The sequence below is a fragment of the Ranitomeya imitator genome, chromosome 2 (assembly GCF_032444005.1).
Source record: "Ranitomeya imitator isolate aRanImi1 chromosome 2, aRanImi1.pri, whole genome shotgun sequence".
NCBI classification, from domain to species: Eukaryota; Metazoa; Chordata; class Amphibia; order Anura; family Dendrobatidae; genus Ranitomeya; species Ranitomeya imitator.
This window is the reverse complement of record NC_091283.1, coordinates 718,724,746-718,796,834: the sequence shown is the minus strand read 5'-3', so window position 1 is coordinate 718,796,834 and position 72,089 is coordinate 718,724,746.

Below are 72,089 nucleotides of genomic sequence, written 5' to 3'. Positions count from 1 at the left end.
GATAATCCTAATAATCTTCTGAGTATAAGTAAATTTAATAATTAATATGAGAACTAACAATATAATGTATTGTACAGAAGCTTACACTTTGTAAACATTTTGTATTTAGCAACCAATAACCAGTCATATGGACTTTGCAATCCCAAATTGTCGAGGACAGGGGTGTCAAACTCCTTTTCATCGAAGGCCACATCCACACTATGGTTGTCTTCAAAGGGCCACTTGTAATTGTAAGGGCTCATCCAGATGTTTGTACAACATGGTACTTGCATGGACTGAAAATGCATGGACTGATCAGGGGCTATAAGGGAGCTGTCCCTGAGTAGTAGGACTAAAAGAGCTGTCCATGGGTAGTAGGGCTTTAATAGGTCTGTACCTGCATAGTACGGCTGGGAGAGCTGTCTCTTAGTAGTAGGACTTAAGGTACTGTCACACTGAACGATATCGCTAGCGATCTGTGACGTTGCAGCATCCTGGCTAGTGATATCGTTCAGTTTGACAGGCAGCAGTGATCAGGATCCTGCTGTGCCGTCGTTGGTCGCTGCAGAAAGTCCTGAACTTTATTTCGTTGCTGGACTCCCTGCAGACATCGCTGAATCGGCGAGTGTGATGCCGATTCAGCGATGTCTTCACTGGTAACCAGGGTAAACATCGAGTTACTAAGCGCAGAGCCGCGCTTAGTAACCCGATGTTTACCCTGGTTACCAGCGTAAAAGTAAAAAAAAACAAACACTACATACTTACCTTCCGCTGTCTGTCCCCGGCGCTGTGCTTTCCTCTGCACTGTGAGCGCCGGCCAGCCGGAAAGCAGAGCACAGCGGTGACGTCACCACTGTGCTTTCCGGCCGCTGTGCTTACACTGTGCAGAGGAAAGCACAGCGCCGGAGGACAGACAGCGGAAGGTAAGTATGTAGTGTTTGTTTTTTTTACTTTTTTGCTGGTAACCAGGGTAAACATCGAGTTACTAAGCGCGGCCCTGCGCTTAGTAACCCGATGTTTACCCTGGTTACCAGGGAACCGGCATCGTTGGTCGCTGGAGAGCTGTCTGTGTGACAGCTCTCCAGCAACCAAACAGCGACGCTGCAGCGATTGACATCGTTGTCGGTATCGCTGTAGCGTCGCTTAGTGTGATGGTACCTTTAGGCCAGTTTCACACTAGCGTTTGTGTACGAAGCACAGGGCTGCGTATTTCTTACCTTCAGATCCACATACATCTGCATCCGTCCTGCGTACCTATCTTTAACATTCTGTACGCAGGGACATGTGTGGTCATACGTTGTATGCAGATGTATCCCCATGCGGCCTATTGATGTGCCCCCGAATGCAACATTTTGAGTTTGGTGGGCACATCAAAATGCTGCAAGGGGACACATCCACATTCAACGCATGACCACACATGTCCCTGCGTACACAATGTTAAAAATAGGTACGGAGGATGGATGCAGATCTGAAGGAAAGAAGTAAGCAGCCCTATACTGTGTACAAAAACGCTAGTGTGAAACCGGCCTTAGAGAGCTGTCCCTGGCTAGTATGGCTTTAATAGAGCTGTAACTACACTGTAGGGCTAAGAGAGCTGTCCTTGGGTAGTAGGGCTGAGAGCTGTCCTTGGGTAGTAGGGCTAAGAGAGCTGTCACTGGGTAGTAGGCCTAAGAGAGCTGTCACTGGGTAGTAGGGCTAAGAGAGCTGTCACTGGGTAGTAGGGCTAAGAGAGCTGTTCTTGGCTAGTAGGGCTAAGAGAGCTGTTCTTGGCTAGTAGGGCTAAGAGTCCTGTTCTTGGCTAGTAGGGCTAAAGGAGCTGTTCCTAGCTGGCTAAAGGAGCTGTTTTGGGTAATGGGGCTGAGAGAGCTGAGACAGACCACAGAGTCCAAGATGGTCTGCTACATACTGGCTGAGTCTGCTGTTTTTTAAACATGGAACTACAGCACCCCAGGGTCCTGGTCGTTGCAGTAATGTCATTCTCCTCTGGGGGGGTGATGTTACGTTTGGAGGCAGTGAAGGAGAACTCTTTGTCAGGTAACACAATGCATGCAACATGTTCAAACTGCAGACCAGAAGGGGGAGCTCTAAGCCTGTTTAAGGTGAACTCCCCTATAAGAACATCCTGATCTGGAGGGAAAGGGTCAGCTCCTGTCAGGAAGACAGAGGGAGAGGAAGCATAGGAGCCCTGTGGACTGAAGTGCTGCAGATCCTAGGAAACAGACGGATGGAAAGCAGAACATATTGCAGAAAGCGTGAACAAAAGCAAAGCAAAGGAGAGGATATCAGAGGGAGATTAGCCAGGAGCAGGTGCCTCCTTCTGAGGCGCAGGATCCCGGTAGCAGGAACACCGAGGGAGCAACAGTCCTTTATGCCTTGCTCCAGAGACCGGCAGGACAGCTAATTTCACGTTAATGATCCGCCCCTACACCCAGGAGGCAAGGTGGCACCGCTTAGAGGCTGGGGCATGATAGAGTCCCTGTAAAATGCCTCAAGCCACCAGTCATACGGGTTTGTCCTATCCATCTGGGGGACAGAGAGAGAGAGACATAAAATCTACAACATCTGTGAGGACCTTATGAGACGCTTAGCTGTAAGGTACTACAACACCACGGCGCTAGAGGAAGGCTACTGATTTTTACCTGGATAAGGGGACTCTGGATTTGCCTCCAAACCGGCTGGACTCCGCATGCCCTGTGGTCTTGTACCCTGGACTGTGGATGCTGAAGCCTTCAGTAAAAGGTAAAGAGACTGCAACCTTGTGTCCTCATTCTTCTCTGCGCCTCTCACCATCCACCACCTACACACTTGGAAGCCCTGGGGACATACTTCACCTGTGGGAAGGTATACCATCTAGCTGCCATAACATCACCCCAGCGGACCCCTTAGCAGCATCAGTCACCCTGAATGAATACCACAGGTGGCATCACGAACATTCCCTTTAAAGACCTTTTCCTTTTACCACGGATGTCCCAAGGGCCACGGACCAGGTCAGCCACCATGACATCCCCCGAGAACCGAAGGACCCGGTACAGAGTACCCCTTGCCCACGGGGGCGCCCCAAATCTTTTGGCGTCATGAACAGAAGCCTGAAAATCTGGTCATGTGCGCCTAGAGACTGTGCCAGAAATGTGCCTGAACTGTGATTTATTAAAAGATTGTGTATTACAAGATTGCCACCAAAATCCGCCATTGCCACGCCACGTGGAGCGCGAGGGGGGGACGTACCTTAGTGGGCGGAGCCATCCGAAAAGAGCGCGAAGCAAAAAGGACGGGTGCCGCGCTGCTGCCTGGAACGCCAAAAGTGAAGACGTTGTACAGCGGAGCCACAAAAGGATGTGCCGGCTTCTATCAGGTTAGCAAGGGGAAAGAACAATGTCTAACCCAGGAGAGGAGTTGGCGGTGGTCACAGCCGCGGACCTAATAGCACCCCCCGACGTCACAGCGTATCTGTCTGCAGGCCCAATGATGCCCCTGAGCCCCGCGGAGAACGCAGCCATAGCTCCCATAGGCTGGCCAGACACTGCCACAGCTACAATGGCCATCATGCCCTTGTCCATGCTATACATACCTGGAGCAGCCTGGCTCCTGCAATATTCTGGAGAATCGCATACGTTAGCTGACTTCAAAGAAAGACTCTGCAGCCTGCTTGAAGTTTATTCCCTGACAGAGCATCAGAAAGTCCACATTGTAATGGGCCAACTGCTTGGAGCGGCCCTGAGGGTGGTGAAATCATGGCCAGCTGCAGGTAAAGAGACTGTGCAGCGGGTCTTTGCTAAGACTAAAACCACCTTTGTCACCCGCACCGCTACAGAAATCAAATTGAAGTTGTATGGGTGCAAATAGAGGCAGCAGGATTAGTGTTGAGCGATACCGTCCGATACTTGAAAGTATCGGTATCGGATAGTATCGGCCGATACCCGAAAAATATCGGATATCGCCGATACCGATATCCGATACCAATACAAGTCAATGGGACATCAAGTATCGGAATGTATCCTCATGGATCCCAGGGTCTGAAGGAGAGGAAACTCTCCTTCAGGCCCTGGGATCCATAGTGAGGTGTAAAATAAAGAATTAAAATAAAAAATATTGTTATATTCACCTCTCCGGCGGCCCCTGGACATCAGCGGGAGGATCCGGCGTCCGGCACGGCTTCTTTCTTCAAAATGCGCGCCTTCAGGACCTGTGGAATGACGTCCCGGCTTCTAATTGGTCGCGTGCCGCCCATGTGACCGCCACGCGACCAATCAGAAGCCGCGACGTCATTCCTCAGGTCCTAAAAGGCGCTTATTCTAGGACTTTAGCTGAGGAATGATGTCGCGGCTTCTGATTGGTCGCGTGGCGGTCACATGGGCGGCACGCGACCAATCAGAAGCCGGGACGTCATTCCACAGGTCCTGAAGGCGCGCATTTTGAAGAAAGAAGCCGTGCCGGACGCCGGATCCTCCCGCTGATGTCCAGGGGCCGCCGGAGAGGTGAATATAACAATATTTTTAATTTTAATTCTTTATTTTACACTTCCGATACCGATACCCGATATCACAAAAATATCGGATCTCGGTATCGGAATTCCGATACCGCAAGTATCGGCCGATACCCGATACTTGCGGTATCGGAATGCTCAACACTAAGCAGGATAGAAGCACTGCGGGCAATCAGGCAGGCTGACCCTAACAGCGTGCAAGATGAAGACAAACTCTTAAAAGAGCGGTTCATTGAGGGACTCCTGTGTAATAACTAAAGGGTCCAACTGCACCTCCTGGCCATGCAGAATCCAGACCTAGCCTTTGCGCAATTCAAAGACAAGGCCATCCAGGTGCTACAGGAACGGCAGCCCAGCCATGCAGTACCCCCTAGGCATCAAGCCCTCACGTACCACCAGGAGGTGGCGCTAGATCCTCAAGTCCCTGCTGAGGCCGATGCCCAGATCCTTGAAGAGGATTCTCCTGCAGGACTACGCCTCCAGCTGCACGAGCTGACCAAGAACTTTGCTGCGCTAGCCCGCACAGTGCATTCCCTACAGGAGTCCCCCAAGGAGAAGATCAAGCTGGCTTCCAGACCGGAGGATGTTCCCTGGCGACATCAGAAGAGGATCCCACTGACCAGAGGAAGAGACGATGATCGCTATCAACACTATGGACGACCCGTCTGCCGCCGCTGCAATCAGGTAGGCCACCTTGCAAGGTACTGTCATTTAAATGAGCGACCCCTGGGGCAGAGGGCCAATCCCCAGGAGTAGGACGACCAGGCCCAAACAACTGACGAGCCACGTACGACCTGTTCTCTCCATTGTGATCGATGGTATCCCCATGAACGCTCTGTTGGATACCAGTTCTCAGGTGACAACTATGCCTTACATCCTTCATAAACGTTATTGGGCTGACACAGACATTACTCGTGGCCCTGACGATAATTTCACCATAGTAGCCAGTAACGGTCAGCCATTACCACAGTTGGGATACAAAGAGGTCACCATTAAAGTGGGGCGGGTAGAGTTAAAATCCCAAGGGATCATGATTGTTGATATTGATCGACGTGAATGTAACCATATGATGACCATTGGTACTAATGTCATAGAAAATTGTCTTGCAGAGGTTATTGTCTTGTTACAACAGGTGGCCGAAACTGCTGGTTCCAGTGAACAACGTGTCCTGCAGAAAGAAATGAGAGCTCTGGTACAGAGACAGCAGGTAGAACTATCTGGTGGAGAAATTGGCTGAGCCACAGTGAGTGATTCAATCCCCATCGCAATACCCCCATGAGTGAAATGTTAATATGGTGTCGGGCAGCAATAGGCCTCAGAGGTAAAGACTACCAGGCCTTGGTAGAACCTGTGTATTCTGATAGTAGGCCCACAATCCTGACAGCCCGAGGGGTGGTTGAAGTCCGCAAGGGGAGGGTGCCAGTATGTGTCGTTAACTGTGGAGACAGAGGTCCACCTAACCAAATATGCCATAATTGCCAAACTGTTTACTGTTGATAATAATGTGATACAGGCAACAGAACCCTTGGTCCCGTCCAACCAGGCGGAGGACAATGGCTCTGCAGGACAAATGGAAGATTGATGTCAGAAACTACACGTGGGCACTGATTCTACACCATAGTTGAGGAGAGCCATAAGATCAAATACTTAATTTACCTCAAGACATAAGAAATTGAAAGAAGCGACCCATAACGTGTATTGTTTAACTATACATAAGCTTTCTTAGATCAAAGTGAGACACTAAAGATGGCTGCCATTTCCTGTTTCAGCACACCATGTGCTGGTATCCAATTTGGCGCCCACCCTTATGACCTCATGAATCCACCCACAGTGACGCCCACCTTGATGACCTCATGGACCAACCCACCCTGATGACCTCATGGATCCGCCCACAGACTTGCTCATTGTCCAACCTACTAACCAATGGAATACATACGATCACTCCCATTTTTGAGCTAACCTAGCCCCCTTACAGGGGTTATATAAACCTGTGTTCTGACTAAATAAAGCCCTTGGAGCTGAGCCATAGATTGATCAAGGAGAGGTTACATCTGACTGTGTGTTGTCTGATGTTTTTTTTTAGTGCGCACCTGATCAATATCCATTAGGCCAGGAGTAGGCAACTGGAGTTAACATTTCTTAATTGCTCAACCTAACACCATCACACCAAAAACAAGGGGCTTACAGGGTGATCCATGAGTATGAGCGGGTATTTAGCAGCACCCCCTAGATTTTGGGCAGGTGAAAGGGATTCAACATCATATCCCCACGGGAGATTATCCGCCCATTAAAGAGAGATACCGTCCTGTACCTCTAGCTCATTATCAGTGTGCCAAGGACATGTTGTGAGAGATGAAGGAGCCTGGGGTAGTTAGAGACAGTTGTAGCCCCTGGGCAGCTCCATTAGTCCTCATCAGAAAGAAAGACGGCACGATGAGGATGTGTGTGGATTATAGGCAGATAAGCTGCATTACACACAAGGATGCATACCCTTTGCCTAGAATAGAAGAATCATTAGCTGCTTTAAAATCTGCTAACTACTTCTCTACCTTGGATCTCACCAGTGGGTACTGGCAGGTTCCCGTAGCAGAGGCGGACAAAGAAAAGACAGCCTTCACCACACCAATGGGTCTCTGTGAATTCAACTACATGCCGTTCGGACTGTGCAACCCCCCAGGAACGTTTCAGAGGATGATGGAGTGCTGTCTTGGACACAAGAACTTTGAAACCGTCTTGCTGTATCTGGACAATGTCATTGTCTTCTCCAAGACTTATAAGGACCATCTGGAGCACCTGGCCGAGGTGTTCGAAGCTTTGGTCTGAAGGTAAAGCCATCCAAATGCCATCTGTTAAAGCCCAACGTGCAGTACCTGGGCCATGTAGTGAGTGCCGAAGGAGTGGCCCCAGACCCTGACAAGGTAACTGTGATCAGAGACTGGCCGAAGCCCAGCAACCTCCATGAAGTCCGGCAGTTCCTCGGGTTGGTAGGCTACTACCGAAGATTTATCAAAGACTTTACCAAGAAAGCCGTGCCACTACAAGACCTGTTTCTGGGCCAATCCAAGAAAACCAAGGATAAGAATACCTCATTTGACTGGGATGATGGACTGGAGAGATCCTTCACTGATTTGAAGTTGGCTCTGATGGGAGATGAGGTACTGGTTTACCCTGAATATGACCAAATGTTTGTGCTGTACACAGACGCCAGCAACATGGGACTAGGAGCAGTGTTGTCCCAGGTCCAGAAAGGCAGAGAGGGTAATTGCCTACGCCAGCAGGAATCTGCGTCCCACTGAAAGGAACCCTGAAAACTACAGTTCCTTTAAGCTGGAGTTCCTCGCCATCATCTGGGCAGTGACGGAGAGATTCAAGCACTACCTAGCCTCGGCAAAATTCTCTGTCTTCACGGATAGCAATCCACTGACACACTTGTACACAGCAAAACTTGGTGCCCTGGAGCAATGGTGGATGGCCCGGTTGTCCAATTATGATTTCACCATCAAGTACCGGGCAGGGCACAATAATGCGAATGCCGATGCACTGTCCAAAATGCCCAATTTTCCAGAGATGGGAGAAGATTCAGAAACACTCGAAGAAATAGAATTGCCAGCTTTCCACTGCCCCAAGGCAACTCAGTATTCTCATCATGTGAGGAACCGGCACAGAAACCAGCCAGAAGCCACACTGAATCCCCTGCCCCACCATGGATGGGCAGAGACCCAGGACAGTAACCCCGCAGTCTGTCAGGTGAAAGAACTCCTGACGCAGGCAGGTTCACACCCTGGCCCAGATGATCCACAAGAGACGCAACAACTGTGGAAGGAGAAAGGCAAACTATTTATCTACAATGGTAAGCTGTGCCGGAGAAGCATCGACCCACGCACTCATGAGTTGGTTTGGCAGGTAATGATCCCAAGACAAGATGCGCCAATGGTTCTGAAGCATACCACGACGGAACAGGACACTTCGGATGGAAAAAGTTGTAGAGTCTACTTCGTGGAAGGTACTACTGGGTCGGCATGAGAAAATCCATTGAAAAGTGGTGCCGAGAGTGTGGCCCGTGTAGCCTGCGCAGAAAGGACCGTGACAGTCAGAGGGCTCCCCTATAGCTCATAGTTACCAAATAGGCACTTGAATTGGTCGCACTAGATCATGTGAAGCTAACTTCAAGCCGGTCAGGCTATGTCTACGCCCTGACCATCATGGATCACTAATCCAGATTCCTGGTAGTTGTACCTGTCAAGGATTTGACAGCAAGAACAGCAGCCAAGGCCTTTCAATGGTATTTCTGTAGACCACACCGATACCCAGAGAAGGTCCTTACTGATCAAGGTCCAGCCTTTGAAGCGGAAGCGTTTCAAGAGTTCTGCAACCTGTACGGATGCAAAAAGATCAGAACAACTCCATATCACCCACAGACCAATGGAATGGGTGAGAAGATGAACCAAGTAGTGATTGACCTACTGAAAATCTTACCTATACAGGAAAGGAACTTATGGCCAGAAAAGTTGCCAGACTTGGAAGACTTGTTAAACCACTGCTGCGGAATATGTTAGCGCTATATAACAATAAATATTATTATAACTGTACTCCAGCATACCTGATGAGAGGAAGATCCAGCAAACTACCTGTTGATCTAAACATGGGAGTCCTAACCCCAGAAAATACCTCATCTGATGCAGATTGGGATACAGAAAGACAACAAAGGTACCGCCTGTGCTGTATGTTATATATTTTAAATGATTTTAACGCTCCAATTAATTAATACAAATGATAGAGATATTGATTGGCTTTATTATAAAATATGCATAGTATAGTCTGAGGCCATGTGCACACGTTCAGTATTTTTCGCGTTTTTTTCACGTTTTTTCGCTATAAAAACGTGATAAAATTGTGAAAAAATAGCTTACATATGCCTCCTATTATTTACAGTCTATTCCGCATTTCTTGTGCAAATGTTGCATTTTTTTCCGCGAAAAAATCGCATTGCGGAAAAAAAAGCAACATATTCATTAAATTTGCGGAATTGCGGGGATTCCGCACACCTAGGAATGCATTGATCTGCTTACTTTCAGCATGGGGCTGTGCACACCATGCGGAGAAGTAAGCAGATTATGTGCGGTTGGTACCCAGGGTGGAGGAGAGGAGACTATCCACCATGGACTGGGCACCATATAATTGGTAAAAAAAAAGAATTAAAATAAAAAATAGTGATATACTCACCTTCGATGGCCCCGGAGTCTTCCCGCCTCTCAGCGGTGCATGCTGCCGCTTCCGTTCCTATAGATGGTGTGTGTGAAGGACCTGCGATGATGTCGCCGTCTTGTGATTGGTCACGTGACCGCTCACGTGACCGCGACGTCATCGAAGGTCCTGCACACACAATCTATAGGAACGGACGCCGCTGAGGAGATCTGCTGTCTACAGGTGAGTATAACCATTTTTTTTAATTTTTTTTATTATTTTTAAACATTCTATCTTTTACTATTGATGCTGCATAGGCAGCATCTATAGTAAAAAGTTGGTCACACTTGTCAAACACTATGTTTTAACAAGTGTGACCAACCTGTCAGTCAGTTTTCCAAGCGATGCTACAGATCGCTTGGAAAACTTAGCATTCTGCAAGCTAATTTCGCTTGCAAAATGCTAAAAAAAACGCGAAAAAAACGGGAAAAAAACGCAAAAAAAAATGCGGATTTCTTGCAGAAAATTTCCGGTTTTCTTCAGGAAATTTCTGCAAGAAATCCTGACATGTGCACATACCCTTACTGTATGGAGTCCACAGAAGGTTACATGTCAATTGTCCAGAATGTAAATGAGTACACTTTACATTTATCTTCAAAGATGAACCACTTGTTCCCATGAGATGGTATCATGTAAATGTTAATTAGACAGATACCTGTTAAGCCCCCAGGGATGCCAGTTTGGTGTTCTTATCTATTTGGCCTGAAGGCTTCAGTACACATACCATGACAAAGCCTCAGATAACAGGGTATAGATCAAAATCCTTTAAACCTTTAACATATAAATGAATTTATAAATTATTAAATCTAAATTCATAGCCATGAGTCTGACCAGACGTGTCTGACCATCTTAGAAATTGCATTTTTAAATTGCAGTTTTTTAATTGCTATGAATTAGACTAGAATTCCATGGGGCATTTGAGCATTCATCACTGCTGTACTTTCATCATCCTCATCACCACCTGTATCCTCTAATCAAGCTGTTTTGTCTACCCACAGGTATGCTGCTGTCCATCTACTCTGCCTTTCCTGCAATGTGTGTTTATGTGAACTGCATATAATTCCCACCTGGTATGCTGCTGTCCATCTACTCTGCCTTTCCTGCAATGTGTGTTTATGTGAACTGCATATAATTCCCACCTGGTATGCTGCTGTCCATCTACTCTGCCTTTCCTGCAATGTGAGTTTATGTGAACTGCATATAATTCCCACCTGGTATGCTGCTGTCCATCTACTCTGCCTTTCCTGCAATGTGTGTTTATGTGAACTGCATATAATTCCCACCTGGTATGCTGCTGTCCATCTACTCTGCCTTTCCTGCAATGTGTGTTTATGTGAACTGCATATAATTCCCACCTGGTATGCTGCTGTCCATCTACTCTGCCTTTCCTGCAATGTGAGTTTATGTGAACTGCATATAATTCCCACCTGGTATGCTGCTGTCCATCTACTCTGCCTTTCCTGCAATGTGTGTTTATGTGAACTGCATATAATTCCCACCTGGTATGCTTTGCTTACCCATTGTTTTCTATCCATTCGTATTTCACTTCCCTTGCTTCTTGCTTGCATACCTGAGTGGCCATCTACCCCACCCCCTCTTTATGACCTGGCTTAACTGTGAACATGTGCTCTAGACACACACGCCCACATCCTCCCTCTCAGCTGTGAGCCCTTAGGTGCCCATAAATTCATAGCCATGAGTCTGACCAGACGTGTCTGACCATCTTAGAAATTGCATTTTTAAATTGCAGTTTTTTAATTGCTATGAATTAGACTAGAATTCGACTGGAATTGACTGGAAGGTAAAGGAATAGAAAACCACTATAATGTTTCGGTTTCTTTTCACATTCACCCCCATACTACTCTATTTCTTCCTATCTCCTGTAGTCCCTCCACCCAGTAAAGAACTAGTCATTTCTCCCTCCATCCTCCCCAGTCATCTCACCTCCTCCACAGAACTATTCCTCCACATACAATCCTTTCTCGCCAGGCACACACGGCCACATCATGACCTATCCAGCTCACACCTTCTAACGCTCTGTCTGCTGCTCCTCATTGCTGGCGACATATCCCCAAATCCTGGCCCTCCTCATCACATCCCCACATTCATTTCTAATCCCCTGCCACGATCCTCTACACGTCCTCGCAACCACAGTAACCTCATACCCATTCATCCTGCCCCCACTCCCCCAATTTCCCTATCTGGAGCACTATGGAACGCACGCTCTGTCTGCAATAAACTGTCATTTATCCATGACCTCTTTATCAATAACAAACTCTCCTTCCTCGGCATCACTGAAACCTGGCTCACCCCTTCTGACACAGCCTCCCCTGCGGCACTCTCTTACGGTGGCTTCCACCTTTCTCACACACCCCGCCCCAGCAGCAAGCATGGCGGAGGAGTTGGTTTTCTCCTGTCAGATAACTGCTCCTTCACCCCAATCCCACTGCCACCCTCTGTTATCCTCCCTTCCTTTGAGGTGCACTCTGTGCGCATCTACTCCCCCTCCAACCTCCAACTGGCTGTCATCTACCGTCCCCCAGGGCCAGCCACCACCTTCTTCGACCACTTCACCACCTGGCTACTCCACTTCCTCGCCGCTGACATCCCCACTATCATCATGGGCGACTTCAACATCCCCATTGACACTTCCCTCTCAGCTGCCACTAAACTTCTATCTCTCACTTCCTCCTTTGGCCTCACTCAATGGTCTTCTACAGCCACCCACAAAGATGGTCACACACTGGACCTCATTCTCACCCGCCTCTGCTCCCTATCTAACCTCTCAAACTCACCTCTTCCTCTTTCTGACCACAACCTACTTACATTCTCTTCCCTTTCCACTCCTTGTCTACAACCCCCACCCCACAAACTCTCACACCCTCGCAGAAATCTTAAACACCTTGATCTTCACTCACTCTCTGAATCCCTCCTCCCTCTCACAGACACAAGCTCCCTACACAATGCGGATGATGCTGCCGCTCTATATAACACCACAATAGCTGCAGCTTTGGAATCTCTTGCCCCTCTCACACATACCAAAGCTCGCAAAATCAACAGACAACCCTGGCACACCAGCATGACAAAAGAACTGAGGCGAGCTTCCAGAGCTGCTGAGCGCAGATGGAAAAGATCCCACTCCATCGAGCACTTCATCGCATTCAAACAGTCCCTCACTGCTTTCAAAACCATGCTCGCCACAGCAAAACAAACCTACTTCTCATCTCTCATATCCTCCCTGTCTCACAACCCCAAACAGTTATTCAACACCTTCAACTCTCTCCTCCGTCCCCCAGCACCTCCTCCCTCCCCACTCATCTCAGCTGAAGACTTCGCCTCATTTTTCAAGCAGAAAATTGAGAACATCAGAGACAATTTTAGTAAACAACCCCCAGAACCCTTCCTCCCAACTACCCAGCCCTCCACCCCCAAAACCAACTTCTCCACCATTACAGAAGACGGACTCTCCACTCTACTCTCAAGATCGCATCTCACCACCTGTGCACTTGACCCACTCCCATCCCACTTCATCCCAAACCTCACCACAGTCTTCATCCCAACCCTAACCCATCTCTTTAACCTATCACTAACAACTGGCATTTTCCCCTCAAGCTTTAAACATGCCACAATCACACCTATCCTCAAAAAGCCCTCTCTTGACCCATCCTCTGTATCTAGCTATCGCCCTATATCACTTCTCCCCTTTGCCTCAAAACTACTGGAACAACATGTCCATATTGAACTGTCCTCCCATCTATCTTCCTGCTCCTTCTTTGACCGCTTTCAATCAGGCTTCCGGTCACACCACTCCACTGAAACTGCCCTAACTAAGGTCACCAATGACCTATTAACCGCCAAGAGCAAGCGACACTACTCTGTCCTCCTCCTCCTGGACCTGTCCTCTGCCTTTGACACAGTGGACCATTCCCTGCTGCTGCAGACCCTCTCATCCCTTGGCATCACAGAATTGGCCCTATCCTGGATCTCATCATACCTAACTGACCGTACATTCAGCGTCTCCCACTCACACACCACCTCCTCACCTCGCCCCCTATCTGTCGGAGTCCCGCAAGGTTCAGTTCTAGGACCCCTGCTCTTCTCCATCTACACCTTTGGCCTGGGACAGCTCATAGAATCTCACGGCTTTCAGTACCATCTCTATGCTGACGACACACAGATCTACATCTCTGGACCAGATATCACCTCCCTACTAACCAGAATCCCTCAATGTCTGTCTGCTATTTCATCCTTCTTCTCCACTAGATTTCTAAAACTTAACATGGACAAAACAGAATTCATCATCTTTCCCCCATCTCACGCGATCTCCCCAACGAACCTATCCATTACAGTAAACGGCTGCCCACTCTCCCCAGTCCCACAAGCCCGCTGTCTTGGGGTAATCCTTGACACTGATCTCTCCTTTAAACCACATATCCAAACCCTTTCCACTTCCTGCCGCCTCCAACTCAAAAATATTTCACGGATCCGCACATTCCTAAACCAAGAATCTGCAAAAACCCTAGTCCATGCCCTCATCATCTCCCGCCTTGACTACTGTAACCTCCTGCTCTGTGGCCTCCCCTCTAACACTCTTGCACCCCTCCAATCTATTCTAAACTCTGCTGCCCGACTAATCCACCTGTCCCCCCGCTATTCCCCGGCCTCTCCCCTCTGTCAATCCCTGCACTGGCTCCCCATCACCCAGAGACTCCAGTACAAAAGCCTAACCATGACATATAAAGCCATCCACAACCTGTCTCCTCCATACATCTGTGACCTCGTCTCCCGGTACTTTCCTGCACGCAACCTCCGATCCTCACAAGATCTCCTTCTCTACTCCCCTATTATCTCCTCTTCCCACAATCGCATACAAGATTTCTCTCGTGCATCCCCCCTACTCTGGAATGCTCTACCACAACATATCAGACTCTCGCCTACCATCGAAACCTTCAAAAAGAACCTGAAGACCCACCTCTTCCGACAAGCCTACAACCTGCAGTAACCACCGATTGACCAAACCGCTGCACGGCCAGCTCTACCCTCACCTACTGTATCCTCACCCATCCCTTGTAGATTGTGAGCCCTCGCGGGCAGGGTCCTCTCTCCTCCTGTACCAGTTGTGACTTGTATTTTTCAAGATTATTGTACTTGTTTTATTATGTATACCCCTCCTCACATGTAAAGCGCCATGGAATAAATGGCGCTATAATAATAAATAATAATAATAATAATAATAATAATAATGAATGCCTGAGACACAGTGAGGGATGGAAGGACAGAGACAGACAGATTTGGATGAGGGAGGATACAGAGAGCAGGCTGAATTGACTCCTACCATTTCCAATGTAATATGACTTATGATTATTGATTATTTGCCATTTTGAGTGATTGTATATATTTATTATCTTTTATTAAGTAAATTCATTTTTGTCTTATTCAATTGTCGTGTGAGCATTTATTTATTCATCACAATTCTTTGAACCAAAACAAAGCCAAGTACAAGAGTGTGTAGAAAGAAGTCTACCTCAAGCCAGACAAAAACAAGAGAGTGACTACAACCAACGTGCTCCTGCAATTCCCTTGTCACCAGGTGAACAAGTGTTAAAGTGTAAGAGGAGAATAAACAAACTTGATGATCAGTGGGAAGCAGAAGCATATACCATCTTTACCGTCCAACTTTAACAATAAAGTCTGTCATATCAGCAAAGATGGAGGAGAAACTTTGATGGCAGTATCCAGAGACCATCTCAAGAAATGCCCTGATAAATTGAGGAACAGAGAAACCGACCCAGGAACATCTCCGCCTATGGAAGAGAAGATGATACACACTGTTCTTGGAGATTTTTCCCAGTCTTGGACTCAAGTACATCAGGCCATCGCGATACCTGTCTTAACGTTTCCCCAGCTGGAAATACCAGAACAAAATGTGACTCAGAACTATCCAGAACCTGAAGAGACTCCAACAGGTTCAAGCAGCAATTGTCACCCCAGCAGTGGAACCAGACAATCCACCGTCTGCTATTGGTGAAACTGTTAGGCTAAGTTCACATTACATTATGTGAACCCGTTAAACGGACTACGTTACACCACGGCATAACGCGGTGTAACGTAGTCCGTTAACGCCGCCATTGCTTGTAATGGCGAATGCATCGCTAGCGCACGCCCACATTGGGCGTGCGCTAGCGATGTGCCGTCATTTGAGTGACGGACCTCGAATGCTGCTTGCAGCATTCGCGGTCTGTTCCTCGCTAGCGCAGATCGGGCATCTGCGCTAGTGGGATTGGCAAATGCGATCCCTTTTGGGACACTGCATTAGCGCAGTCCGTAGTGCTATGCGCTAAACGGACTGCCCTAACTCAATGTGAACCGAGCCTTAGACCCATGGCAAGTCTGAGACCACGCAGAGGATTACCTAGTATACCTACACATAGTACATGCATTAGTGGGTACATTACAACAGACACAGTAGATCAGGAACCACGCAGGTCTACACGTAGTACCAAAGGCCAAATTCCAGCCAGGTACAAGGATTAAAAGTGCTAACAATTGCTGTTACATGTTTGAATTGCTTGCTTATCTTTGTAACAGGTTTAAAAATGGACATTGCGATAATGGACAATGCTTACCCAAAAACTTTCTTTGTAAATAGTTTGGCACCTCCAAAGTGCACTCTGGTTCTGCTTACTTTGCCGGCGTGGGTAGAGCATTTCTTTGCTTCATCTGACCAAAGACAATAACAGATGTACTTTTATAAATATGTTATGCAATGTTCAAGTGTCCTCACCTCCCATAAAGGGAAGCCAAAGTTTTATGGGGGGGAGTGCAGTGCCCCAGGGTCCTGGTCGTTGCAGTAATGTCATTCTCCCCTGGGGGGAGTGATGTTACGTTTGGAGGCAATGAAGGAGAGCTCTTTGTTAGGTAACACAATGCATGCAACATGTTCACACTCCAGACCAGAAGGGGGAGCTCTAAGCCTGTTTAAGGTGAACTCCCCGATAAGAACATCCTGATCTGGAGGGAAAGGGTCAGTTACTGTCAGGAAGACAGAGGGAGAGGAAGCAAAGGAGCCATGTGGCCTGAAGTGCTGCAGATCCTAGGAAACATAGAATATATTGCAGCAAGCGTGAAGGAAAGCAAATCAAAGGAGAGGATATCAGAGGGAGATCAGCCAGAAGCAGGTTGCCTCCTTCTGAGGCGCAGGATCCCGGTAGCCGGAACACCAAGGGAGCAACAGTCCTTTATGTGTTATGATCTGGTGGCCTTGGAGCAGCATGAGACGTACTCTGGAGAAGGTGGTCCCTGTACTGACCGCAAACCCTGAACCTAGCAGCGCAACTAGAAGTAGCCGTGGGGGGTACCTAACACTCCCTAGACCCCTCGGCACAGCCTAAGATCTAACTACCCCTAAAGACAGAAACAGGAAACCTATCTTGCCTCAGAGAAAATCCCCAAAGGATAGATAGCCCCCCACAAATATTGACTGTGAGAGGAGAGGGAAATAACATACGCAGATATGAAATCAGATTTTAGCATAGGAGGCCATACTAGCTAAAAAGAAAGAATAGAACAGAGTACTATGCGGTCAGTATAAAAATACTAAAAAATACCCACCACAGAAAATACGGATCACCACCACATCTAACTAAAGACATGGGGGGTATATCTGCATCTCCAGAGAAATAGCTAGGCTGCAAAAAATCCTTCACAGACCAAGCTGGACAAGACAAAAACATGAAAATGCACAGAACTATAAGGTCCACATCAGGTGGACAGCAAAAACAAAGCCAGGACTTATCTTTGTAGAAAAACACAGCAAACTGGAGAGACCAGCAGGGAAGTGAATCCTTCAAGAACAATGGACAACTGGCACTGACTAAAGGATCCAGCAAAGCTATATACCCCAGTCAGTTTTGCAATTAGTAGATACACCTGTCCACTCCTGCAGTCCTGGCACAACTGCATTACCCTCTACAACCACCGGAGGGAGCCCAAAAGCTGAATTCACAACAGTACCCCCCCCTTGAGGAGGGGTCACCGAACCCTCACCAGAGCCCCCAGGCCGATCAGGATGAGCCCGATGAAAGGCACGAACCAAATCAACGGCATGGACATCAGAGGCAGAAACCCAAGAATTATCCTCCTGGCCATAACCCTTCCACTTGACAAGGTACTGAAGCTTCCGCCTCGAAAAACGGGAATCCAAAATCTTCTCAACAACATATTCCAACTCCCCATCGACCAATACAGAGGATCAACAGAGGGAACAACGGGCTCCACATATTTCCGCAACAAAGATCTATGGAAGACATTATGAATAGCAAAAGAGGCTGGAAGCGCCAGGAGAAAGGACACCGGATTAATAATCTCAGAAATCCTATAAGGACCAATAAATCGAGGCTTAAACTTATGGGAAGAAACCTTCATAGGAACATGACGAGAAGATAACCAAACCAGATCACCAACCCGAAGCCGAGAACCAACACACCGACGACGGTTAGCAAAACGCTGAGCCTCCTCCTGAGACAGCACCAAATTGTCCACCACATAAGCCCAAATCTGCTGCAACCTGTCGACCACAGAATCCACACCAGGAAGGTCAGAAGGCTCAACCTGCCCAGAAGAAAAACGAGGATGAAATCCAAAATTACAAAAAAAAGGCGAAACCAAAGTAGCCGAACTGGCCCGATTACCAAATCAGAAGAAGAAGGCAATTTAGGCAAAGGCACCAAATGAACCATCTTAGAAAATCGGTCACAGACAACCCAGATAACCGACATTCTTTGGGAAACAGGAAGATCGGAAATAAAATCCATAGAAATATGTGTCCAGGGCCTCTCGGGGACCGGTAATGGCAAAAGCAACCCACTAGCGCGGGAACAGCAAGGCTTAGCCCGCGCATAAATCCCACAGGACTGCACAAAAGAACGCACATCCCGTGACAAAGAAGGCCACCAAAAGGACCTACTAACCAAATCTCTGGTACCAAAAATCTCAGGATGGCCAGCCAACACAGAACAATGAACCTCAGAAATCACTTTACTAGTCCATCTATCAGGAACAAACAGTTTCCCCACAGGACAGCGGTCAGGCTTATCAGCCTGAAATTCCTGAAGAACCCGTCGCAAATCAGGGGAGATGGCAGAAAGAATCACCCCTTCCTTCAAAATGCCGACCGGCTCAAGAACCCCAGGGGAATCAGGGAAAAAACTCCTAGAGAGGGCATCCGCCTTAACATTCTTAGTACCAGGAATGTACGAGACCACAAAATCAAAACGGGAGAAAAACAGGGACCATCGAGCCTGTCTAGGATTCAGCCGTTTGGCAGACTCGAGGTAAATCAGGTTCTTATGATCGGTCAGGACCACAATACGGTGCTTGGCCCCCTCAAGCCAATGTCGCCACTCCTCAAATGCCCACTTCATAGCCAACAACTCCCGATTGCCGACATCATAATTGCGTTCCGCAGGCGAAAACTTCCGAGAAAAGAAGGCACACGGTTTCATCAAGGAACCATCAGAATTCCTCTGAGACAAAACGGCCCCCGCCCCAATCTCAGACGCGTCAACCTCAACCTGAAATGGAAGAGAAACATCTGGCTGACGCAACACAGGGGCAGAAGTAAATCGGCGTTTAAGCTCCTGAAAGGCAGAAACAGCCGCGGAGGACCAATTCGTCACATCAGCGCCTTTCTTGGTCAGATCGGTTAGAGGTTTAACCACACTGGAGAAGTTGGCAATGAAACGACGATAAAAATTAGCAAAGCCCAAGAATTTCTGAAGGCTCTTCACAGATGTGGGCTGAATCCAATCATGAATGGCCTGAACCTTAACCGGATCCATTTCTATAGATGAGGGAGAAAAAATGAAACCCAAAAAAGAAACCTTCTGCACGCCAAAGAGGCACTTTGACTCCTTCACAAACAAAGCATTATTACGGAGGATCTGAAATACCATCCTGACCTATTTCACATGAGACTCCCAATCATTGGAAAAAATCAAAATATCATCCAAATATACAACCATGAATTTATCAAGATAACTCCGAAAGATATCATGCATGAAGGATTGGAACACAGATGGGGCATTAGAGAGTCCGAATGGCATCACAAGGTATTCAAAATGGCCTTCGGGCGTATTAAATGCAGTTTTCCATTCGTCACCCTGCTTGATACAAATAAGATTATATGCCCCTCGAAGGTCAATCTTAGTAAACCAGCTAGACCCCTTAATCCTAGCAAACAAATCAGTAAGCAAAGGCAAGGGGTATTGAAATTTAACCGTGATCTTATTCAAGAGGCGATAATCAATACAGGGTCTCAAGGAGCCATCCTTCTTGGCAATTAAAAAGAACCCCGCTCCCAACGGTGAAGAAGATGGCCGAATATGCCCTTTCTCCAAAGACTCCTTAATATAGCTCCGCATGGCGGTATGTTCAGGCACAGACAGGTTGAAAAGTCGGCCCTTAGGGAACTTACAACCTGGAATCAAATCAATAGCACAATCACAGGCCTATGCGGTGGAAGGGAACTGGACTTGGGCTCATCAAATACATCCTGGAAGTCAGACAAAAACTCAGGAACTTCAGAAGAGGGGGAAGAGGAAATTGACATCAAAGGAACCTGATCATGAACCCCCTGACAACCCCAACTAGTCACAGACATGGATCTCCAATCTAACACCGGATTATGTAGCTGCAACCATGGAAAACCCAGCACAATATCATCATGCAAACTATGCAACACCAGAAAACGACAATCTTCCTGATGGGCTGGCGCCATGCGCATGGTCAGCTGGGTCCAAAAGTGAGGTTTATTTTTAGCCAACGGTGTAGCATCAATGCCCCTCAAAGGAATAGGGTTCTGCAAAGGCTGCAAGGGAAAACCACAACGTCTGGCAAATTCTAAGTCCATTAAGTTCAGAGCGGCGCCTGAATCCACAAATGCCGTGACAGAAAATGATGATAATGAGCAGATCAGGGTCACAGATAACAGAAATTTAGGTTGTATAGTACTGATGGCAACAGAACTAGCGATTCTCTTAGTACGCTTAGGGCAATCAGAAATAACATGAGCAGAATCGCCGCAGTAAAAACACAACCTATTCTGACACCTGAATGTTTGACGTTCAGCTCTACACAAAATCCTATCACACTGCATAGGCTTAGGGCTCCGCTCAGAGGACAACGCCACAGTGTGCACAATTCTGCGGTCGCGCAAGCGCCGATCAATCTGAATGGCCAGAGACATAGAATCACTCAGACCAGCAGGCGTGGGGAACCCCACCATAACATCTTTAACGGATTCAGAAAGACCCTTTCTGAAAATTGCCGCCAAGGTATCCTCATTCCATTTAGTCAGTACAGACCATTTTCTAAATTTCTGGCAATACAATTCTGCCGCTTCTTGACCTTGACACAGGGCTAACAAGATCTTCTCAGCCTGATCCACAGAATTAGGCTCATCATACAACAACCCCAATGCCTGAAAGAACGAATCAACATTAAGCAAAGCAGGATTGCCAAATTCCAGGGAAAATGCCCAATCCTGTGGGTCACCACGCAGCTGAGATATGATGATTTTAACCTGCTGAATAGGATCACCAGAAGACCGGGGTCTTAATGCAAAAAACAGTTTACAGTTATTTTTGAAACTCAAAAATTTGGATCTGTCACCAAAGAATAAATCAGGAGTGGGAATCTTAGGTTCTAAGGCAGGAGTCTGTACAATGAAATCTGAAATACCCTGTACCCTAGCAGCAAGCTGATCCACCCGAGAAACTAACTCCTGAACATTCATGTTAATACTAGACTCCGTAGCCACCCAGAGGTAAGGAGGGAGGAACAGACCAAACAGGCTAAGGAAAAAAAATGGCTCAAAATCTTTCCACCCTTCTTCTGAGATGCAATTAACTCATTGTTGGCCAGTTGTACTGTTATGATCTGGTGGCCTTGGAGCAGCATGAGACGTACTCTGGAGAAGGTGGTCCCTGTACTGACCGCAAACCCTGAACCTAGCAGCGCAACTAGAAGTAGCCGTGGGGGGTACCTAACACTCCCTAGACCCCTCGGCACAGCCTAAGATCTAACTACCCCTAAAGACAGAAACAGGAAACCTATCTTGCCTCAGAGAAAATTCCCAAAGGATAGATAACCCCCCACAAATATTGACTGTGAGAGGAGAGGGAAATAACATACGCAGATATGAAATCAGATTTTAGCATAGGAGGCCATACTAGCTAAAAAGAAAGAACAGAGTACTATGCGGTCAGTATAAAAACACTAAAAAATATCCACCGCAGAAAATACGGATCACCACATCTAACTAAAGACATGGGGGGTATATCTGCATCTCCAGAGAAATAGCTAGGCTGCAAAAAAATCCTTCACAGACCAAGCTGGACAAGACAAAAACATGAAATGCACAGAACTATAAGGTCCACATCAGGTGGACAGCAAAAACAAAGCCAGGACTTATCTTTGTAGAAAAACACAGCAAACTGGAGAGACCAGCAGGGAAGTGAATCCTTCAAGAACAATGGACAACTGGAACTGACTAAAGGATCCAGCAAAGCTATATACCCCAGTCAGTTTTGCAATTAGTAGATACACCTGTCCACTCCTGCAGTCCAGGCACAACTGCATTACCCTCTACAACCACCGGAGGGAGCCCAAAAGCTGAATTCACAACATTTATGCCTTGCTCCAGAGACCGGCAGGACAGCTAATTTCACGTTACTGATCCACCCCTACACCCAGGAGGCAAGGTGGCACTGCTTAGAGGCTGGGGCATGATAGAGTCCCTGTAAAATGCCTCAAGCCACCAGTCATACGGGTTTGTCCTATCCATCTGGGGGACAGAGAGAGAGACATAACCTCTACAACATCTGTGAGGACCTTATGAGACGCTTAGCTGTAAGGTACTACAACACCACGGCGCTAGAGGAAGGCTACTGATTTCTATCTGGATAAAGGGACTCTGGATTTGCCTCCAAACCTGTCGGACCCTGCCTGCCCTGTTGTCTGGTACCCTGGACTGTGGATGCTGAAGCCTTCAGTAAAAGATAAAGAGACTGCAACCTTGTGTCCTCGCTCTTCTCTGCGCCTCTCACCATCCACCACCTACATACTTGGAAGCCCTGGGGACATATTTCACCTGTGGGAAGGTATACCATCTAGCTGCCATAACATCACCCCAGCGGACCCCTTAGCAGCATCAGTCACCCTGACCGAATACCACAGGTGGCGTCACGAACATTCCCTTTAAAGACCTTTCCTTTTTACCACGGACGTCCAAAGGGCCATGGACCGGGTCAGCCACCGTGACATCTCCCTGAGAACCGAAGGACCCGGTATAGAGTACCCCTTGCCCACGGGGGCGCTCCAGAACCACACAAACATTCTGTCTGACCGAGTTCACTGCAATGACAGTTTGTACTGGCTAACTGCATTCCCGTAGTTTACTGTATGTGTGAAAAACCTGACGTGCGCATCACCATTGAATACAATGGATGTGCATGTGTCTGCACTTGCTGTTCCTAAAAAATTGACAGCATATGGACACAAAAAATGGATGTGTGAACGAGGGCTAATGGCTGTGTCTGACTATGCAGCAACAGGTGAGATATACCACATTTCCTGGCCAGGGGAGGAAGCAGAAGACTATATAGACATGACAGCATGGGATCACAGCTGATTCTTTCTTTGAGATAAACTATGCTTAAAAACAGGCAATGAAATGTTTTACTCGGAAAAAGAATCCACTTTGATTCTGTGCTATAATGTCTGTATACTCTTTTCCTTTCTCCCCTGCCCAGGAGCTGTGATATGATCAGACCATGTTCCTGCACGGTAACACACAGCCATTACACAGTACATACCAGGGGCACATTTATAAGAAAATTTTATTTCTTTTAAACATATAATTGTGGAAGTTATTTTTATTCCAAGATCTGTTGATTAAAATATACTTTTGCTCATGGCACAACCCCTTTAAGAAAACAGTGAGCAACCACAGACTGATGATTTTCGTAGACATAGCTTTTTAATGGGAATATGTCAGCAGGCTTTTGCTATTTAATCTGAGGACAGCATGAGGCAGTGGTTATATCACAGATTTCAACGATGTGTCACTTATCAGGCTGTGTACTGTTGTTTACTTGCAATGAAGGTATTCTTCTCATTAGGACATTATTATTGCTGTCACTAGCTGCCATGTAAGCACTGGTCCAACTCCACCGCCTCCTGTGATAAGCAGCTCACTGTCAATAGACAATTTACATTGATAGCCTGGTGTGGGCGGAGTTAGCTTCCTCAGCTGTGCTTTATTCTAAATCTAAGAGCTCTGATTTTGTTAGAATGGCTGCACCCAGTAATCTAAATGATGCATTGTTGGGTTCAGATTCTCTTTGCCTACATCATGCTGCTGTCAGATGGGCTCCACACAAAACTCACAAAAATTTCCATAAATTTTTGGCCGAGAGAAAATAATTATATCTCTCCCAATGTTTTTGCCCAAATCTCTGGGACAACCTAGGATACTCCCCAATATATATAGAACAGAGAAACGGAGTATATAGATCCCAATACTCATATTTAAAAATATACGTTTTTTATTGGTCATCAATATTATGCAAACATTACATCAATAATATAAATACATATACAACACAGGATAAGGTGAGGAGGAAACGGATGGTAGCGGCGAAACAAAGGGAGAACTATATCACATCCCTGGGGCTGCTAGTACAAACTCACAGATATGAGGACTTCATGTGAAAAATATCACAATCCCCCATAGTTAAATTATTAGTTAAAGTGCCATAGTGCAGGACCCCTTTTTGAAAAAGCAGACCGCGAAACGTGCGTCAGGGGGGCTGCGTGCGGAACTTGGGAAGACATCCATACATGATGGGTAAGCTGCTTGGTACTTAGAAATGAAAATATTTTTTGCAATAAAAAGCGTCTTTCAGTGTGTGACGGCTGCCAATCATAAAAATACGCTAAAAAACCCGCTATAAAAGTAAATCAAACCCCCCTTCATCACCCCCTTAGTTAGGGAAAAATTAAAAAAATGTATTTATTTCCATTTTCCCATTAGGGCTAGGGTTAGAGTTAGGGCTAGGGCTAGGGTTAGGGCTAGGGTTAGGGCTAGGGTTAGGGTTAGGGCTAGGGTTAGGGCTAGGGTTAGGGCTAGGGTTAGGGCTAGGGTTAGGGCTAGGGCTAGGTTTAGGGTTAGGTCTAGGGTTAGGGCTAGGGCTAGGGTTAGGGCTAGGGCTACAGTTTGGGTTGGGGCTAAAGTTACAGTTAGGGTTTAGATTACATTTACGGTTGGGAATAGGGTTGGGATTAGGGTTAGGGGTGTGTCTGGGTTAGAGGTGTGGTTAGGGTTACTGTTGGGATTAGGGTTAGGGATGTGTTTGGATTAGGGTTTCAGTTATAATTGTGGGGTTTCCACTGTTTAGGCACATCAGGGGCTCTCCAAACGCGACATGGCGTCCGATCTCAATTCCAGCCAATTCTGCGTTGAAAAAGTAAAACAGTGCTTCTTCCCTTCCGAGCTCTCCCGTGTGCCCAAACAGGGGTTTACCCCAAGATGTGGGGTATCAGCGTACTCAGGACAAATAGGACAACAACTTTTGGGGTCCAATTTCTCCTGTTACCCTTGGGAAAATACAAAACTCGGGGCTAAAACATATTTTTTGTGGGAAAAAAAAAGATTTTTTATTTTCACGGCTCTGCGTTATAAACTGTAGTGAAACACTTGGGGGTTCAAAGTTCTCACAACACATCTAGATTAGTTCCCAGGGGGGTCTAGTTTCCAATATGGGGTCACTTGTGGGGGGTTTCTACTGTTTAGGTACATTAGGGGTTCTGCAAACGCAATGTGACGTCTGCAGACCATTCCATCTAAGTCTGCATTCCAAATGGCGCTCCTTCCCTTCCGAGCTCTGCCATGCGCTCAAACGGTGGTTTCCCCCAACATACGGGGTATCAGCGTACTCAGGACAAATTGGACAACAACTTTTGGGGTAGAATTTCTCCTCTTACCCTCGGGAAAATACAAAACTGGGGGCTAAAAAATAATTTTGGTGGGAAAGATTTTTTTTTTTAATTTTCACGGCTCTGCGTTACAAACTGTAGTGAAACACTTGGGGGTTCAAAGCTATCACAACACATCTAGATGAGTTCCTTAGGGGGTCTAGTTTCCAAAATGGTGTCACTTGTGGGAGGTTTCTACTGTTTAGGTACATTAGGGGCTCTGCAAACGCAAGGTGACACCTGCAGACCATTCCATCTAAGTCTGCATTCAAATGGCACTCCTTCCCTTCTGAGCCCTCCCATGTGCCCAAACAGTGGTTCCCCCCACATATGGTGTATCATCGCACTCAGGACAAATTGGGCAACAAATTTTGGGGTCCAATTTCTCCTGTTACCCTCAGGAAAATACAAAACTGGGGGCTAAAAAAATAATTTTTGTGGGAAAAAAATTTTGTTTTATTTTTACGGCTCTGCATTATAAACTTCTGTGAAGCACTTGGTGGGTCAAAGTGCTCACCACACCTCTAGATAAGTTCCTTAGGGGGTCTACTTTCCAAAATGGTGTCACTTGTGGGGGGTTTCAATGTTTAGCCACATCAGGGGCTCTCCAAACGAAACATGGCATCCCATCTCAATTCCAGTCAATTTTGCATTGAAAAGTCAAATGGCACTCCTTCGCTTCCGAGCTCTGCCATGCGCCCAAACAAGTGGTTTACCCCCACATGTGGGGTATTGGCATACTCAGGACAAATTGTACAACAATGTTTGGGGTCCATTTTCTCCTGTTACCCTTGGTAAAATAAAACAAATTGGAGCTGAATTAAATTTTTTGTGAAAAAAAGTTAAATGTTCATTTTTATTTAAACATTCAAAAAATTCCTGTGAAGCACCAGAAGGGTTAATAAACTTCTTGAATATGGTTTTGAGCACCTTGAGGGGTGTAGTTTTTAGAATGGTGTCACACTTGGGTATTTTCTATCATATAGACCCCTCAAAATGACTTCAAATGAGATGTGGTCCCTAAAATAAAATGGTGTTGTAGAAATGAGAAATTGCTGGTCAACTTTTAACCCTTATAACTCCCTAACAAAAAAAAATTTTGGTTCCAAAATTGTGCTGATGTAAAGTAGACATGTGGGAAATGTTACTTATTAAGTATTTTGTGTGACATATCTCTGTGATTTAATTGCATAAAAATTCAAAGTTGGAAAATTGCGAAATTTTCATAATTTTCGCCAAATTTCCGTTTTTTTCACAAATAAACGCAGGTACTATCAAATAATTTTTACCATTGTCATGAAGTACAATATGTCACGAGAAAACAATGTCAGAATCACCAGGATCCATTGAAGCGTTCCAGAGTTATAACCTCATAAAGGGACAGTGGTCAGAATTGTAAAAATTGGCCCGGTCATTAACGTGCAAACCACCCTTGGGGGTAAAGGGGTTAAATATGAGTATTGGGATCTATATACTCCGTTTCTCTGTTCTATATGCTGTCAGATGGGGTAGCAAATATCTGCTGACAGATTCCCTTTAATGAAAAAGCCGATATATGTCCCTAACACCAGCTAAAGGACTCATTCTAGCAAAATTTGGGTCATAACTTCAATGTTGTGGGAATATGGCATGCAGATGGGAAATTGTATCTTATAATTCTCTACTGCAAAAGCATTCTGTTGCGAGATTTTGCACTTTGAACAAATCTAGAGTTGCTGCACCATTTATTACCTCCATCATGACATATGATGAATATGTACGTTATATGTCGTGCACCTAACTTTGATGCACAAAACATCGTATCTGCCACAAAATGGTATCAGTAAAAATGTCAGCTCAGGGCGCAAAAAATAAGCCACCACAAAGCACTATTTTCCAGAAAATTTAAAGCAGATCTCAGACAATGGTGGCATAAGGAAAGTTTGTTTGTTTTATTTGTTTACAAATTTTTGAATTTTTTTCACTTTAAATAAAAAGAAAAGCAAAACAATATGTTATATGGTATCTTCAGGCTATGTGCACACGTTCAGGAATTCATGCAGAAAATTCCTGTGGAAATCCGGACATTTCTGCCAGATTTCCGCATGAAATCCGCATGCGTTTTTTTGCGTGTTTATTGCGCGGTTTTGACGCGTTTTTTGCGTGGTTTTTGCGCTGTTTTTCCCAGACATTTCCCAATGCATTAGTGGGAAAACCGCAAAAAACCCGCAAAATTAATGAGCAGGTTCATTATTTTTCCGCAATGCGTTTTTCATGCGGAAAAACGCACACCATGTGCACAGAAATTGCGGATTTCATTAAAAATGATAGGATGCTTAATGTATGCAGATTATTTGCGGTTTTATATCGTTTTTATAGCGCAAAAACCCTAAAAAACCGCAAATAATCTGCAACGTGTGCACATAGCCTCACAATCGTACTGACCTGGAGAATCATATAGCCAGATCAGTTTTGCCGTATAATGAACATGGTAAATAAAAAGAACAAGGCATTTTAGGATAGCACTTTTTTTTGCAATTTTAGCGCACTTGGAATTTGTTTCCTGCTTTACAGTGCACCACATGATAAAATTAATGATTTCATTCAAAAGTACATCTCGAAAAAGGGAGGAAAAAACAGGAAACACTTGGGGTTGAAGGGGTTAAGGATATACCGATTGGTAACATCGCTAGAAAGGCTATCAGTGAGGCGAGCCATTAAGGGTTTTTTGGATCCCATTCTGCCTACTAGGATCCAGTAACCCAAAAGTTTGGACTTGGCAGTTGCTTTAAACCTCAGTTCCTTAAGGTACCGTCACACTGAACGATATTGTTAACGATATCGTTGCTTTTTGTGACGTAGCAACGATATCGTTAACTAAATCGTTCTGTGTGACAGCGACCAACGATCAGGCCCCTGCTGGGAGATCGTTGGTCGCTGGGGAAAGTCCAGGACTTTATTTTGTCACTGGATCTCCCGCTGACATCGCTGAATCGGCGTGTGTGACGCCGATTGAGCGATGTCTTCACTGGTAACCAGGGTAAACATCGGGAAACTAAGCGCAGGGCCGCGCTTAGTAACCCGATGTTTACCCTGGTTACCGTTGTAAATGTAAAAAAACAAGCACTACATACTTACATTCCGGTGTCTGGTCAGGTCCCTCGCCTTCAGCTTCCCGAACTGACTGGTGAGCGCCGGCCAGCCGTAAAGCAAAGCACAGCGGTGACGTCACCGCTGTACTTTACGGCTGGCGCTCAGTCAGTGCTGGAAGCTGAAGGCGAGGGACATGACCAGACACCGGGAATGTAAGTATGTAGTGTTTGTTTTTTTACATTTACAACGGTAACCAGGGTAAACATCGGATTACTAAGCGCGGCCCTGCGCTTAGTAACCCGATGTTTACCCTGGTTACCCGGGGACTTCGGCATCGTTGGTCGCTGGAGAGCTGTCTGTGTGACAGCTCTCCAGCGACCAAACAGCGACGCTGCAGCGATCGACATCATTGTCGGTATCGCTGCAGCGTCGCTTAGTGTGACGGTACCTTTAGTCTTCTGTCACAGACACTCAGCATTTTTGTTTAAAAGTTATATTTAGTAAAAATGGTTCTCTTAAATCAGGAATGGGGAACCTTTTTTCTGCCAAGGGCCATTTGCAATTTTATAACGGGGGCCATATAAAATTATTGACTTAAACAATAGCCACCTGCATTCATTCAAACATTTAAATAACTCCCACCTAATGTGATGACTGGAATGACTTCTCTTTGGAGAGACGTGTGATGTTGAGAGGTATTGATGATATTGCTGCTCACAACTGTTTTTATAAGTTTGCATCAGTCAGCCATCAACAAAAACAACTGACCAGCAGCCAATTTCCAGCTTCTGACACGTAGAACCACTCACATCATGTAAAAGTCCAATCCTCCACTGCTGCTGATTCCGTCATATTTGACGGGATGAATGGCACCACATGTAGAGCAGGTCCTCTACCAAAACTGCACACACTGTGTGTCAGGCATATTGGGGTCCATCATAGGACAGGTCAGACACCTCTTCATTTTGGGGTTTTCTGATGCCATGAGAGATTGGAAAATCGGAAATGACAATGCAGATGTTCCCAGGCCATAGCAACAATCCATCAGGCGACCTGCATCAGGGCAGGTACCAGTCTGCCCATTCATCACCCCACTAAGGAGCTGCAGGCTTATGTAACAAGGTAGAACAGAGTGGTAGTCATGGGCGAGCTCACTAAGCAACAGTCAGTGAGCACCCTGGCACCTTGCACATGAAGGGATGAATACTCACTGTGTCTGCTGGAATCCTAGTCCCATGAAGCACCACAGAGTCACAGTTTTCATTTCAACGGTTAAACTTTACTAAACAGCAGCATATTCATCTCACAGACAGCAGAGTTCAAACACAGAGACATCTTCTTATCTTTCCCTGCAGTCTCAATTTTTCCTGTCAACTCTGTCTATATCCTTGGTCAATTGCTGACCCACTATTGAACAATCCCTGTCCCTCTTCTGGACAATCTCTGTCCCACTTGTGCTCCAGGCCCACCAGCTTCCTACCGTTTCCCTGGTCTGGGCTCTCCAAACGCAACATGGTGTCCCATTTCAATTCCAGTCAATTTTGCATTGAAAAGTCAAACGGCGCTCCTTCCCTTCCGAGCTCTGTCATGCGCCCAAACAGTGGTTTACCCCCACATATCTGGTATCAGCGTACTCAGGACAAATTGAACAACAACTTTTGTTGTCCAATTTCTTCTGTTACCCTTGGGAAAAAAAAAAAAATTGGGGGTGAAAATCATTTTTGTGAAAAAATATTTTTTATTTTTACGGCTCTGCATTATAAACTTCTGTGAAGCACTTGGTGGGTCAAAGTGCTCACCACTAGTGAGCATTCCGATACCGCAAGTATCGGGTATCGGCCGATACTTGCGGTATCGGAATTCCGATACCGAGATCCGATACTTTTGTGGTATCGGGTATCGGTATCGGATCAATAGGGATGTGTAAAATAAAGAATTAAAATAAAAAATATTGATATGCTCACCTCTCCGGCGGCCCCTGGACATCACGCTGGTAACCGGCCGGCTTCTTTGTTTAAAATGAGCGCCTTTAGGACCTGAGAATGACAACGCGGCTTCTGATTGGTCGCGTGCCGCCCATGTGACCGCCACGCGACCAATCAGAAGCCGCGACGTCATTCTCATTCACTAAACTCCTAATTCTAGGAATTGAGGACCTGCGAATGACGTCGCGGCTTCTGATTGGTCGCGTGGCGGTCACATGGGCGGCACGCGACCAATCAGAAGCCGCGACGTCATTCGCAGGTCCTAACGGCGCTCATTTTAAACAAAGAAGCCGGCCGGTTACCAGCGTGATGTCTAGGGGCCGCCGGAGAGGTGAGCATATCAATATTTTTTATTTTAATTCTTTATTTTACACCTCACTATGGATCCCAGGGCCTGAAGGAGAGTTTCCTCTCCTTCAGGCCCTGGGAACCATCAGGATACATTCTGATACTTGATGTCCCATTGACTTGTATTGGTATCGGATATCGGTATCGGCGATATCCGATATTTTTCGGGTATCGGCCGATACTATCCGATACCGATACTTTCAAGTATCGGACGGTATCGCTCAACACTACTCACCACACATCTAGATAAGTTCCTTGGGGGGTCTACTTTCCAAAATGGTGTCATTTGTGGGGGGTTTCAATGTTTAGGCACATCAGTGGCTCTCCAAATGCAACATGGCATCCCATCTCAATTCCAGTCAATTTTGCATTGAAAAGTCAAACGGCGCTCCTTCCCTTCCGAGCTCTGCCATGCGCCCAAACAGTGGTTTACCACTTTTGAGTGGTTTACTCAGGACAAATTGTACAATAACTTTTGGGGTCCATTTTCTCCTGTTACCCTTGGTAGAATAAAACAAATTGGAGTAAAAGTTGATTTTTTGTGAAAAAAAGTTAAATGTTCATTTTTTTTTAAATATTCCAAAAAATTCCTGTGAAACACCTGAAGGGTTAATAAACTTCTTGAATGTGGTTTTGAGCACCTTGAGGGGTGCAGTTTTTAGAAAGGTGTCAAAGTTGGTTAATTTCTATCATATAGACCCCTCAAAATAGCTTCAAATGTGATGTGGTCCCTAAAAAAAATGGTGGTGTAAAAACGAGAAATTGCTGGTCAACTTTTAACCCTTATAACTCCCTAACAAAAAAAAAAATGTTGGTTCCAAAATTGTCATGATGTAAAGTAGACATGTGGGAAATGTTACTTAAGTATTTTGTGTGACATATTTAAGGGCATAAAAATTCAAAGTTGGAAAATTTTCAAAATTTTCACCAAATTTCCATTTTTTTTCACAAATAAACGCAGGTAATATCAAAGAAATTTTGCGACTATCATGAAGTACAATATGTCACAAGAAAATGTCAGAATCATCAGGATCCATTGAAGCGTTCCAGGGTTATAACGTCATAAAGGGACAGTGGTCAGAATTGTAAAAATTGGCCCGGTCATTAACGTGCAAACCACCCTTGGGGGTAAAGGGGTTAAAAAGCATCAGACTGGGTAAGACCAAACACTTGGCTTGGTAACTTGCTGCTCTCCCTTTGGCTTCCCCACTGTCTCTGCCTGCCTGTTGCGGTGCTGCAGATCCCTCCCCATCTGCACTTACGTCCTCACTCTGCATGGCACCTTCCCAGGTTGGGTCAGTGACTTCATCATTCACCACCTCGTTTTCTACTTCCGCACACTGATCCTCCAAACTTGTTGACTTAACAACATCACATGTTGGAAACTGTATCTCATCATCATTTACCTTTAGACACTATTTTCCATTCCCCATCTTCTGACTATGGCACTCAAATATTTGGACATCACTTCACATGATCTCCTCATGTCCCACTTGAAATGTGCAGGGCGAGAGGCTACAATCAATAACTGGAAATGTAATGCGCTCCTCGGAATGTCCGAGTGTGGGATCACTTTTCTCCTGGTTCTCCCATGGTGGGAGGAAGGATGATCAGGGTGAGGATTATGTGGGCCAGACTTTTGGCTAGTGAGACTGGACTGTGTGGAAAATGGAGTGGTGCTGCAAAACATACTGGAAGCATTATCTGTCATCCAACCAACCATCTGCTCACACTGTTTTGGCTTCAAGAGTGGTGTCCTGCACATCCCTGCAAAGTGGGACAAAAAGCTAAGTCTCTTGGATAAGTGTGTTGGTTGTGCTTCCGCAGCAAGCACAGTTTCACCTGGCCCGTGGCCTCACCCTTGGCCTCTGTGTGCACCATCAGCAGCACCTCCACTTCCCTGTCCCTTACAGCATGTCTTCCACATTCTATATTAGGTATATAATATATGCGAGGTAACAGTGGTTTAACTAGAGAAAATGAAATAGGTAGCCCTGAAAAGGACAGTTGTTTTTAGGTTTCAGCAGAAGTATAGCTATAGGACTGTAAGGCAATACATCCTTCATTTAGAGCCATGTAATCAAAAACTATCTAATAGCTATTCCTACACTGAACACATGTCACAGTGGTTTTACTAAAAAAGAAAATATGTAGCCCTAAAAAGCACTGTTGTTTTATGGTTTAGGTACCGCTTTATTTAAATAAGTAGTCCCCATTGTAAAATACAAATAACAGATACTCCCCACAGCTGCATGGTTTCTGAGATGTCAACACAAAAGGTACCTTCACACTGAGCAACTTTCCAATGAGAACAACAGCGATCTGTGACATTGCAGCGTCCTGGATAGCGATCTCGTTGTGTTTGACACGCAGCAGCGATCAGGATCCCGCTGTGACATCGCTGGTCGGAGCTAGAAGTCCGGAACTTTATTTGGTCATCAGGTCGACGTGATTCGTCATGTTTGACAGCAAAAGCAACGATGCCTGCAATGTTTTTTCATGGAGCAACAACCAGCGAGAACGATAAGTGAGTCGTCGTTACGTCACTGGATCGCTCCTGCATCGTTCTGGAGTAATTGTGTTTGACGTCTCTACAGCGACCTAAACAGCGACGCTCCAGCGATTGGCTCGTTGTCTATATCGCTGCAGCGTCGCTGAGTGTGACTGTACCTTTAGTCTCTCAGGGATCATGTGACATTATGTCAATTCAGCCCTGCAGCCAATTAATGGGTGCTGTTGGGCTGATGCGCATTTGCATCCCTTGGGTGAACAATAGAGACCATTGATTGGCTACATTGTTCATATGGCATAAAAATGTCACTTGAGCAGCCCCAGTGCCGACACTGCTGGAACAATTTTATTTTACAAGAAGGAATACTTATTTTTAAAACGTATTGTCCAGTTAGTGGGCAACGTCTTTAAAGGGAACCTGTCACCCTCCTCAGGCGTTTGTAACTAAAAGAGCCACCTTGTGCAGCACTAATGCTGCATTCTGACAAGGTGGCTCTTTTAGTTATGCTCCCTGCACACGCTATAATAAACGCTTATAAATGTGCCCCCTCATACCGTGAAATCGTCCAGGGGCAGGTCTTTCCGCCCTAATCAGACGCAGCACAGCCGTCACTCCGGGCCTGTGCGCACCAGGCGCTGCCTCCTCTTGCTTCATTAGCGTCCCTGGCGCCTGCGCTCTAAGTTCAAAGGGCAGCGCAACTGCGCATGCCCAGAAAAAAATACTTACAGCACAGGCGTCAGGAATGCTAATGAAGCAAGAGGAGGCGGCGCCCAGTGCACACAGGCCTGGAGTGACGGCTGTGCTGTGCCTGGTTAGGGGGGAAAGACCCGCCCCAGGATGATTTTACGGCATGAGGGGGCACATTTTATAAGCGTTTATTTCAGCGTGTGCAGAGAGCATAACTAAAAGAGCCACCTTGTCAGAATGCAGCATTAGTGCTGCACAAGATGGCTCTTTTAGTTACAAATACCTGAGGGGAATGACAGGTTCCCTTTAAGAGGCAGCTTGTACTACAGCTGAACTCTGCTGTTACTGTGGGCAAAATCATTAATGCAAGTGAAATGAATACAGTGCAAGTTCCAGTACCATAATCACATTTGCATAACTGGAGTTACATTTTAAAACATTTCCATGTGTAGCCGATAAGATAGTTCACTCCTATAAATCAGGTTTGCGTAGAACACCAGTCACACAGGTATGTGTCACGCAAGCCTTGTTTGTGTGCATTTTTTCTACTAGGCAGCCAACCCCACCATAATCTGGTAGGTGTGTGGGTGGCTGTTTCTATAAGTAGTTTGCACCTGTGCTTCCCCTGCCTTTATTGGGCTAGTTTCAAAATAGCATTCGGCAGGGCTGCGGATGAAATCCTTCTTCCTCCGTTAAGCCCTGCCCACTGCTGCGCCTTTTCTTTCAGCTCCACCTACGTCTGCATGCGTCCTGCATACCCTATCTTTAACATTGGGTATGCACGCCATGCTAATGTATGCGGATGCCTGCCAATGAATCGTCTTGATGCTGCGCTGACCTGCGTCAAACGCAACATGTTGAATTTTTCTGTGGTCGGTGCAAGGTCAAAATGACACATGCGGAGGCATCCGCATACATCCATCCGCATGGCCTGCATACCCAATGTTAAAGATAAGGTATGCAGGACACATGCAGACATAGGCAGAGCTAAAGGAAGAGGCATGGCAGTGGGCGGGGCTTAACGGAGGAAGAAGGATTTCATCCGCAGCCCTGCCGAACGCTAATATGAAACTAGCCTTAGTGGGGGCCTGCTACATCCTGCTAGTGCATTTGTCATCTGACAGGTTTTGGTAAGGCTGTTTCCTTATGATATGTTAAGTTAATACAAGTAGTGGAGCAGATGTCGGGAAACATTACTGGAGTCTTAACTGTTCGTAACCATCACAGATCCAAAGAGCCACAGATATTTGGAGAAAAGCTGAATAGAAACCAGAAGATAAATGGACCATTGAGGACGCAAGAACTGCTAAATAAGAACCAGGAACAAAGAAAAATCCACTTTGGGGATTAAAAAGTAAGACTGCAGAGACCCATGTGTACTAAACAGTGCCTTCCCCCCTCCCCCCAATCCCGTAATTAAAAAAACCGACAGGCCTGGATGGGTTGAACAGGTTGGTTACAGTTTATTAATTGAAAAGTAGAGAAGGGCAATTACCATTCGCAACGGACTGATCGCTGAAGGCCCCGTTGATGACCGCTGGGCAAGCAAGCCGATGAGAGGTTACCAACCTTTGCTCCCTCTACCTACCACCATGGAGGATCATGTGTATGACCTACACAGGACTCCGACCCCCACACAACATCATTAGGGCCTGTTCAACACCATCCCGCAAGCAGGTCAAAAATATATCAAGCCGATGTCCATGAGGTGGATGCCGTCTCAGTAAAGCTGAATTGTCTCCTTCTAACTCTTGGTGGCGAACCACAATGCCGTAATTTTCTCTCACAAACTTTGACATCTTTGTGCTAATTCTTTTTCTTGATTTATCGATGGCTTTCACATCCTTGGCTCCATGCCAAACCTCTCGTGGTATTATCTCGGACCACACCACTACCGTATCTGGTAATAAACAAACCGCTCTATGTCCGTTGACATCACAGTGTATAACTTGGCACCATTCCGCTTGCCCAAATCATTGCCTCCGGCATATAGCACTAGTACCACCGGCCCCTTGGCCCTCTTAGTGACGTCGACCATCTCCAAGAAAACCTGATGCCACCGGAACCCTCTGATGCCTCTCCATTTGACCTCCAGCTTCGGGAAGCCAAAATTTGTTCCCCCCAGCCATAGTTTCGCCCTTTCACATGCCCAGTACACAAAAGAATGTCCCACTACCCAAACGGTGGGCTTACAGCCGTCTGTAAAAGACAAGATGTGTTAAAGCAGGTCAGGTCTTATCTGTCTGGCAAAGCATGCGGACTTCCAGCGGCCCATTCTCTGCACTGCAACTTCCGATGCCCCAGCTGCTTCGGTAGCCTCCCCTATTCGGAAGGAATGTGTCCCGTATTCTTTCGGGACAATGCCTACTGCCTCTAAGCACTGTTTAAAGATTGCATGAAACTGATATTTAGTAAGAGGGGACCCGTAGGTGTGTGAAAGAAAAAATCTACCCGCATGTCTTACTACCGTATATTGACTATTTTTATAGGGCATATAGGGCAGTCTGACGCCTTGACCAATACCCATGTCCCCCTCCTGGTGGGATCGCATTTGGATCTCCGCACTCTAATGCGCAGAGCTTCGCTGCATATGACGAGGTCTTTGTTGATTAACCCGCCTACTGATGCTGTTTTTGACTGCGGCACTAATTTGCTAATGCGTAGTGCCCCGAAGAAGGCGATTACGAATGCTGCAGAAATTAGTGTTGACTCATATTGTGACTTGCATACTGATGAAGACATTGCAATAATGTCATGCAGTAACATTAAAGAAACGGCATTCCTGACTAGGTTGAAGCCTTTTCCAGCCTTTAACAACTTGCTTGATGAAAAAATATTTAGTTTAGTCCGCCCACCCCATTAGCAGTAAGAAGAAGGCTATTCCTGATAGATGCCGTTGCGCTCATGTCCCTGACGCGCCTCTACGCTTGAACCGATCTAAGAGTTCTACTAACACGTCGCATCTCGCCCGGTCGCACCAATCTACTGGTCTTCCTTGAATTAGCGAGCACCACTCTTCCCACACCTTACTGTAAACCTGCCAGGTAGCCTGTATCACTGAAGCGTGGATTAAGGGCATCAGTGATTGGCCACCGTGTCCAAGAGAGAAGGAGGACACCGTAGGCCCGATGGCTGCGCGTTGGGAAGGAAGACTTTGAAGGCCTGCCAATCGGAAGATAACAAAGAGTTAACAATTTTATCATCTACAATCGATGTAAATCTTGCACGGCACCAGATGTTGTGTTTGAAGCATAATAGTGCTAGGCGGTGCAACAGTGCGAGTAAGGGCGGGGAAGCAGAGGACATGCTGTTTAAAGTTTTTGCTGTTCTCGTCTGTTTGGTTAAAAATCTGATGATCGTATTTTTCCATTGGGCACCCCAAAGCTCGACTGATGTTACTATCGTGAAAATTTCTACCATTGCTGGGTCACGGCCCCAGGTGGCCGTGGTCCATAATTCTGGCCAGGTGCCTTTGCACCATGGGTCCTTGTAGATTGCCGCAAAACCATCTGTGATATTTCCACCCACCACTAGGCCTAAATGTTTGCTTGGCATCTCCCGTGCCATGACGCATGTATGCCCATTGTAGGATTCCAGGAATGTCCTCCAGACCAGCAAGTCTGCCTTCAGGGAGCAGTTGAGTCTAATTCTGTGGCCCGGCTGGGCGATGCACTTGGTTGCGAGCGATAATTGGCGTGGAAAAGCTCTGCCCACTGGTATTACGCAGCAAGCAAAGTTGAGCAATCATAACAGGGACTGCATCTGCTGTAGGGTGACGTTTTGCTTCGTGGAAGCTTGTAACCATTTGCCGACTTTTTTGTAGTTTATCAGCTGGTAATCGAAAAACCATTGCATTGGTATCTATTTCAATGCCGAGGAAAGGCAGAACGTTACACAGGCCGACTTTTTTCCGGAGACAGTGGCACTCAGATTTTACGAGATATAAACTTAAACTTTTGGAGAAGGAAGGAGCAGAGTTTGGAGTCCCCAGGACCAATGAACAAAAAATCGTCGAGGTAGTAAGTTGTAGAATTGCTGCTGGTTTCATATCGTACTACCCAGTCTAGGAAGGTACTGAAAAGCTCAAACTAGTGGCAGAAAATGGAGCAGCCCATTGGTAGGCACATGCCAAAATAAAATAGCTGGTCCACCTTACAACCCAATAAATGGAAGAATTCAGGGTGCACGGGCAAAAGGCGGAAAGCTGACTATGTCGGATTTGGCCAGCAGGGCCCCGGGCCCAGCTGCACGCACAAGTTCAACTGCCCTGTCAAAAGAAGCATAGGTTATAGATGTTTCTTCTGCGGGTATTGTTTCATTAAAGGGAACCTGTCACCCCGTTTTTTGAGATTGAGCTATAAATACTGTTAAATAGGGCCTGCGCTGTGTGTTACTATAGTGTATGTAGTGTACCCTGATTCCCCATGTATGCTGAGAAATACATTACCAAAGTCGCCGTTTTCGCCTGTCAATCAGGCTGGTCTGGTCAGGTGGGCGTGTTCACAGCGCTCTTTTCTTCCCCAGCTTTCCGTTGGTGGCGTAGTGGTGTGCGCATGTCCAGAGTTCCGACTTCCCTGCACCCACGTGAAGACACAGCGCGCGATCTGCGCTGTAATCCCTTGCATCGGTGGGGGCGGCCATCTTCCTGTGGCCGCGCGTGAGCAGATGGAGTACTCTGCTGCACATGGCTTCAGGAAAATGGCCGCGGGCAGCCGTGCGTGCGCATTAGAGATCGCGGCGGCCATTTTCCCAAAGCCGAGTTTGCATCTCGGCTTTGGGAAAATGGCGGCCGCGATCTCTAATGCGCACGCGCGGCTGCCCGCGGCCATTTTCCTGAAGCCCCGTGCAGCAGAGCACTCCATCTGCGCACGCGCGGCCCCAGGAAGATGGCCGCCCCCACCGATGCAAGGGATTACAGCGCAGATCGCGCGCTGTGTCTTCACGTGGGCGCAGGGAAGTCGGAACTCTGGACATGCGCACACCACTACGCCACCAACGGAAAGCTGGGGAAGAAAAGAGCACTGTGAACACGCCCACCTGACCAGACCAGCCTGATTGACAGGCGAAAACGGCGACTTTGGTAATGTATTTCTCAGCATACATGGGGAATCGGGGTACACTACATACACTATAGTAACGCACAGCGCAGGCCCTATTTAACAGTATTTATAGCTCAATCTCAAAAAACGGGGGTGACAGGTTCCCTTTAACCGTTGTGCCTTTTGGGTTGGAAAGGTGATGTGTTAGCTGATATTTTCCAGGTTCTTTTTTGTGAACAATACCTAATGGCGAGATCCTGAAATTTCTGAATGGCAATGATTTAAATGGGCCTGCCATCGTGCCTAATTCTACCTCTTTTTGGATTTTTTGATGTAAAATCTTGGGGAATTTGCGTGCCGATTTTAGATTATTAGCCGTAGTTGGTGTTTTACTAAATTTGAAGGGGATAGAAAAGCCGTATTTAAAACCGAAATATAGCTGCTGTGCCGCTTCTTTAATGGGATAAAGGTTTAGCTACGGGCCCATTGCGGTTACGTTCATTGGGGTTAAGCCTTGTAAGCGCTCTGTTTGCTTGGCGGGTACACCTGGATGCAGGGTGTCTATATTTACAGGACCCATAAAAACTGCAGTATCCTTCGTTAAAAAGTAAGCAGGCCCCTGGTCCACCTACGACCACTGCATTCTGGCCTGCGGCTGCTAAGTAATAAGTGTTCGCTGATGAAAAGGGGGGCTGTTTTTGGGACAGCATGAGTCGTAACCATACGTCGGTCGCTTTTACCCCCAGCCCAAATCTGGTTGCATGGCCAACCGCCTGCAGAACTCCTCCTTGTACCGCTTCCATGCAGACCCGCCATGAGACTTATATGAATTATAAATTAGATCCTGAAAAATAAATAATTCAGAACAGGGTTCTGGATGTTTTTGGCCCATGATGCAGCCGAGAACTGTGAAGGCCTGAAGCCAGTTATTCATAGTTTGCGCTATTTTTGGTTTGTTCCTATCGTGTAGCCGCTCGTTTGTCCTCCATTCCTTGTCTACGGACTGTTGGTCTGCTAATAATAGTGACCATATGTCTACGTATTCGTTTTGCCATATATTTGTTTGGTTTCTACGTCGACATCTTCGCCGAATGGGCTAACTCCACAGAAAAATACATCCTTGTGAAGGCTAGCTGATTGGGTGGTGCTAGTGTCAGTTGGTACACATGGGCAAGTCAACTGCTGAACTAGGGTCTTGATAGCGTATGCTAGCTCGCTTTCTCCTGGATTTTGTATCACAGAGTGCTCACCAAATTCAAGGAACTCACCACTGTCAGGTGCAGGCAGAGTGTTTCCGGATGGAGGGACTCTGGCCCCGGCCGTGGCGTTGTCTTGGTGCTGGCAGACAGCCCGGGGAGATAAAGATGGGAGGCCAGTGGCCAGTGCCGTGGCATGAGAATATTGTCCGCTGCATTGCGTCTGGTGCCGAGCGACGCCTGGTGAGGGGGGAGCTTTGGCTTCTATTGCCTCGAAGGTTTGGTGCTGGCTGGTGGTCCGGGGAGGTATGGGTGGGTCTCCCTGTGCGGCAGCCAAGGACGAAGCACATGACGGATATGATATGAGATATGTCGTGTGCTCGAGGAAGAGAGGCTACTGCTGTTGGTGGGGCTCTGTCCCCTGCCTGTTTGGTGATGGGGGTGTCGATGGTTCCCACCAGGTAACCACTCTGGGTGACCTTTGAGACCGCTGTCTTTCCTCTTCCATTGGACTCCACCAAGTTTGACTCCCCGATGTGTCCGCTCCGTCGGTTGTGGATGGCGAGCGCCATCTGGAGGAACGGGATCTATGGTGGCTCCTAAATGAGCTGTGTCTGCGTCGGTAGTGGTAATACCGACAGTTAGAGGAACAGTGAGGATAGTGGTGGGAATCTTCAGATGAGGGTGAAGACGGTCTGCAGCATCTACGCCTGTGATTGCCATGGCTAGGGTTTGTGTTGGGGGCATTTAATTCGAAAGTAGGGGGGTTGTTATTCTGGCTATGGGGCGTGACTGGCGGTGTAGGGCGTAGAGCAAAGGAAGGCGTAGTGACTGTTAGACTTGCGCCAGGGGGTGTGCTTAATGGAGCAGGGGCTGATAGGAAATCACAAGCGAATTGTATTTGGGACCATGGGGGTGTTGGTGGCGCATAATTTATTATAACTGTGTTTGGTGCAACTGTGTGCATGCTTGGTGCATACTCTCTTGAATGCAGAGCGTGTTGGCCGGTCCAGTTAGACCGGTCATTGCGCTCTGCAGCCATATAGAGGGCTCTAGCCCCTGACCCCCACCCACCTGCACAGGCAACGCTGATGTGCCTGCTGGGGGGGCATGGTGGGCTAGGTGTGGGCTGGACAGAGGTCCATGGTGGTGTAGTACTGGGGTGGCTGGGGCCGTTGCAGTGCTGCATGCTGAGGCTCGGTCCCGGCCTGTCAGGCAGCTAGGCCTGGGCACCGAGAAGCAGGGAGAAGCCATGGGCGGAGCTATCACCGCTATGGCTGCGGGACCGGAAGTTCGGGTCTGCAAACCGGAAGTAGGTGGGCTTGGCCTGGGCACGCGACGCTGAGCCTGCCAGTCGGCTGGGCCCGGGCCCTGGAAGATAGAAAGTGTGGCCTGTGCATGGCACCGCCTGCAGCAGTTCAGGCGATTAGACTGATGGATGGGGCGGCGGCATGGGCACGTCGGCTCGGAAGTGCCGAACTGCCACCCACATGAAGCCGTTCCGGGGAGCAGGAGGACCGTGTGGAGCGTCTGCCTGCCCCACTGCTGCAGCCGCCAGAGTGATGGTCAGCACGGGAGAGGAGGTTAGTGGGGACCGGGTAACGTGGCCTATAGGGTGGGGGTAGAGCCCGGAGGAAGACTGTGGCCTGAAGGATGCCGGGAAGGCCTGCAGTACAGGCTGGGGTAGGGGCTCGGACAAGGCGGAGGAGGCCTGATGGGATGGGGGCATGGGTAAGGCTGAAGAGGCCTGCAGCACAGGAAGGGATGGGGGCTCGGAGGATGCAGGAGATGCCTGTGGCCCGGGAACGTAAAGAGCCCCGGGGATAAAGGTGAGGCCTACGGCAAGGTTAGTGGGTCCTGAAAGGGCACAGGGAGGTGAGTCCCCAGGCTGGACATAAGGTCTCTTAACCATTGCTCACCTTCCTGTGCTCCTCTCTGCCGCAGGGCCTCAATCAAGGCTTCAGACATGGCTGCAGGGGAGATCCTAGGGGTCCTCCGGACAACATCTTCCAAGGGTCAGCCGGGGAGAAAGTGGGAGACTCTGGGGAAACTATCCCACATTCTTTGCCAAAAAACCGACCAATCGACTTAAATAGACCATTAACCCCCTTTGAATTTATTTGTGCCGGATCAAAACCCCCTACCAAAATACTCTCAAAAATATACCAATCCCTACTCAAAATAGATGTGCTTCTGAAGCAAGCATACATAGCCGTTGGAAAAGAGACATAGGCACCCCCTTATCCGAACAACAAATTAAGTATATCTATAAAAACTCTCATGGCCCTTCGAATTGTGTTCGTATCCAGGAAAACTCTTATAAAATAATTACCAGATGGTATATCACACCTAAACGAATCCATAGATGGCACAGAGCCTCAAACACTGATAGTTGGAGATGTGGAGCTAATGAAGGTAACTACTTTCATATCTGGTGGTCCTGATCATTGATATGTCTATACTGGAAGGAGGTGACCCTGATTATACACAAACTGCTGGGTAAACGTGTATCTCTAATGCCAGAGAATATCTTCCTAAATCTCCCGATCTGGCCTAAAGATGGTCGGGCCTCTAAACTAGCTCAGTATATTCTGGCGGCTGGGAAATCTTTGATCCCGTCCAACTGGAACTCAACTAAAACACCCACCGCCCAACAACTGTACTTTAGAATAGATCAGTTGTACCACGTAGAGGAGCTTGCGGCAAGGGTTAACCACACCTTTGCCACATTTCTTAATGTCTGGTCGCCATGGATTCAATTCAGGACTCAGTCAACCTTCTTAACGGTAATTTCAGTATAACAACTACCCATCCCAAGGTGCATCCTCTGCTCCCCTGTCCTCCTCCTGTCCCCTTCCAATACCTATTCCCCTACCTCCCATCTCTTCACATTCCTACTTCTTTACTCCTTTTTCCTACATGTTCACCCTTTTTCTTACCAAGTCAATGGTTTATTATATAAAAATGAAAGCAGCCGTAGCTCTTAAGACACGGCAACTCAGTTTATATATGACATTGTTAAAAGTTCTCTGTATTCACTAATCATTTGATTGACTGTATTTTGCTATGGTTATTTCATGGAATTATATGTAAAATACTAATTTTCTTAATAAAAAGAACATTGAAAGGAAAGGAAGAGGGAGACACTGGTCTCGGGCATGTGAATTTAACCCCTGAGGTTGTGGCCGGACTCCCCTTCCTCTTTCTTCCGGTTGGTCCGTTGGGGCGTCCCAATTATGACATCACCTGAGGAGTAGTGGGAGGAGGGAATTAGCCACTGCACAATTTCCTTCTAGCTATCCCATCGGGGCTCAGCAGTCAGAGGCACGCACCTTATACAGTACCTTGCCTGCCAGAATCACACAAAAATGTCAGGATAAGCATAAAAGAGCAGAGCCGCCATCAGGGCATTACTGTCCTGACTGGCGAGGGGGCCCACATCAGGCCCCGTCTCTTCTGTTGATCGGGCCCCAGCGGCAGGCTTCTGCAGGTGCAGTAACTGAACCTGCATCTGAGACGTAGGTTCAGTTATTCTATTGCCTTGAGGGCCCGTGCGGGCCCGCATGGCAATAGTTAAAGCTACCAGCCAATTGGAGGCTGGCAGTGACATCGGCGCGCACGTCGGCGGCGTATGATGTCATTGTCATTCGTGAGCAAGTGCATGCTTGAAACGCCGGAGAAATCATCGCCGCAGGAGCGTGGCAAGGTAAGAAGAAAGTTTTTTTTTTATTTGCATTGGAAGCGGCAAGCCGCACTATGTTTTGGTGGCAGGATGGAGACACAGGGTGCAGGATTTGAGACACTGGGGCAGGATTGGAGACATGGTGCAGGATGGAGACAGATGGAGCAGGAATATGAGGCAGGATGGAGACAGATGGCGCAGGATCATGGGGCAGGATGGATACAAAGGGGCAGGATAATTGTCACGCTCATACCCTGACTGGTGGGCGTGAGCCAGGGGGTTTGTGGCCCCACTGGGCCACAAACCAGACTACCCTGGAAGGGGCGTGACTATAACAGCTGCCTTGGTCTTCTCTGGATCCTCTGATGGTGAGGTCAGACTTGTGTGGCAGGCAGCTGCCAGGTGCTACTCCAGGGTGGTATCTGGATGTGGCTGCTGATCCCAGTTGGGATACAGGAACACTAGGACAGGTGCGGGCGACAGGCAGGACTGGCAGATGAGCACGGCTGAAACTCAGATGAGTAGGCAGGCAGGCACGGCTGAGACACAGGGCAGGCAGGCTGGCACGGCTGAGACACAGGGCAGGTTGGTGTGGTGTATGAAGGAACAGGCAGGGACCTGTTCTCACAGGAGGTGCAGGTACGGATATGAAATATGAAGGAACAGGCTGGGACTTGTTCACCCTGGAGGTGCAGGTAAGGAAACAAGCAGCAAGGGATGAAGTATGAAGGAACAGGTTGGGAGTCCTATTCACACTGGAGGTGCAGGTAAGGAAACAAGCAGGAAGGAATGAAGTATGAAGGAACAGGTTGGGACCGGTTCACACATGAGGAGAACAACAATTCTGTGGATAAGAGCGTTAGAGCAGCAAGAGATAGTGCAGCAAGAGATAGTGCAGCAACAGAAGCTAAGCAGAGCGGAACTGCAAGAAATGTGGAGAGGAGCTGCAGCAAGAGATTTCTGCAGCAGCAGGAGCGGAGCAGAGTAGAACGGAGCAGAATCACAGGAGTGCAGAGCAGAGGTAAAGCTGCAAGAGAGCGGAGCACAAGCAAAGTCATAAGGGTACACAGCAGGCAGAGCCTCAAGAGTGAAGAAAACAGAGAGGACACAAGGAAAGACACAGCAGGAAAAGAAGCCACAGACAAGGAGACAGAGGTAGGATAAAGTAATGGAACAAGACAAGGTACAAGAACAAAGACACAGGGACCAGGATATTCTGCCTTCTGGAGGGCGAACAAACAAGATCAAGGTAAGGCTAGAACAAAGACACTGAAAGCAGGATATACAGCCTCCTAGAGGGCAGACAAGCAAGATCAAGGCAAAGCAAAGAGAAAGGCCTCCAGAGAAGGCAAAACACAGAGCAAGGCCTGGCATCTCAGAAGCAAAACACTAACTGAGTTAACACATTGCACAGGCAAGTTCCACAGGGTGGAGCTGCCCTGAATACTAGAGGCCTCTTGGTAATTGGTCAGGGACACATTAAACAGGTGCACCTTGATTCCATAAGAACCAGAGAGTTCTGGCGCCGTTCCCCTATGCACACAGCCAGGAAGCAAGCAGAGAGCAAAGGCACCGAACATGAAGCCGGTAACAGATAGAACACAACATGACATGGAGCAGTGAGTAAGATGGTGTGTGACCATGCAGTGATGCCGGCAGAGTTTTTACAATCATGGGTCAGATGGGCAGGATCATGGGACAGATGGGGCAGTATGGGGAGATTCATATGGGGCAGGATGGGACATCGCATGGGGGCTGGATAGGAGAACATATGGCTGGAGCCAGGAATGAGACACACAGGAGCCAGAATGGGGGATATTATTACCATAGGGGCTAATTAAGGGATATTATTACTGCAGTGATGTATTTATTTTATTTTTTGAGGATACTGTTTTAAATGGGGGGCCGGACCTGTTAGTGTGCAGAGCGACACTGTCACCTTTTTTTCTTCATGTGGTGTACTTTAGAATATGGGAAAAAAATAAGTAACGGGTTCTGCAAGTGGTGCTCTAGATACTGTTATTTCCTGCAGAAATGAGCCCTGGCTGGAAGAAGTGATGGCAGTCTGTGCTGGATGAAGATTAAAAGCGAAGATGAAGGACTTCACCTAGAGACATCACTGGTGAGTCAGTCTGTTACCTGTACACTGACACTATACACTGTATACTATATACAGCGGTCCTGTATACAATGTTACCAGTGATCACTGTATTACCTTTACACTGACACTATATACAGAGCTCCTTTGTATAATGTTACTGGTGATCACTGTATTACCTGTACACTGACACTGCATACAGAGCTGTGTATATTTTCACCGGTAATCACTTTATTAGCTGTACACAGACACTGCATACTAAGTACAGATCTCCTGTGTATAATGGCACTTATGGTGATATTAGTATTGTGTCTTTTTATTACTGATCAGTATTGTAGTATTCAGTTACTATGTGGTGGTAATATGTTGTCTTGCCATTGTGTGGTGGTATTTGTTCCTTGTATGTGCTATTATTTGGTCACTATGTGGTGATAATATGGTGTCTGGTCATGGTGCGGTGGTATTTGTCCCCTGTATGCCTAAATTGTATTGGATATTTTAACAAATGTTTAATAGGTTTGTTATCTGCTCATGTTTAATGTATTTGTCTATATTTGCCCCGTATTCACATGTAAAGCGCCATGGAATAAATGGCGCTATAAAAATGTATAATAATAAAATGTATAATAATAATAGGTTAGAGTAGAGTAGGGCTCGACCTTGTTGTGGTGGCGGCTTAAAAAATCTTCTGACTGTGGACAGTTCATGGAGTGGAGGCGAGGCTGGGGTGGAGCCTGGGCAGAGTCTCAAGGGGGCCCCGAAAATTTTGCCAGTGTGGGGCCCCGAAATTCCTAGTGGCAGCCCTGTCAGAGAGCAATGGTAGACAAACAAGCCAACCTTACATAAGCCAGACAGGTGTAAGTATTCATCAGCGTTAATCATGGCAAACTGACCTGGTAGATTTGGCACTAGGGTATAGACTAGATATGTAAAGGCCAACTGATCTTGATCAGAATGCATCCGTTTCTCTGACAGGAAATCACTTGAACATCCACTAATAGTGCCAAAATATACTTAACATACTCTACTATTAGGCCGTGTTTTTCAGGTGTGCAAAAAATGATGCGAGTGTCATTAGTTTATCGTCCCTGTGTCAGGTTTTACAGTCAATGATTCATTAGTGATTTTAACGTATGGATAAATAAATTACAAAGCCTCTCCTATCCTTTGCAATGTTAATCACGGACAGCACTCACACTGACTAATGCCAACCATGTGCTGTTTGGGATTTGCGCTGACCCTTAGACTTGTATTGGTAGTGTTCATCCACGCTGCCGGTCTGCAATAAACCCCAAACATGTGAACAGCCACATGGACTATAATGGCTATGTACTCTATCTGTGAAAACTATGCACAGAACTACAGCACCAACATCTATAAGAGGCCTAACAGGGTTTAAACCCATTTGCGTGCAATAGCAGTGTACATGGGACAATAGTAGCACAGCCATGTCATTGTCCGTGTAAGGACTATGGTAGAAAGCATTCTGGTGTAAATGCAATTCATACTGAGATATGTTTGAAAATAAAGATGAGCAAATTTATTTGCAGGATCCTGGTGCAGCAGTTACCTCAGTAGACCGTGGCCGTTGGAAAGGAGCCCTGCAGGCCATATACTAACTGCTGACATTACTAAAGGTACCTTCACACATAACGATTTCGTTAACGATATCGTTGCAACGTCACGCTTTTTGTGACGTAGCAACGATCCCGCTAACGATCTCGTTATGTGTGACAGCGACCAACGATCAGGCCCCTGCTGGGAGATCGTTGGTCGTTGGGAAATGATCAGGACCTTTTTTTGGTCGCTGATCACCCGCTGTCACCCTGGTTACAAGTGAACACATCGCTGGATCGGCGTCACACACACCGATCCAGCGAGGTGTTCACTTGTAACCAGGGTAAACATCGGGTTACGGCCGGCGCTGACACAGTCAGTGCGGGAAGCTGACGGCGGGGGACGTGACAGACATCGGAATGTGAGTATGTAATGTTTTTTTTTTTTTTTTTAACTTTTACAATGGTAACCAGGGTAAATATCAGGTTACTAAGCGCAGCCCTGCGCTTAGTAACCCGATGTTTACCCTGGTTACCCGGGTGCTGCAGGGGACTTCGGCATCGTTGAAGACAGTTTCAACGATGCCGAAGTCTTTCCCCTGATCGTTGGTCGCTGGAGAGAGCTGTCTGTGACAGCTCCCCAGCGACCACACAACGACTTACCAACGATCACGGCCAGGTCGTATCGCTGGTCGTGATCATTGGTAAGTCGTTTAGTGTAACGGTACCTTAACACCTCTTCTGCTCTGTCAGGCTTGTACAATGTCATGTGTGTATTACGCTGCAACAATGACATCACAATGGACCTAAAAATCAGAAGACGCACCGACAGGTAGGAGATAGTCACGTCACAGGGCTTATATCTGGAATACTGAAGTCGTGGTTAGACCAGGGTCCTGCAAACTAAAGGGAATCTGTCAGCCGGTTTCTTGTATATAATCTGAGAGCAGTATAATGTAGAGATAAAGACCCTGATTCCACTTACTAGGATGTGTGTGTTTAATCAGCAGCAGATTATAACTACAGGACTAGGTGCCCCGTGTTTTTACTAGTCAACTGCTCTGTATAACCCCACCCTCACTACTGATTGCCAGCTTTTGTGTGCACTGAATATTTACAAAAAGCTGCCAATCAGTTGTGTGAGTGGGGTTAAAAAGGGCTCAGCATTTGAGCACTGCTAGACCTGAAACAGAAAAAACAGTGACTGTATGAAAATGACAGCATGCAGCCCAGCAAGTGACACATTGTTGGAATCAGGGTTGCTGTCCCTACGTCATGCTGCTCTCAGTTTACTTTGCAAAAAACTGCTGACAGATTCCATTTAATTTGCTCATCTCTATTTGAAGAGTTGCAGAAATTCCAGATTTGAGAGCCTTATAACAAGGATCTAAAAAATGGTCATATGGTATTTTAATATACCTGGATCCATGATTCGTCACTCCACACCAAATTATGTAGCCAACAAAATGGTGTCTAATATGTCTAATATGATTCTGTGTTTTTCACCATATTACAGGCCTAGATTAAATGCACAGCGTTATATAAATGGGCCTTAGAAACTTCCCAGCCTTGCCCTTTGACAGTTTCTCTCTTATTATCAATTCATGTGAATACAGTAGTTACCCTGGCTACGGCTCAAAAACATGTTATTGTGCTCCAAACCTTGATCCTGGGAGTAAAATGTAAATGTATGCTGTTGATATCTTTCTGTAAGTAGGAAATACTTTTTGTAATCTTGCCTGAAGAAGGAGCCTCTGTGCTCTGAAAGCTTGCAAACATATTATTTTCTGGTTAGCTAATAAAGGTATCACTCCCAGAATACTTCTGTCATCATTGGGCAGGAAAGTATTCACATCGATTTTTCTGGCTAACACGGTACCACAATACAATTTGTTATTGTACATCATGTAAGTAGGAAACAATGACGTACAGTGCGCTTTGTATTCCTACTAGTGGAACAAAATTTTGTTACGTGCCGTTGGTCTAAATAGCACCAAACACATTGATATTTAGTTTACTATTTTACATTCACAGGACTTCAAATAATAATATCATAAGAAATAGAAAACTATGAGCACTTCATAGTATATACGCTTAAAACTTGGAGAATCCCAGCTCCCAGGCTTTCTAGGAAAGTTCCCACGATCTATGAACATCCAGCAGAGGGCGCCTCACCGCAAATGAAGCTAAATATAGATCACTGATCTATATTTAGCCTCATTCCCCGGGGTTTTGCAGCAAGGAGCAGCCTGCATTAGCGGAACTCCTTGCTGCAAAATGTTTTAACCCCTTCAGAAGGATTTACATCGTTGGACGTTACAGATCTGCGGAGGGTAAGTATATTGTTGGTTTATTATGTTTTTTTACTTACAGAACGAGGGTCTTCAGTGACTGGATTGGGCGTAGAATAAAATACTCCAACAACCATTGTTTTTATTTCATTAAAATAATTTTAAATAATGTGTTTGTGTTTTATTTAACCCTTTACTACAATTGGATTAATAATGGATAGGTGTCATAATTGACGCCTCTCCATTATTAATTAGGCTTAATGTCACCTTACAATAGCAAGGTGGCATTAACCCTTCATTACCCCATATCCCACCGCTACACGGGAATGGGAAGAGAGTGGCCAAGTGCCAGAATAGGCGCATCTTACAGATGTGCCTTTTCTGGGGTGGCTGGGGGCAGATATTTTTAGCCAGGGGGGGGCCAATAACCGTGGACCCTCTCCAGGCTATTAACCCCTTTACCCCCAAGGGTGGTTTGCACGTTAATGACCGGGCCAATTTTTACAATTCTGACCACTGTCCCTTTATGAGGTTATAACTCTGGAACGCTTCAATGGATCCTGGTGATTCTGACATTGTTTTCTCGTGACATATTGTACTTCATGACAATGGTAAAAATTCTTTGATAGTACCTGCGTTTATTTGTGAAAAAAAATGGAAATTTGGCGAAAATTATGAAAATTTCGCAATTTTCCAACTTTGAATTTTTATGCAATTAAATCACAGAGATATGTCACACAAAATACTTAATAAGTAACATTTCCCACATGTCTACTTTACATCAGCACAATTTTGGAACCAAATTTTTTTTTTGTTAGGGAGTTATAAGGGTTAAAAGTTGACCAGCAATTTCTCATTTCTACAACACCATTTTATTTTAGGGACCACATCTCATTTGAAGTCATTTTGAGGGGTCTATATGGTAGAAAATACCCAAGTGTGACACCATTCTAAAAACTACACCCCTCAAGGTGCTCAAAACCATATTCAAGAAGTTTATTAACCCTTCTGGTGCTTCACAGGAATTTTTTGAATGTTTAAATTTAGCGGATTTTTATGATTGGCAGCCATCACACACTGAAAGACGCTTTTTATTGCAAAAAATATTTTTTGCGTTACCACATTTTGAGAGCTATAATTTTTCTACATTTTGGTCCACAGAGTCATGTGAGGTCTTGTTTTTTGCGGGACGAGTTGACGTTTTTATTGGTAACATTTTCGGGCACGTGACATTTTTTGATCGCTTTTTATTCCGATTTTTGTGAGGCAGAATGACCAAAAACCAGCTATTCATGAATTTCTTTTGGGGGAGGCGTTTATACCGTTCCGCGTTTGGTAAAATTGATAAAGCAGTTTTATTCTTCGGGTCAGTACGATTACAGCGACACCTCATTTATATCATTTTTTTATGTTTTGGCGCTTTTATACGATAAAAACTATTTTATAGAAAAAATAATTATTTTGGCATCGCTTTATTCTCAGGACTTTTACTTTTTTATTTTTTTGCTGATGATGCTGTATGGCGGCTCGTTTTTTGCGGGACAAGATGACGTTTTCAGCGGTACCATGGTTATGTATATCTGTCTTTTTGATCGCGTGTTATTCCACTTTTTGTTCGGCGGTATGATAATAAAGCGTTGTTTTTTGCCTCGTTTTTTTTTTTTTTTTTCTTACGGTGTTTACTGAAGGGGTTAACTAGTGGGCCAGTTTTATAGGTCGGGCCGTTACGGACGCGGCGATACTAAATATGTGTACTTTTATTGTTTTTTTTTTATTTAGATAAAGAAATGTATTTATGGGAATAATATTTTTTTTTTCATTATTTTGGAATATTTTTTTTTTTTTTTTTTTTTTTTACACATTTGAAAATTTTTTTTTTTACTTTTTTACTTTGTCCCGGGGGGGACATCACAGATCAGTGATCTGACAGTTTGTACAGCACTCTGTCAGATCACTGATCTGACATGCAGTGCTGCAGCCTTCACAGTGCCTGCTCTGAGCAGGCTCTGTGAAGCCACCTCCCTCCCTGCAGGACCCGGATCCGCTGCCATCTTGGATCCGGGGCTCGAGCAGGGAGGGAGGGAGGTAAGACGCTCACAGCAACGCGATCACATCGCGTTGCTGCGGGGGGCTCAGGGAAGCCCGCAGGGAGCCCCCTCCCTGTGCGGTGCTTCCCTGCACCGCCGGCACATCGCGATCATCTTTGATCACGGTGTGCCAGGGGTTAATGTGCCGGAGGCGGTCCGTGACCGCTCCTGGCACATAGTGCCGGATGTCAGCTGCGATAGGCAGCTGACACCCGGCCGCGATCGGTGACGCTCCCCCCGTGAGCGCCGCCGATCGCGCTGGACGTACTATCCCGTCCATGGTCATAGGGGCCCACCCCACATGGACGGGATAGTACGTCCGATGTCAGAAAGGGGTTAATATCTGCCCTCAGTCACTGGCTTTACTACTCTGGCGGAGAAAATTGCGCGGGAGCCCACGCCAATTTTTTCCGCCATTTAACCCTTTATTTTAAGAGCTAGAACGGCCAAATTTTGCAGATACACACTACTGACATTAGTAGTGTGGAATCTGCAAAAAAAATGGAGAGAAGACATGGTTTACTGTATGTAAACCATGTCTCAAATCATGTCGGGTTTTAGGAAGGAGAAAGAAAAAGCCAGTAATTGAATTACCGGCTTTCAAGCTGTATAGCGCTGGAAAAAATATTAATATATATACATATATGTGTCTACTGACTATATATATATATATATATATATATATATATATATATATATATATATATAGACAGTATATATATATATTTTTTTCTTTTTGGGACACATGGATCACTTCTATAGCGGTATGTTGGTATTGCAAGCCTGCGAGAAAACCACGCAGTACGGATGCCATACGGATTACATACGGAGGATGCCATGCGCAAAAAACGCTGACACACCCTGCCTACGGAGGAGCTACGGACCACTATTTTCGGGACTTTTCAGCGTATTACGGCCGTAATATACGGACCGTATTTTCATACGCTGAGTGTGAAGCCGGCCTTATGGTGTTTTTTTTACATGAATATGGATCCCAGGGCCTGAAGAAGAGTTTCCTCTCCTTCAGACCCTGGGAACCATTACAGGATACCTTCCGATATTTGCATCCCATTGACTTGTATTGGTATCGGATATCGGTATCGGCGATATCCGATATTTTTCAGATATCGGCCGATTCAATCCGATACCGATACTTTCAAATATCGGAAGGTATTGCTCAACACTAGTCCTGTTTGTTATGAAGGCAATCCAGTGACACAGTGTGCCAGCAATCAGAGCACATACAGTGATTTGATAATAACCCAAAAACAATAGAACGAGCTCTGAGACGTGGAATCTCTGTAGACTGCAATACCTGAACCTATCCTAAACACAACTAAAGGCAGCTGTGGATTGCGCCTGTCACTACCTATGCAACTCGGCACAGCCTGAGGAGCTGACTAGCCTGAAGATAGAAAAACAAGCCTGACTTGCCTCAGAGAAATACCCCAAAGGAAAAGGCAGCCCCCCACATATAATGACTGTTAGCAAGATGAAAAGACAAACGTAGGGATGAAATAGATTCAGCAAAGTGAGGCCCGATATTCTAGATAGAGCGAGGATAGCAAAGAGAACTTTGCAGTCTACAAAAAACCCTAAAGCAAAAAACCACGCAAAGGGGGCAAAAAGACCCACCGTGCCGAACTAACGGCATGGCGGTGCACCCTTTGCGTCTCAGAGCTTCCAGCAAAAACGAATAGACAAGCTGGACAGAAAAAGTAGCAACAAAAGCAAAGAAACACTTATCTAAGCAGAGCAGCAGGCCACAGGAAAGATCCAGAAGCTCAGGTCCAACACTGGAACATTGACAAGGAGCAAGGAAGACAGAATCAGGTGGAGTTAAATAACAAAGCAGCCAAAGAGCTCACCAGAACACCTGAGGGAGGAAGCTCAGAAGCTGCAGTACCACTTGTGACCACAGGAGTGAATTCAGCCACAGAATTCACAACAGTACCCCCCCTTGAGGAGGGGTCACCGAACCCTCACCAGAGCCCCCAGGCCGACCAGGATGAGCCACATGAAAGGCACGAACAAGATCTGGAGCATGGACATCAGAGGCAAAAACCCAGGAATTATCTTCCTGAGCATAACCCTTCCATTTAACGAGATACTGGAGTTTCCGTCTAGAAACACGAGAATCCAAAATTTTCTCCACAATATACTCCAATTCCCCCTCCACCAAAACCGGGGCAGGAGGTTCAACAGATGGAACCATATGTGCCACGTATCTCCGCAACAACGACCTATGGAATACATTATGTCAGACGAAAAGACACAGGATTGAGAATCTCAGAAATCCTATACGGACCAATAAAACGAGGTTTAAATTTAGGAGAGGAAACCTTCATAGGAATATGACGAGAAGATAACCAAACCAGATCCCCAACACGAAGTCGAGGACCCACACGGCGTCTGCGATTAGCGAAAAGTTGAGCCTTCTCCTGGGACAAGGCCAAATTGTCCACTACCTGAGTCCAGATCTGCTGCAACCTGTCCACCACAGAATCCACACCAGGACAGTCCGAAGACTCAACCTGTCCTGAAGAGAAACGAGGATGGAACCCAGAATTGCAGAAAAATGGAGAGACCAAGGTAGCCGAGCTGGCCCGATCATTAAGGGCGAACTCAGCCAACGGCAAAAAGGACACCCAATCATCCTGGTCTGCAGAAACAAAACATCTCAGATATGTCTCCAAGGTCTGATTTGTTCGTTCGGTCTGGCCATTAGTCTGAGGATGGAAAGCCGAGGAAAAAGACAGGTCAATGCCCATCCTGCCACAAAAGGCTCGCCAAAACCTCGAAACAAACTGGGAACCTCTGTCAGAAACAATATTCTCAGGAATGCCATGCAAACGAACCACATGCTGGAAGAACAAAGGCACCAAATCAGAGGAGGAAGGCAATTTAACCAAGGGCACCAGATGGACCATTTTAGAAAAGCGATCACAGACCACCCAAATGACTGACATCTTTTGAGAAACGGGAAGGTCAGAAATGAAATCCATCGAAATATGTGTCCAAGGCCTCTTTGGGACCGGCAAGGGCAAAAGCAACCCACTGGCACGTGAACAGCAGGGCTTAGCCCTAGCACAAATCCCACAGGACTGCACAAAAGTACGTACATCCCGTGACAGAGATGGCCACCAGAAGGATCTAGCCACTAACTCTCTGGTACCAAATATTCCAGGATGACCAGCCAACACCGAACAATGAAGTTCAGAGATAACTTTAGTAGTCCACCTATCAGGGACGAACAGTTTCTCCGCCGGACAACGATCAGGTTTATTCGACTGAAATTTTTGCAACACTCGCCGCAAATCAGGGGAGATGGCAGACACAATGACTCCTTCCTTGAGGATACTCGCCGGCTCAGATAAACCCGGAGAGTCGGGCACAAAACTCCTAGACAGAGCATCCGCCTTCACATTTTTAGAGCCCGGAAGGTACGAAATCACAAAATCGAAGCGGGCAAAAAATAACGACCAACGGGCCTGTCTAGGATTCAAGCGCTTGGCAGACTCGAGATAAGTAAGGTTCTTATGATCAGTCAATACCACCACGCGATGCTTAGCTCCTTCAAGCCAATGACGCCATTCCTCGAATGCCCACTTCATGGCCAGCAACTCTCGGTTGCCCACATCATAATTACGCTCAGCAGCCGAAAACTTCCTGGAAAAGAAAGCACATGGTTTCAACACTGAGCAACCAGAACCTCTCTGTGACAAAACCGCCCCTGCTCCAATCTCAGAAGCATCAACCTCGACCTGGAACGGAAGAGAAACATCTGGTTGACACAACACAGGGGCAGAACAAAAACGATGCTTCAACTCCTGAAAAGCTTCCACAGCAGCAGAAGACCAATTAACCAAATCAGCACCCTTCTTGGTCAAATCGGTCAATGGTTTGGCAATGCTAGAAAAATTACAGATGAAGCGACGATAAAAATTAGCAAAGCCCAGGAATTTTTGCATACTTTTCAGAGATGTCGGCTGAGTCCAATCCTGGATGGCTTGGACCTTAACCGGATCCATCTCGATAGTAGAAGGGGAAAAGATGAACCCCAAAAATGAAACTTTCTGCACACCGAAGAGACACTTTGATCCCTTCACAAACAAAGAATTAGCACGCAGGACCTGGAAAACCATTCTGACCTGCTTCACTTGAGAGTCCCAATCATCTGAGAAGATCAAAATGTCATCCAAGTAAACAATCAGGAATTTATCCAGATACTCACGGAAGATGTCATGCATAAAAGACTGAAACACAGATGGAGCATTGGCAAGTCCGAACGGCATCACTAGATACTCAAAATGACCCTCGGGCGTATTAAATGCAGTTTTCCATTCATCTCCTTGCCTGATTCTCACCAGATTATACGCACCACGAAGATCTATCTTAGTGAACCAACTAGCCCCCTTAATCTGAGCAAACAAGTCAGATAACAATGGCAAGGGATACTGAAATTTAACAGTGATCTTATTAAGAAGGCGGTAATCAATACATGGTCTCAGTGAACCATCCTTCTTGGCTACAAAAAAGAACCCTGCTCCCAGTGGTGATGACGATGGGCGAATATGTCCCTTCTCCAGGGATTCCTTCACATAACTGCGCATAGCGGAGTGTTCAGGCACAGATAAATTAAATAATCGACCTTTAGGGAATTTACTACCAGGAATCAAATTGATAGCACAATCACAATCCCTATGCGGAGGTAGGGCATCGGACTTGGGCTCTTCAAATACATCCTGATAATCAGACAAGAACTCTGGGACCTCAGAAGGAGTGGATGACGAAATAGACAAAAATGGAACATCACCATGTACCCCCTGACAACCCCAGCTGGATACCGACATAGAGTTCCAATCCAATACTGGATTATGGGTTTGCAGCCATGGCAACCCCAACACGACCACATCATGCAGATTATGTAGCACCAGAAAGTGAATAACTTCCTTATGTGCAGGAGCCATGCACATGGTCAGCTGGGTCCAGTACTGAGGTTTATTCTTGGCCAAAGGTGTAGCATCAATTCCTCTCAACGGAATAGGACACCGCAAAGGCTCCAAGAAAAACCCACAACGTTTAGCATAATCCAAATCCATCAGATTCAGGGCAGCGCCTGAATCCACAAACGCCATGACAGAATACGATGACAAAGAGCATATCAAGGTAATGGACAGAAGGAATTTGGATTGTACAGTACCAATGACGGCAGACCTATCGAACCGCTTAGTGCGCTTAGGACAATCAGAAATAGCATGAGTGGAATCACCACAGTAGAAACACAGACCATTCAGACGTCTGTGTTCTTGCCGTTCAACTCTGGTCATAGTCCTATCGCACTGCATAGGCTCAGGTTTAATCTTAGACAATACCGCCAAATGGTGCACAGATTTACGCTCGCGCAAGCGTCGACCGATCTGAATGGCCAAAGACATAGACTCATTCAAACCAGCAGGCATAGGAAAACCCACCATGACATCCTTAAGAGCCTCAGAGAGACCCTTTCTGAACAAAGCTGCCAGCGCAGATTCATTCCACAGAGTGAGTACAGACCACTTCCTAAATTTCTGACAATATACTTCTATATCATCCTGACCCTGGCACAAAGCCAGCAAATTTTTCTCAGCCTGATCCACTGAATTAGGCTCATCGTAAAGCAATCCGAGCGCCAGGAAAAACGCATTTACATTACTCAATGCAGGGTCTCCTGGCGCAAGAGAAAATGCCCAGTCCTGAGGGTCGCCGCGCAAAAAAGAAATAATAATCAAAACCTGTTGAATAGGATTACCAGAAGAATGAGGTTTCAAGGCCAGAAATAGCTTACAATTATTTTTGAAATTAAGAAACTTAGTTCTATCACCAAAAAACAAATCAGGAATAGGAATTCTTGGTTCTAACATAGATTTCTGATCAATAGTATCTTGAATCCTTTGTACATTTGTAACCAGATTATCCATTGAAGAGCACAGACCCTGAATATCCATGTCCACACCTGTGTCCTGAAACACCCAAATGTCTAGGGGAAAAAAAAGACTGAACACAGAGCTGAGAAAAAAAAATGATGTCAGAACTTCTTTTTTCCCTCTATTGAGAATCATTAGGTTGTCTCCTTGTACTGTTATGAAGGCAATCCAGTGACACAGTGTGCCAGCAATCAGAGCACATACAGTGATTTGATAATAACCCAAAAACAATAGAACGAGCTCTGAGACGTGGAATCTCTGTAGACCGCAATACCTGAACCTATCCTAAACACAACTAAAGGCAGCTGTGGATTGCGCCTGTCACTACCTATGCAACTCGGCACAGCCTGAGGAGCTGACTAGCCTGAAGATAGAAAAACAAGCCTGACTTGCCTCAGAGAAATACCCCAAAGGAAAAGGCAGCCCCCCACATATAATGACTGTTAGCAAGATGAAAAGACAAACGTAGGGATGAAATAGATTCAGCAAAGTGAGGCCCGATATTCTAGATAGAGCGAGGATAGCAAAGAGAACTTTGCAGTCTACAACAAACCCTAAAGCAAAAAACCACGCAAAGGGGGCAAAAAGACCCACCGTGCCGAACTAACGGCACGGCGGTGCACCCTTTGCGTCTCAGAGCTTCCAGCAAAAACGAATAGACAAGCTGGACAGAAAATGTAGCAACAAAAGCAAAGAAACACTTATCTAAGCAGAGCAGCAGGCCACAGGAAAGATCCAGAAGCTCAGGTCCAACACTGGAACATTGACAAGGAGCAAGGAAGACAGAATCAGGTGGAGTTAAATAACAAAGCAGCCAACGAGCTCACCAGAACACCTGAGGGAGGAAGCTCAGAAGCTGCAGTACCACTTGTGACCACAGGAGTGAATTCAGCCACAGAATTCACAACACCTGTTGTCATCTGGCTCTGAATTCTCCCTTTTAGGCTATGTGCCCACGTTGCAGAATTTTCATGAGCAAAACCGGACTCCTTTTGCAGGAAATCCGCTAGCGTTTTTTTCATGTTTTTTGTGCTTTTTTTTGCACGTTTTTCTTGCTTTTTTTGCGTTTTTTTCCAAAGCGTCCCAATCTACTATATAAAGCTGAATGTGTGTATGTGTGTATGTGTGTATGTGTGTATGTATGTCCGGGATTGGCATCTGCACCGTCGCAGCTACAGCCACAAAATTTTGCACAGTCACACGTCTGGACCCCGAGAGCGTCATAGGCTATATTGTGAGGTGAAATTTTAACCCCGCGCGTTCCAATTCACCAAACAATTTTGCCCCTATCTACATAATGGGGAAAAAAGTGAAAGGAAAAGTGTTGGAGGCGTTGAAGCTACAGCCACAAAATTTTGCACAGTCACACGTCTGGACCCCGAGAGCGTCATAGGCTATGTTGTGAGGTGAAATTTTAACCCCGCGCATTCCAATTCACCAGACAATTTTGCCCCTATCTACATAATGGGAAAAAATGAAAGGAAAAGTGTTGGAGGCAAATTGACAGCTGCCAGATGTGAACAAGGGGGACGTAAAGAGTGAGAGCGATGGCGCCAAAGAGTATATACCATACAGTTGCTAAGGTGGGGCCCCGACATGGGATACTCACCACACACGGGGATATGAACACACACACAAAATGCGCCACACACTTCCACGTGCTTGAACACATATCAACCTCAGCACACATTTCACCACACATTCTCCAACCTCGCCACATAAAAGTCGAAACACAAAAGTCGCCGCTCAAAACTCGCCACGCGCAGAACTCGCCACATGGAAAAACTAGGCTCTTGCAAAACTCGCCACAAGTGCAAAACTCACCTCATGGAAAACTCGCCACTCGCAAAACTTGCACATGCGGAAAAATTGCCACATGCACAAAAGTTGCAACACATGCAAAATTTCTTCACACAAAACTTGCACATACTCAAAAGGCACCACACAAAACTCGCCACGTGCAAAACTCGCCATGCGCAAAACTTGCTGCACACAAGTTGCTACACTAACCTGTCACATGCAACTCGACACACAAAAAGTTGCTACACGCATGTTGCCACACACAACTCATCTCACAAAAGTCGCTACATACATGTCGCTACACGCAACCCAACACACACAACTTGACAAACGAAACTCGCCCTAAAACACACACAAGTCTGGTCTTATCCTTCAAAAATAAAAATCTGATTAATAAGCAGACAAACTACAACAAATGTACCATAAAGGAAATACGGCAGCTGTCAGTCACATGACCTGTCTATTATGTGTATGTGTGAGCTAATATATACTGCCAGGGGGAGGGCTTCCTGCTGGCTGGGGATTTATCAGGCTGCCAATTTAGCTTACAAATACTGAGGTAAAAATACTGAGCAAATAACGTGTGAACGAGGTCTAATACAGGAGGAGATGACACACAGGTATATACTATATACAGGAGAGATGACACACAGGTATATACTATATAGAGGAGGAGATGACATACAGGTACATATATATACAGGAGGAGATGACATACAGGTATATACTATATACAGGAGGAGATGACACACAGGTATATACTATATACAGGAGCAGATGACCTACAGGTATATACTATATACAGGAGGAGATGACATACAGGTATATGCTATATATAGAAGATGACATGCAGGTATATACTATATACAGGAGGAGATGACACACAGATATATACTATATACAGGGGAGATGACACACAGGTATATACTATATACAGGAGGAGATGACATACAGGTATATACTATATATAGAAGGAGATGACATTCAGGTATATACTATATATAGGGGAGATGACACACAGCAGGTATATAATATATACAGGGGAGATGACATACAGGTATATACTATATACAGGAGATGACATACAGATGTATACTATATATAAGGGAGATGACAAACATGTATATACTGAGGTGATGAGGTGAAAATGAGAGGTGTGAGGTGAAAATGAAAAGGTGTGAGTGCAAAATGAGAGGAGTGAGGAAAAATAATGGAGTGATCAGAAAATGACAGATGTGAGGTTGAAATGACAAGTGTTAGGGGGGAATGAGAGGAGTGAGGGAGAAAATGAGAGATGTGAGGGAGAAAATGAGAGATGTGATTGGGAAAATGAGAGGCGGGATGGGAAAATAAGAGAAGTGACGTGCTATAACTAACCACAGATATTTACTATGCCCAGGCAACGCCGGGCTCTTCAGCTAGTACAATTATAAAGCGGCAAAATCGCTGAAATGCCGCAAAATTAATGAACATGCTGCGTTTTTTTCTGCCATCTTTACTTGGGTCCGCTGCACCTTGGCTAGTACAATTGTTGGAGGCCTTGGACAGGTAAGCATCTCTGCTTGTGTACTGGTGTTTTTTTTGTCTAGAATAGTGGAGGTTTTTCCTCTTATGGTGTTTTTTTTAGAATAGGACTGCCAATATGTAAGGACCCTTGACGTGGGTTGGCAGCTTAAATATTGTGGCCATAATATCGACCAATACCTTGCATACATTGTTATGTTTTTGGTGCACTGTATATTTTTCCAGGGTGCGGCTGGGCCCTAGATGGCTCTGTATACTGTGGCCTCTGTTCACACAGGATGCATTATGGTTAGCCCGCTATATGGCGTCATTAATAGGCTTTGAGCTATAGATTTTGCATTCCTGTGTGAACATGCCACATACAGACTATTTGTTTGCACAGGTGCCCCAAGTGGCCAATTCCTGATCGTAGGGTGGCTGCCTTATTGGTATTATTGCACCTGTGTATCTGCCATCTTTACTTGGGTCTGCTGCACCTTGGCTAGTGCAATTGTTGGAGGCCTTGGACAGGTAAGCATCTCTGCCTGTGTACTGGTGTTTTTTTTGTCTATAATAGTGGAGGTTTTTCCTCTTATGGTGTTTTTTTTACATGAATATGGATCCCAGGGCCTGAAGAAGAGTTTCCTCTCCTTCAGACCCTGGGAACCATTACAGGATACCTTCCGATATTTGCGTCCCATTGACTTGTATTGGTATCGGATATCGGTATCGGCGATATCCGATATTTTTCGGATATCGGCCGATTCAATCCGATACCGATACTTTCAAATATCACAGATCCTTCTCACAAACTCTGTCATGCCTCCATACACATTAGATGGTGAGTTGGTCCTGACAAAATCATACCTTTTTATTGCTAGAGCTAATATACAGGTCCTTCTCAAAAAATTAGCATATAGTGTTAAATTTCATTATTTACCATAATGTAATGATTACAATTAAACTTTCATATATTATAGATTCATTATCCACCAACTGAAATTTGTCAGGTCTTTTATTGTTTTAATACTGATGATTTTGGCATACAACTCCTGATAACCCAAAAAACCTGTCTCAATAAATTAGCATATCAAGAAAAGGTTCTCTAAACGACCTATTACCCTAATCTTCTGAATCAACTAATTAACTCTAAACACATGCAAAAGATACCTGAGGCTTTTATAAACTCCCTGCCTGGTTCATTACTCAAAACCCCCATCATGGGTAAAGGTACCTTCACACATAACGATATTGTTAACGATATCGTTGCTATTTGTGACGTAGCAACGATATCGTTAATGAAATCGTTTTGTGTGACAGCGACCAACGATCAGGCCCCTGCTGGGAGATCGTTGGTCGCTGAACAAAGTCCAGAACTTTATTTCGTCGCTGGACTCCCTGGAGACATCGCTGGATCGGCGTGTGTGACACCGATCCAGCGATGTCTTCACTGGTAACCAGGGTAAACATCGGGTAACTAAGCGCAGGGCCGCGCTTAGTAACCCGATGTTTACCCTGGTTACCATGCTAAAAGTAAAAAAAAACAAACAGTACATACTTACCTACAGCCGTCTGTCCTCCAGCGCTGTGCTCTGCTCTCCTCCTGTACTGTCTGTGAGCCGGAAAGCAGAGCGGTGACGTCACCGCTCTGCTTTCCGGCTCACAGACAGTACAGGAGGAGAGCAGAGAAGCAGAGCGCAGCGCTGGAGGACAGACAGCGGTAGGTAAGTATCTAGTGTTTTTTTTTTTTTACTTTTAGCATGGTAACCAGGGTAAACATCGGGTTACTAAGCGCGGCCCTGCGCTTAGTTACCCGATGTTTACCCTGGTTACCGGCATCGTTGGTCGCTGGAGAGCGGTCTGTGTGACAGCTCTCCAGCGACCAAACAGCGACGCTGCAGCGATCCGAATCGTTGTCGGTATCGCTGCAGCGTCGCTTAATGTGAAGGGGCTCTATAAGACTAGCGACCTGACAGATGTCAAGAAGGCCATCATTGACACCCTCAAGCAAGAGGGTAAGACCCAGAAAGAAATTTCTCAACAAATAGGCTGTTCCCAGAGTGCTGTATCAAGGCACCTCAATGGTAAGTCTGTTGGAAGGAAACAATGTGGCAGAAAACGCTGTACAACGAGAAGAGGAGACCGGACCCTGAGGAAGATTGTGGAGAAGGACCGATTCCAGACCTTGGGGAACCTGAGGAAGCAGTGGACTGAGTCTGGTGTGGAAACATCCAGAGCCACCGTGCACAGGCGTGTGCAGGAAATGGGCTACAGGTGCCGCATTCCCCAGGTAAAGCCACTTTTGAGCTACAGAGAAGCAGCACTGGACTGTTGCTAAGTGGTCCCAAGTACTTTTTTCTGATGAAAGCAAATTTTGCATGTCATTCAGAAATCAAGGTGCCAGAGTCTGGAGGAAGATTGGGGAGAAGGAAATGCCAAAATGCCTGAAGTCCAGTGTCAAGTACCCACAGTCAGTGATGGTGTGGGGTGCCATGTCAGCTGCTGGTGTTGGTCCACTGTGTTTCATCAAGGGCAGGGTCAATGCAGCTAGCTATCAGGAGATTTTGGAGCACTTCATGCTTCCATCGGCTGAAATGCTTTATGGAGATGAAGATTTCATTTTTCAGCACGACCTGGCACCTGCTCACAGTGCCAAAACCACTGGTAAATGGTTTACTGACCATGGTATTACTGTGCTCAATTGGCCTGCCAACTCTCCTGACCTGAACCCCATAGAGAATCTGTGGGATATTGTGAAGAGAAAGTTGAGAGACGCAAGACCCAACACTCTGGATGAGCTTAAGGCCGCTATTGAAGCATCCTGGGCCTCCATAACATCTCAGCAGTGTCACAGGCTGATTGCCTCCATGCCACGCCGCATTGAAGCAGTCATTTCTGCCAAAGGATTCCCGACCAAGTATTGAGTGCATAACTGAACATTATTATTTGATGGTTTTTTTGTTTGTTATTAAAAAACACTTTTATTTGATTGGATGGGTGAAATATGCTAATTTATTGAGACAGGTTTTTTGGGTTATCAGGAGTTGTATGCCAAAATCATCAGTATTAAAACAATAAAAGACCTGACAAATTTCAGTTGGTGGATAATGAATCTATAATATATGAAAGTTTAATTGTAATCATTACATTATGGTAAATAATGAAATTTAACACTATATGCTAATTTTTTGAGAAGGACCTGTATGTCATTTAGAAGCAAAATAATAATGAAAGCACGAAACATTGTTTTTCCCTTATTGAAAGAAAAGATGATCAGCTTCAAGTTCTATTTTATTTGATTTCCTTTGCTCTAGCACAGTCTCTTGCTGCACTTTTTTATCTTTCGACCCTTGAACTGTCATTTCACTACTGACAGTAAACTACATGCACCACTAGTCTGCTCAGGACCCCTCCTGTCTCCGCTTACACACCCACTCTGAATGGATAGATCATTCTGGAACAGCAGAAGGTGAAACCCACAGTGTTAGCCATGATTGGCTGGCACCAACCAACGCCCCCAGTGCAAAGTTAAAATACACACTGGATACAGGATGGCTGCAATTAACAGACAAACATGTGTACAGGGTCTGTTAGAAGTGACACACACAGATTCCTTCAAGAAAGCTTGCATGATTAACAACACGTTAAATTGTTTTCCAGGATGTGCTTTTAAGTTAGCAATGGTTACTTACAACCTTTGCCTTGTTGCCACATACTCAGGGGGGATGGGGCCGCTCTAGGCTGGAATGCATGAATGAATTCTTGGAAGTATAATTAATAAGTTTTACTTACTGCCCCTCATGATAGGAGATACAGATGATACTACACTGAATTATACAGCCATGGCCTCACTTCATTCCTAAGAAAGGACACTTCATGCCAAAAGTTATGACACATAAAACCAGCTAGTAAAGCAGCAGGAGTAAAAAAAATCTGAAATTTTAGGCCGGCGTCACACTTGCGAGTTTTACGGACGTAAGAGCGCAGAAACTACGTCCGTAAAACTCGCAAAAAATACGGCACAATTATTCTCTATGCCCCTGCTCCTATCTGCCGTATTAAACTGATCAGTATTATACGGCTTTCTGCGGCCGTAGAAAATCGCAGCATGCTGCGTTTGTCACCGTATTGCGCAAATAAAACGTCAATGAAAGTCTATGGAAGCCCCAAAAATACGGATTACACACGGACCAGCAGTGTGACTTGCGAGGAATACGCAGCGCTGTTAGAGAGAAAAGCCGGCAATTCAGTGCGGTGTACAGTAAAATCACACTGACAGCTTACAGTAGAATAGGTAGAATAAATGTGTACACATAGAATAGGTATATATATACAGTGGGGCAAAAAAGTATTTAGTCAGTCAGCAATAATGCAAGTTCCACCACTTAAAAAGATGAGAGGCGTCTGTAATTTACATCATAGGTAGACCTCAACTATGGGAGACAAACTGAGAAAAAAAAATCCAGAAAATCACATTGTCTGTTTTTTTAACATTTTATTTGCATATTATGGTGGAAAATAAGTATTTGGTCAGAAACAAACAATCAAGATTTCTGGCTCTCACAGACCTGTAACTTCTTCTTTAAGAGTCTCCTCTTTCCTCCACTCATTACCTGTAGTAATGGCACCTGTTTAAACTTGTTATCAGTATAAAAAGACACCTGTGCACACCCTCAAACAGTCTGACTCCAAACTCCACTATGGTGAAGACCAAAGAGCTGTCAAAGGACACCAGAAACAAAATTGTAGCCCTGCACCAGGCTGGGAAGACTGAATCTGCAATAGCCAACCAGCTTGGAGTGAAGAAATCAACAGTGGGAGCAATAATTAGAAAATGGAAGACATACAAGACCACTGATAATCTCCCTCGATCTGGGGCTCCACGCAAAATCCCACCCCGTGGGGTCAGAATGATCACAAGAACGGTAAGCAAAAATCCCAGAACCACACGGGGGGACCTAGTGAATGAACTGCAGAGAGCTGGGACCAATGTAACAAGACCTACCATAAGTAACACACTACACCACCATGGACTCAGATCCTGCAGTGCCAGACGTGTCCCACTGCTTAAGCCAGTACATGTCCGGGCCCGTCTGAAGTTTGCTAGAGAGCATTTGGATGATCCAGAGGAGTTTTGGGAGAATGTCCTATGGTCTGATGAAACCAAACTGGAACTGTTTGGTAGAAACACAACTTGTCGTGTTTGGAGGAAAAAGAATACTGAGTTGCATCCATCAAACACCATACCTACTGTAAAGCATGGTGGTGGAAACATCATGCTTTGGGGCTGTTTCTCTGCAAAGGGGCCAGGACGACTGATCCGGGTACATGAAAGAATGAATGGGGCCATGTATCGTGAGATTTTGAGTGCAAACCTCCTTCCATCAGCAAGGGCATTGAAGATGAAACGTGGCTGGGTCTTTCAACATGACAATGATCCAAAGCACACCGGCAGGGCAATGAAGGAGTGGCTTCGTAAGAAGCATTTCAAGGTCCTGGAGTGGCCTAGCCAGTCTCCAGATCTCAACCCTATAGAAAACCTTTGGAGGGAGTTGAAAGTCCGTGTTGCCAAGCGAAAAGCCAAAAACATCACTGCCCTAGAGGAGATCTGCATGGAGGAATGGGCCAACATACCAACAACAGTGTGTGGCAACCTTGTGAAGACTTACAGAAAACGTTTGACCTCTGTCATTGCCAACAAAGGATATATTACAAAGTATTGAGATGAAATTTTGTTTCTGACCAAATACTTATTTTCCACCATAATATGCAAATAAAATGTTAAAAAAACAGACAATGTGATTTTCTGGATTTTTTTTTCTCAGTTTGTCTCCCATAGTTGGGGTCTACATATGATGTAAATTACAGACGCCTCTCATCTTTTTAAGTGGTGGAACTTGCACTATTGCTGACTGACTAAATACTTTTTTGCCCCACTGTATATATATATATATATGTCATTGAGACACATATATGTATATATATTAATATTTCATCCTGCGCGATATAGCAGAAAGCCGGTAATTCAGCAGAAAGCTCCCTGGCTCGAGATCATAAGATGCGCCCTCTGCTCGTTGTCCTCATATGAACTCGAGCCAGGGAGCTTTCTAGGAAAGTTCCCACGATCTAGGAACAGCCAGCAGAGGACGCCTCACCGCAAATGAAGCTAAATATAGGTCATTGACCTACTTTACCTTCATTCGCTGGGGTTTTGCAGGCAGGAGTAGCGCTGCATTAACAGAACTCCTGCCTGCAAAATATTTTAACCCCTTCAGATGGATTTACTTCGTTGGACCTTACAGATCCTCGGAAGGTATGTATATTCTTGGTTTATTATTTTTTTTTTGATTTACAGATCGAGGGTCTTCAGTGAGTGGATTGAGAGTAGAATAAATTAATACAACAACCTTTGTGTTTTTTTCATTAAATTAATTTTTAATAATGTGTGTGTGTTTTTTTTTTAACCCTTTACTAGTATTGGATTAATAATGGATAGGTGTCATAATTGACGCCTCTCCATTATTAATTTGGCTTAATGTCACCTTACAATAGCAAGGTGATAGCAAGGTGCCATTAACCCTTCATTACCCCATATCCCACCGCTACACGGTAATGGGAAGAGAGTGGCCAAGTGCCAGAATAGGCGCATCTTCCAGATGTGCCTTTTCTGGGGTGGCTGGGGGCAGATGTTTTTAGCCAGGGGGGGGCCAATAACCGTGGACCCTCTCCAGGCTATTAATATCTGCCCTCAGTCACTGGCTTTACTACTCTGGCGGAGAAAATTGTGCGGGAGCCCACGCCAATTTTTTCCGCCATTTAACCCCTTAATTTACTAGCTAGAACGGCCAAATTTTGCATATACACACTACTGACATTAGTAGTGTGGAATATGCAAAAAAAATGGGGATATGAGATGGTTTACTGTATGTAAACCAGGTCTCATATCATTTCGGGTTTTAGGAAGGAGAAAGCAAAAGCCGGTAATTGAATTACCGGCTTTCTGCTATATCGCGCTGGATGAAATATTAATATATATACATATATGTGTCTACTGACATATATATATATATATATATATATATATATATATATATATATATATATATATATATATATATAGACAGTATATATGGGGGTTTTTTTAACACATCGATCCCTTGTATAGCCGTATGTCGGTTTTGCAAGCCTGCGATAAAAACACGCATTAAGGCTGCCATACGGATTACATACGGAGGATGCCATGCGCAGAAAACGGTGACACACCCTGCCTACGGAGGAGCTACGGACCACTATTTTTGGGACTTTTCAGCGTATTACGGCCGTAATATACGGACCGTATTTTCATACGCTGTGTGTGACGCCGGCCTTATACTTGTTAGGCCTGAGTCACACTACCGTAAAATACGGCCAAGTGCTGTGCGAGAAAACATTGCATACACTCGGACCAGTGTCACTCCATGGGGCAGCTCACGTCACCGTTTATTTTCTCTGGCGTATCCGACGTGCTTGTAAAATTGCAGCATGCTGCGATTGTACGTGGATCGCCCACCATGACAGCGGGGTACTCGGTACCGGTCAGGCCAGGCCAGATTAACCCCCCGCCCAGAATATACCCGGGGTACAAATTGGACTAGTTCAGTTTATACCCCTCCAGGTCAGAATATACCCCAGCTACTGTAGATCAGATTTTTCAGGCTTTTGAGAACCATTGAGTGACATTCTTAATAACGGGGCCCCAGGCAGCACCCAGGGCCCCAAGCAGCACACAGGGGCCCCAAGAAGGGCACGGGGCCCCAGGCAGCGCACAGGGGCCACAGGCAATGCATGGGGCCACAGGCAGAGCACAGGGGCCACAGGCAGCACACGGGGCCCCAAGCAGCGCACGGGGGCCCCAGGCAGCGCACAGGACCCCAGGCAGCCCACAGGGCCTCAGGCAGCCCACAGGGCCCCATGCAGCCCACAGGGCTCCAGGCAGCACACAGGGGCCCCAGGAAGCACACGGGCCCCAGGCAGCGCACATGGCCCCAGGAAGCGCACAGAGGCCTCAGGGAGCGCATGGGGGGCACCAGGCAGCGCACGGGGCCCCAGGCAGCAAACAGGGGCCCCAGGCAGTGCACAGGGCTCCAGGCAGTGCAAAGGTGCCCAAGGCAGCGCACAAGGGCCCCAGGCAACGTACAGGGCCCCAGGCAGTGCACAGGGCCCCAGACAGAACACAGGGCCCCATGCAGCACACAGGGACCCCAGGCAGCGCACAGGGACCCATGCAGCACACAGGGGCCCCAGGCAACACACAAGGTTCCAGGCAGCACACAGGGGCCCCAGGCAGCGCACAGGGACCCATGCAGCACACAGGGGCCCCAGGCAACACACAAGGTTCCAGGCAGCACACAGGGGCCCCAGGCAGCACACAGGGCCCCAGGCATCACACGAGGTCCCAGGCAGCACACAGGGGCCCAGGCACCACACGGGGCCCCAGGCAGAGCACGGGGCCCCAGGCAGCACACTGGGCCCCAGGCAGCACACGGGGGCCCAGACAGAACACAGGGCCCCATGCAGCACAGGGGCCCCAGGCAGCGCAAAGGGCCCCAGGCAGCACACGGGGCCCCAGGCAACACACAAGGTCCCAGGCAACACACAGGGGCCCCAGGCAGCACACGGGGCCCCAGGCAGCACACGGAGCCCCAGGCAGAGCACGGGGGCCAAGACAGCACACAGAGGCCCAGGCAGTGCACAGGGCCCCAGGCAGCACACCGGGCGCCAGGCAGAGCACAGGGCCCCAGGCAGCACATGGACTCCAGGGATAGCACAGGGGCCCCAGGCAGCGCACAGGGCCCAAGGCAGCACACGGGGCCCCAGGCAGCTCATGGTGCCCCAGGCAGCACATGGGCTCCAGGGAGTGAACAGGGGCCCCAGGCAGCGCACAGGGCCCCAGGCAGCACAGAGGGGCCCCAGGCAGCCCATGTGCGCTGTTTGGGACCCCCTGTGTGATGTCTGTGGCCCCGATCTTGAGTATATTAAAGATTAAAGCATATTAAAGATCAGATTTTTCACGTTTATGAGCACCATTGAGTGATATACTCAAGAATTACACAATTTTTCAACATTTTATTGTTTAAAACTCTAAACACACATACTTTTTTTTTACTTCAACCTGAAAACCTTGACTGTTCATAAAAAAACTGTTCAGGATATAATAAAAGTTATAACATTCTGAAACTTCAACTTATAAAGTTACTTTTACATGGGGAGATTATTGGTTCCAGTGAGGCTTTCCTCTGATAATCGTACACATGGCTGGTGACAGGACACTACAATATAAACATTTAAAGGTAATCACTAATAACAACATTAAAATGATCATGATTGTTTTCAAGATAAAGTGTATGTTCTGTTGTTGACTGCAGATTGAAGCTTGCGGGATAGGTCAACCAATCCATGGTGTCACCAACTTTGGTGTGGATGACGATGTCACAACTCAACAGATTTGCTGTGGCCATGATTTCAGCATCAGTTGCCCAGACTCCATCACGAGAGATGCCAGAGGTGTTCACATATTCATTCACATCTTGATTACAGTAGCCCTGTAGTTTTTTGGACAAGTCAGTTTTCATGTGGTGGATGACTTTAGCTCTGAGAAGGGAGTAGTTGTCCTCTGTTCCTGTCAGGAAATAGCTGATGGCCCGAAAATAGCAGTTCCCATCATCTTTGGTTTTATATGTACGCCGTGGTTGTCCAAGATCTCTTGTGCCTCCAAAGTACACAACCCTATTAAACGTAAGGTCAAGAGTGGTGGTAAGATACTTCCTTCCTGAACTTGACAGTGGGTTGAAAGTCTTGGTTTGCTGGTGTTTCTGTGTGGCAGAGTCACTGGGACAGTCATCAAGGGACTGGGGTGGTAGAGAAGTCTCTTCATCCTGGTAAATCTCAAGGTTGCTGGCATGGTAGGTGTTGCTTAGTATCTTGCCAGTCTTATTGTTCTTAAGTTTTACTCGTCCCTTGGTTAAGGATTCCACAACTAAGTAGGGTCCAACCCAGCGTGGTGCCATCTTTGTACCCATGTGATGAATACGACATTGATTCTTGATATAAACAATGGTGCCAGCAGTGATTTCTTTGTTGCTCTTGTGTCGGCGATCAAAGGCACACTTTTGGTGTTCCTGAGCAGAATGGATGTTGGTACTTATAGTTGAGAGGGTCCTGTTATGAATGGTTGTGAGCGTATTTAGCACATCAGGGTTGGCATCATCTGAAAGAGCCATGACATCCACAGTGTCATTTGCTGATGGATTGAGGTCAACAGGAAGCTTAGCCTTTCGTCCATACATGACCTCAAATGGAGTGCACTTGGTTGAGGCATGCACAGATGTGTGATAGGCAAATAAAACACCAGGGATGAACTGGTCCCAGTTGGTTCCTTGGTCATTGACAAGCTTGCAAAGAGATTCTTTGAGTGTTCGATTGTCACGTTCCCGCTGGCCATTTGTTTGTGGGTGGTAGGCAGATGAAATGCGGTAATCTGTTTTAAA